Here is a 72,089-nt window from a genome sequence, read left to right as displayed (position 1 = left end):
ACTTTAGAGAAAGGTTTTGCATCTGTGAAACAAGTACTTTGTTATTTGTTTTATATGTCACATGAAATTGAATATTTTCTAAATTTAACTTACGTAATGGCAAATCAAACTCTATTATCCATCAAATTAAGAACCATTATCACATTTGAAAACACATTCAATTACTATGCAAACAATTTATTACGCTATGAAATCGTGATGTAAACAAGCCTTGTAACGTGACATATATTGGATATTTACATTTTTATTTTACAACTGTATCAAATTACTTTTATCACCACTTTTATTCTCAGATTTTTTTAAGCAGAAATATATAGTTGTACTTAAAATTGTCAGTAATGCAAAAACTTTATATCAGTAAAATCTTCAATTTGAGCAAATAGCCTCTAGAATATTTGTTATATATAACTGAGTACGCGCCAAACCAGTCACTCTATGTTTAGTCTGTACATAATCGGGAATCAGTCGCCAATTTGGAAACAGATTGATTTGAACGCTTGTAATATGGGTTTTGTTCAGTGAAATTAACGGCAAATGTTGTTTCTTCGCTTTAAAAACTGTTATGTTGTGTTTTGGCGAATCACGTTGCTTGTAATCACACGTGTGATGAGAAAACGTCGAAATAAAAATGTGAAAGTTAATGTTCTACTAAAGTGCTGTCAGTCTTGTACAACTAAAAACCCGAATGAACCTTATTATAATGCTGTTATTGGTAATCATCTCTTGGAGCTTTAAATAGTTAACGCAACATTGGTGACACACAGTAGAAGAAGTAACATGTACCATTCAAAAAGTCACGAAACTAACAAATTTCATAATCATTTTAAATAATGAACTTCAAAAAAATGCAGGTGATTTCGCTGTAACAGTTGTCATCACCGAGAGATAAAAACTCGAATGGTAAATGCACAGCTAATAACAATATTGAAGAGATACTCATCTGTGGGAAGTATAATTCGATGATTTACCTGGATGTTTAGTAATGTCAATGAACCCAAACGCCGTTTTGAACTACTCTTCATTTATTTCATCGAATTTCACCAGCCATACATTAGCATTACACATTTATTGCAAGAGCCAACAAAGACCACCGATTAAATGGAGACTAAAACAAAACTTGCAAGACACTAACTTGGCAAGCGCGGACGTCGATGCATGAATAACATACCAACTATTCAGATACTTCAGAGTATCGTTTAGATGGATACATGATTTGAATAATGATTGAGTTGTACATCTTTGACAATTTGAACTCAGGATGCCTTACTACAAAATGTTTTACATAAGCAGAATTTAGATTACATAACATTTTATGTAAAAATGTAGAACAATTAAAACAGAAAAAAGTTAATTTACTTTTTAATAACACAGATGTTCTTCCTGCTAACATTCTCCCTGACTCTCTGATACAATGTTTAAAAAATGTACAGCCAAAAGTTTCGTAGAAATGTCATAAGTGGTTTTAAACTAATTTTGAGTTGTCACAGTGCCTTCTACAACGTTCCAAAAACAGTTTTTATTTAAATTAATAGTTTTGACATCTCGTAGCATAGTATTTAGTATAATTACATTTGAATTTTCGTGAGGCTTCAAAGCTTCAATCTCAGAAAATTAACAGTAATTGCAAATATCGTGATTCCCACAATCCATGTATTAGGTTCTGTAATGAATTAAGAGAATCGGACTATATACTAGTGTGTATCACTAACCAGTTCCATTACGAAGTTTATGCGTGAAGTGTTCGTAGTTTATCCAAGAATGGGTTGTTATATTGTCCAGAGTTTTTGGAGCCACTTACAGTTAATCTAATCTCTGGCAAAGAGATTAAATGTGCAAATTGCCAACTAGCATCATGGTTCCGTGTGTGTGTGTAAACGTTAGATCGCTCCATAATGAGGATTAAAAGCCTTTACGGTCAGGCATAACAAAGCACTTTGGTGTTCAAACCAATATCAGTTTAGTGGGAAGCTTAGCTTTAGTGCTGTGAAATTAGAAGCAGTAAATGGAATTTTAAAAGACGATCTGAAAACGTGAAATTCAAATTCGACGAACGCTTTGACAAAAACTCAGACTCCTCAAATCACGTTCTGGATAAATGGATGCCAAGTAGGGTAATGGTAAATGACAAAGAGCAATCTTGTGTTAATTACGCTTCGGAATAGTTAAAAAAAACTTAAGGACCTGCTTTGCTTCCATCATATTGTTTCCAGTTGTTTCCCGTACCAAATTTTGACTGCATTGTCTCTCAAACATTTTTGAATGATTTTACATAATTCGGAATATCCCGTCATTTTCTTATCATCATCTACTTGAAGCTCTCACCCCGTGTTTGGTAGCTGTCATGTTCCTTTAGATAATTACTCATTCTTCTGATACTACCGCTACTGCATTAATCAACAAGATCCATCATTTATTTTTTTAATTATTTTTAGAACTGTTACAGTGTCTTCTATATTGGTTTCTGCTAATACGATCTATAAATGCATCAACGAAGATGTTTTCCGGAGGAATTTCTCGACAGACGTGCTCCCCCATCCAAAACAGTCCAAATGTTTCCGTTTGAGCTGAACCTTCAACACTTTAAATGAAAATACCAACAGTAAGGACAGTTTGCGCCAGCTGTCCTGTCAATAAAAACTGGATTGTAGTACTTGAATTTTATTATATTCTAATTTCAGCAATTCTTTGAAAGTATTCAAAACAAAAAAGGTGTAATATCTTCTTTTCAAAATCACTAACATGCTTCCAATAACGGATGTTTAAAAAGTACTACAAAATTTGTTTCGTAAACAGCTCGCTAGAAAAACTTCTGTTACGATCGTACATCCATCGATAGCTTAGATATTACAAAAGACTCACTGTTCAAGTCTGGACGAAACACGAGTACGAAACAACGTCATTACTTAAATTCATAACGCCAGCTCTAAGTGACGCAATGTAAGCGGCTGCTTCTGCTATGCACTTGGCTTGATGAGTACGTTCAGTCTGTGATACATTGTAGGGCTGAGTAATTCCTTATGTAACTGTAACAGTGTTACACCTAAGTTATTTGTGAATGAAATATAACAGTCGATGGGGATCGGTTGGTAGGACACGTTCTGAGGCATCAAGGGATCACCAATTTAGTATTGGAGGGCAGCGTGGAGGGTAAAAATCGTAGAGGGAGACCAAGAGATGAATACACTAAGCAGATTCAGAAGGATGTAGGTTGCAGTAGATACTGGGAGATGAAGAGGCTTGCACAGGATAGAGTAACATGGAGAGCTGCATCAAACCAGTCTCACGACTGAAGACCACATCGACAACAACAACAACAGCTCTGCAAACGTGGAGGAGATTGAGGAAATGTATAATGAGATAAAAGAAATTATCCAGGTTGTTAAGGAAGCCGAAACTTTAATAGTCATGGGGGACTGGAATTCGAGAGATGGAAAAGTAGGTGAATATGAACTGGAAGAAAGGAGTGAAAGAGGAAATCACTTCGTAGCATTTTGCACAGAGCATAATTCAGTCATAACTAACACTTGGTTTAAGAATCATGAAAGAAGGTTGTGTACATAGAACAGACCTGGAGACACCGGAAGGTTTCAGATTGATTGTATTGTGGTAAGACAGAGATTTCGGAACAAGGTTTGAAATTGTAAGACATTTCCAGGGGCAGATGTGGACTCTGACCACAATTTATTGGTTATTAACTGCAGATTAACACTGAAGAAACTGCAAAAAGGTTGGATTTTATGGAGATGGGACCTGGATGAAGTGAAAGAACCAGGGGTTGTAGAGAGTTTCAGAGGGAGCATTAGGGAACAATTGATGAGAACATGGGAAAGGAATACGGTACAAGAAGAATGCGTAGCTCTGAGAGATGAAATAGTGAAGGCAGCAGAGGGTCAAGTGGGTAAAAAGACGAGAACTAGTAGAAATCCTTGGGTAACTCAAGAGATGTTGAATTTAATCGAGGAAAGGAGAAAATATAAAAATGTAATAAATGAAGCAGGCGAAAGGTAGTACAAATGGCTAAAAAATGAGATCGACTTGAGGGCAATATTATGGAAATGGAAAAGGACGAAGATGAAGAAGAAAAGGGAAATACGATACCGGGGGGGAAGAATTTGACGAAGCACTGAAAGACTTACATTAGAGCCACTGATAGTCTTGGGAGAGCTTGCTGTGGCTAAACTCTTCCATCCAGTGAGCAGGATGTATGAGACAGGCGAAATAGCCTCAGACTTCAAGAATAATATAATAATATGAATCCCAGATAAAACAGGTACTGACAGGTGTGAAAATTACGGAACTATTAGTTTACAGTTGCAAAATACTAAAACATGTATCATTTACAGAACAATGCAAAAACTGGTAGAAGCCAACCTCAGGGAAGATCAATTTGGACTCGAAAGAAATGTAGGAAGTCGCGAGTCAATACTGACCCTACGACGTCTCATAGAAGATAGGTGAGACAGGGTTGTAGCCTATCCCAGATGTAATTCAGTCCGTACATTGAACAAGTAGTAACAGAAACCAAAAAACAAATAAGAGCAAGGATTAAAGTCCAGGGAGAAGAAATAAAAACTTTGAAGTTGCAAGTGACATTGTAATTCCGTCAGAGACAACAGAGGCATTGGAAGAGCAGTTGATTGGAATGGACAGTGTCTTGAAAGGATGATATAACATAGCCATCAATAAAAGCGAAAAGACGATAATGGAATGTAGCCGAATTAAATTAGGTGAAGCTGAGGGAATTAGATTAGGAAACGACAACTTAAAGTAGTAGATTAGTTTTGCTATTTGGGAATCAAACTAACTGATGAGGATCGACGTAGAAAGGATATAAAACGTAGACTGGCAATGACAAGTAAAGCTTTTCTGGAAGAAGAGAAATTTGTTAATATCGAGTACAGATTTAAGTGTCAGGAAGTGGTTTCTGAAAATTTTTGTATGTAGTGTAGCCATATATGGAAATGAAACATGGAAGATAAACAGTTTAGACAAGAAGAGAATAGAAGCTTTTCAAATGTGGTGCTACAGAAAGAAGAATGCTCAAGTTTAGACGTATGGAACACGCAACTGTTGAGGAGGTACTGAATAGAATTGCGGAGAAGAGAAAGTTTTGGCGCGACCTTACTACACTCCTGGAAATGGAAAAAAGAACACATTGACACCGGTGTGTCAGACCCACCATACTTGCTCCGGACACTGCGAGAGGTCTGTACAAGCAATGATCATACGCACGGCACAGCGGACGCACCAGGAACCGCGGTGTTGGCCGTCGAATGGCGCTAGCTGCGCAGCATTTGTGCACCGCCGCCGTCAGTGTCAGCCAGTTTGCAGTGGCATACGGAGCTCCATCGCAGTCTTTAACACTGGTAGCATGCCGCGACAACGTGGACGTGAACCGTATGTGCAGTTGACGGACTTTGAGCGAGGGCGTATAGTGGGCATGCGGGAGGCCGGGTGGACGTACCGCCGAATTGCTCAACACGTGGGGCGTGAGGTCTCCACAGTACATCGATGTTGTCGCCAGTGGTTGGCGGAAGGTGCACGTGCCCGTCGACCTGGGACCGGACCGCAGCGACGCACGGATGCACGCCAAGACCGTAGGATCCTACGCAGTGCCGTAGGGGACCGCACCGCCACTTCCCAGCAAATTAGGGACACTGTTGCTCCTGGGGTATCGGCGAGGACCATTCGCAACCGTCTCCATGAAGCTGGGCTACGGTCCCGCACACCGTTAGGCCGTCTTCCGCTCACGCCCCAACATCGTGCAGCCCGCCTCCAGTGGTGTCGCGACAGGCGTGAATGGAGGGACGAATGGAGACGTGTCGTCTTCAACGATGAGAGTCGCTTCTGCCTTGGTGCCAATGATGGTCGTATGCGTGTTTGGCGCCGTGCAGGTGAGCGCCACAATCAGGGCTGCATACGACCGAGGCACACAGGGCCAACACCCGGCATCATGGTGTGGGGAGCGATCTCCTAAACTGGCCGTACACCACTGGTGATCGTCGAGGGGACACTGAATAGTGCACGGTACATCCAAACCGTCATCGAACCCATCGTTCTACCATTCCTAGACCGGCAAGGGAACTTGCTGTTCCAACAGGACAATGCACGTCCGCATGTATCCCGCGCCACCCAACGTGCTCTAGAAGGTGTAAGTCAACTACCCTGGCCAGCAAGATCTCCGGATCTGTCCCCCATTGAGCATGTTTGGGACTGGATGAAGCGTCGTCTCACGCGGTCTGCACGTCCAGCACGAACGCTGGTCCAACTGAGGCGCCAGGTGGAAATGGCATGGCAAGCCGTTCCACAGGACTACATCCAGCATCTCTACGATCGTCTCCATGGGAGAATAGCAGCCTGCATTGCTGCGAAAGGTGGATATACACTGTACTGGTGCCGACATTGTGCATGCTCTGTTGCCTGTGTCTATGTGCCTGTGGTTCTGTCAGTGTGATCATGTGATGTATCTGACTCCAGGAATGTGTCAATAAAGTTTCCCCTTCCTGGGACAATGAATTCACGGTGTTCTTATTTCAATTTCCAGGAGTGTAGAAGAAGGGATCAGTTGGTAGGATACATTCTGAGGCATCAAGGGATCACCAATTTAGTACTGGAAGGAAACGTGGGGGTAAAAATCGTAGAGGGAGAGTATGAGATGAATACAGTATACAGTTTCAGAAGGATGTAGGTTGCAGTAGTTACTCGGAAATGAAAAGGTTTGTACACGGCAGAGTATCATGGGGAGGTGAAAAAACCACTCTTCAAATTGAGGACCACAACCAAAACAACTTGTTTTTATGTTACTATCAGTGCGCAGATAGTAGCCATTCAGATAAATTCTGGAAACTGACGCTTTCCTATCGTTGTCAGTGTTCAGCATCACTGCCACTGCTATGTACAGCGTTGGACGTGGAACATGTACCATGTACCTCCTTTTTATCTGTTTGGGACGGGCTGGTTTGCTTGTACTGTCTCGCTGTCCCGGCGACAGCTGAGACAGTCACAACACGCCAAGTCCATTACGATCGATTTGGCGTTTCGCATCAAATGCTTATCACTACCGTTAGTATGTTGTACACCAAATTTCTCGCCAGTCTGCTAAGATAGGGGCTATTAGAGCCACTAGAGGTTTGCTTTGAATACGCGCTGTAACGTTCGTGAGAGTTAGTTACCTTTGAGATTGGACGTGGTCAGGAATGCCTTTAAGGTGACAAAGACGCCACTATCAACACCTCACTGAGTTTGAACGATGTCGTGTAATAGGGCTACGAGAAGCTGAATATTTCTTCCTCAATATTGCAGACGGACTCGTCAAGAATTTTAGCCAGTGTACGTGATTGTTAAAAGCGGCGGTCACGAGAACGTACCGTCACAAGAAGACTGGACTCCAGACGGCCATTTGGCACTACCGAGAGGGAAGACCATCGTGTTTGCCATATGGCTCCGGCGCATCAAACTGCATTTGCAGTTGCAATTTGAGCAGCAGAACGTGTCCTGTCACAGTGACACAACAAACTGTTATAAATCGGGTACTTCCAGGACAACTGTGAGGCAGAGGCCTTGTAGCATGCATTCCACTGACTCCAAACCACCACCATTTGCGACTTCAGTGACGTCAAGCGAGAGCTCGTTGGGGGGCAGAGTCGAGATCCCAATGAGCAGGTTCGAGATCTGATAAAAGTTGGTTCTGCCTCGGTGCCGGTAATGGCCGTGTGTTTGTTAGAAGGAGGCCAGTTGAGGGCTGCAACAAATCGGTCTGCGTGCTAGACACCCTGGACCTACACCTGGAGTTATGGTGTGGAGTGCGATTTCGTATGACAACAGGATGGAGTCCTGCAACCGCGTAGCCTATTCACATGGCCCGCACTGGCCGTTGGTGTGCGAATGAGAGCGCTAATAAGCTTTCCAAAGATTATCAATGTTGATGACAGCCACGTCAGCGTATGTACACGCAGCTGGCACAGCTTCGTGGACCAGGCGGATTTTATCCGATTGCCCTCACTTCCAAACAGGCTGCGAAGTTAAAGAGCGCTTCGCTTAGCACCAGACTTGGACGAAATTGATACAGATGGCAAATAACGAATACAGATGCACTCCGTCTTCACGCCACGAGTGGCCTACCGGGACCGCCCGACCGCCGTGTCATCCTCAGAGGAGGATGCGGGTAGGAGGGGCGTGGGGTCAGCACACCGCTCTCCCGGTCGTTGTGATGGTATTCTTGACCGAAGCCGCTACTATTCGGTCGAGTAGCTCCTCAACTGGCTTCACGACGCTGAGTGCACCCCGAAAAATGGCAACAGCGCATGGCGGCCTGGCTGGTCACCCACGCAAGTGCCGACCACGCCCGACAGCGCTTAACTTCGGTGATCTCACGGGAACCGGTGTATCCACTGCAGCAAGGCCGGTGTCCACGAATACAGATGTAAATTGTTATTCGTTTCTCATGGATAACAAATATTATTCGAAACATTATTCATTTATACTAATAAAAAAAACTGAAATTAAATGATCGTATGGCATTGTTGGCCGGGAGGACCCGTCCGAGGAAGTTCAGCTGCCGCGTTGCAAATCTCATTGGATGTGACGCCACGTTGGGCGACTTGAGCGTCGATGAGGATGAGATGATGATGATGAGGACAACACAACACCCAGTCCACGAGGGGAAAAATTCTACAACCCATCCGGGAATCGAAATGATTCAAATGGCTCTGAGCACTATGGGACTTCACATCTGAGGTCATCAGCCCCCTAGAACTTGGAACTACTTAAGCCCAACTAACCTAAGGACATCACACACATCCATGCCCAAGGCAGGATTCGAACCTGCGACCGTAGCAGTCGCACGCTTCCGGACTGAATCGCCTAGGGCCGCTCGGCCACCGCGGCGAGCCCAGGAATCGAACCCAGGTCCACTGCATGGGAGGCAATGGCGTTACCACTCAGCTAAGCACGTGGACGTAAAAACACTAGAACGAGATTTTCACTCTGGAGTGGAGTGTGCGCTGATATGAAACTTCCGGGCAGATTTGTGGGTTGGACCGAGACTCGAACTCGGGACCTTTGCCTTTCATGGGCAAGTGCTCTACCAACTGAGCTACCAAAGCACGACTCACGGCCCATCCTCACAGCTTCACTTCTGGTAGTATCTCGTCTCCTACATATCGTCCAGAAGTGATAGTTCTGCAAGGTTCGCAGGAGAGTTTCTGTGAAGTTTGGAAGGTAGAAGACGAGGACTTGCAGAAGGGAAACTATGAGGACGGGCCGGGAATCGTGCTTCGGTATCTCAGTTGGTAAAACACTTGCCCGTGAAAGGCAAAAGTCTCGGTCCGGCACACAGTTGTAATCTACCAGAAAGTTTCAAAAAAACACTAATTCGTCATCTGTAAATAAAAAGTGTTAAGTGCAGTACATAAATTTCAAATCCAGTTGCATTTAAAGCTCTAATTCTTTGTCATTCATTAAACGAATGTACTTTTCGCTCCTTTTAAATTAGTTTTCAGACCAATTTTTTTAATGTCTCATCAGAGACTTTATTTGATTCACGGATATTTACTGTTGTGGCACTAAACAAAATACGTTCTACACATGCAATGCACTCCTGATTTCGTCTTTCATCATCACTTCGATATTTGACTTTCAGATCATAATCTTCTTCAGCAAAAATTGAGAAATCATCAAGGCAATCATCTGGCAAATAATTCGTTGTGATTCCACTATATCTTCGCTTCTCAAATCGCGTTCCTAATAAAATCTTTTCTTTACGTCATAATGTCTTCCGGAACTCGTGACCCGATTTCTCTGAAATTTCCTTGGCTATTAAATGTCTGAAGTTTGTTGTAAGACTCCGAATGGTCCTGGACAGCAATAAAGGTGGATCACCTGTTTTCAAAACCGTGGGTAAGACTTTACCGAATTTAATTACAATTGGTATAGAAAGGCGGAAAACGTCTTACAATCGTCTCTTGCCACTTTCATGATACACAAGTTGCAAGAGTGCTGCAGTATTGCGAAATCCAATGTGTCTTCCGAATTTTTGTATCTCAAAGCTCTACGTAACAGCACAGAGGAATGTCAGATCGAAAAAGTATTCCATATCTAAACGGCAAGCTCACTTAGACTTAATCCTAAATCACTTTAGATGATTGTGTACGTCCAGCAGCATTCGATGAACGTTTTAGGATGAAACGTCCCCTTTCAACAATTATACTTGACTGTGCTTAAACTGACACACAATATTTTTAGCGCAACGCAATCTGACTTTCAATAATCCCTACAAAAGAATGGCCCTGACTAACATTAACCTATACCTTTCACAAATCACTTACCTCACAAAAATCTTCGTTACTCGAACTACTGCAATACAGCGAGCGCCACTACTGCCAGGTAAATAAAAGATTCAAACTACGGAAGGCACTAACTACTGATACGCATAGTTAGCAAATGAAAGATTTTAATACAGAACAAACAATGTATTTACCTTAATAGTGTTGAAAAATCATAGTATACATAGCAATTCATGACATCCAGTCTTACAAATTTCAAAACTCCGCCATTTCTCTCCCCACATCCACCACTGCTGGCGGCTCACCTCCAACTGCACAACGCTACGCGCTGTTCACATCCAGCTGCCCAACACTACAATGGCAGACAACAATGCAAACTAGCCACAGACTGCACACAGCACAGCCAGTGATTTTCATACAGAGCGCTACGTAACGTTGCCAATCAGAAAACCTAAACAGCCTACTTACAAGAACAGTTTGCAATAAAACTCTACTGGTGTTGATCTTTCGGAACCACTGAGTGAGTACTTTCATGGTTCACTCATTTTGTAGCACTATGAACACGAATTGCGTAATTATACTAAGAAGACACGCATATCCGACAGTGTTGGAAATTTAGATTTTGAAGACTGAGAGTTTTTGTCTGCTGCATTCTCTTCGTTGGCTGCTTACGAAAAGTTCTTGAGCCATGTTAGCAGTAGGAAGGGGAGACGAATTGACAGGTGCAGAGACAGATGAAGGGAGCTGAGAGGGTAATGAAGTAAGGCTATAACGCACTAGACAGGCCGTCTGAGGCAGCCAATAAAGAAAAGTCGTGCATTGTAATACGCATACTGGGCCGCTGCTACAGCCAGCTGGCTCCGCGGTGCCAATTGTGAGCAGGCTGTCTCGTGGGGGACTTACGTGGTTGGTTCCTTCAGTGTCCTTGCAGTTGTCGAAGCAGCCAGATTTTCCTTGCACCATGACACAAATTTCATGATGACTTCCGACAGCTGTAGGTATTGGGAGAATTTCCAGTTGTGGAAGGACGTACAATATGTCTCCAAATTTGTAGTCATCTCTTTCTGGCTTATTGTTGCGTAAAACACGGTATTCATTTATTATGGCAGTTGCAAATCCATCTCGAATATCCACTGGGCGATGAAAATTTCTCCGTTCTCCATTTATTTGCCAGAGCCCTGTGGGTGTGAAATAGGGGACGTCAGATTTTTTTGAAAATATGTCGCTTTTAAGGCAAGCTACACTTCGAAATTCGGTATTTGGTTTCTCTTTCAGAAATGAAGCAATATGCCTTCCACCACATTTTTTTTAATTTTAATCCCTATGGGGGGTAAAATAGTGGGTCAAAATTTTTTGAAACTAAATCATTATTGAATAACTACTAAAGTGTAGATGTTTATAAAGATAGATGTTGAAAGTTGGTATTTGACTTCTTGGTTAGAAGTAAAAAAACGTGTTTCAGAATTTTTGGAAATTCAACTCCTGAAGCGGTGTTTTATGAAATATTTCACTATGAAAGCATTTTTAAAGCTGTATCTATGAAAATTTAAATTTGGCTTCTTGGTTAGATATATAAAATACTTACTTCACTGCATCCGGAAATTAGACACTTATGAGGGTGAAAGAGCAGTGAAAGCTTTTGGGTGCTCAACCCCTAAGGGGGTGAAGTAGGAGAGTGAAATGTTCAACGAAACATTTCATTGTGAAAGCATTTTTAAAGCTGTATCGATGACAGTTGGTATTTGGCTTCTCAGTTACAAATGAAAAAAATGCTTATCTCACTGTTTTTGGATATTCAACCACAAAGGTGGTGGGAAAGGGCCGAACTGATTCATTGAGTTATCAACGCCCTGCTCAGACCGCTAAAGAGAGAAACTTGAAATTTAGAGAGGGAGGGAATCTTCTACTGGGGCATCGAATCAGAAGGCATTGTTCGAAATTACACTCCTAAGGGAGTCGAATAGGGGATGAAACGTTTTTTGAAAAAATGTCGGTATTAAGGCAATTTTGAAGCTTGGCTTACGAAAATTAGTATTTGGTTTCTCAGTCAGAAATAAAAAAAGTACATGTTTCAGTATTTTTGGAAGTTCTAAGTGTAAAATAGAGCATGAAAAGTTGTAAGAATATATTTTGTTACCTTAAAATCTTTTTGGGGTAAATCTTTGATAACTTCTCTGTTAGATATGAAGAAATATGATGGTTGGGGATGAAGTTTCTATGGTAATACCACAGCAAGAACGCAAAAGGCGTATTTGACAAAAACCTTGGACTCCAGCTTTCAGAATCGCTTTTTGGTCAGAACTACATTCAGAAAGAAATGGTTCAAATGGCTGTAAGTACTATGGCACTTAACATCTGAGGTCGTCAGTCCCCTAGACTTAGAATTAAGTAAACGTTACTAACTTAAGGGCATCACACGCATCCATGCCCGAGGTAGGATTCGACCATAGCAGCCGCGTGGTTCCGGACTGAAGGGCCCAGAACCGCTCGGTCATAGCGGCTAGCTACATTCAGCTGAGACTGTAAGTCTATGATCCTATTTAGCTTTAAAAGGGTGGAAGCTGTTGAAATTTATGCACGAAATCACCTCCGTAGCATAAACTGTGAACAAAATTCGATTAAATAAAGAAAAATCTGTGGAGACTATATAGTCTATGCGAACGAAGCAGCGGCGCTAAGCTTGCAGGGGATGTACTGCTTGAGTCAGGAATCGAAGAGGAAACATGATGAGAGAGACACGAACTATTAGACGTACACTACTGGCCATTAAAATTGCTACACCAAGAAGAAATGCAGATGATAAACAGGTGTTCATTGGACAGATATATTATACTAGAACTGACATGTGATTACATAGTCACGCAATTTGGGTGCATAGATAATGAGAAATAAGTACCCAGAACAACCACCTCAGGCCGTAATAATGGTCTTGATACGCCCGGGTATTGAGTCAAACAGAGCTTGGATGGCGTGTACTGGTACAGCTGCCCACGCAGCTTCAACACGATACCACAGTTCATCAAGAGTAATGACTGGCGTATTGTGACGAGCCAGTTGCTCGGCCACCATTGACCAGACGTTTTCAGTTGATGAGAGATCTGGAGAATGTGCTGGCCAGGGCAGCAGTCGAGCATTTTCTGTACCCAGAAAGGCCCGCACAGGAGCTGCATCATGCGGTCGGGCATTATGCTGTTGAAATGTAGGATTTCGCAGTGATCGAATGAAGGGTAGAGTCACGGGTCGTAACACATCTGAAATGTAACGTCCACTGTTCAAAGTGCCGTCAATGCGAACAAGAGGTGACCGAGACGTGTAACCAATGGCACCCCGTACCATCACGCCGGGTGATACGCCAGTATGGCGATGACGAATACACGCTTCCAATGTGCGTTCACCGCGATGTCACCGAACACGGATGCGACCATCATGATGCAGTAAACAGAACCTGGATTCATCCGAAAAAATGACGTTTTGCCATTCGAGCACCCAGGTTCGTCATTGAGTACACCATCGCAGGCGCTCCTGTCTGTGATGCAGCGTCAAGGGTAACCGCAGCCATGGTCTCCGAGCTGATGGTCCATGCTGCTGCAAACGTCGTCGAACTGTTCTTGCATATTGATGTTGTCTTGCAAACGTCGCCATCTGTTGACTCAGGGATCGAGACGTGGTTGCACGATCCGTTACAACCATGCGGATAAGACGCCTGTCATCTCGACTGCTAGTGATACGAGGCCGTTGGGATCCAGCACGGCGTTCCGTGTTACCCTCCTGAACCCACCGATTCCATATTCTGCTAACAGTCATTGGATGTCGACCAAAGCGAGCAGCAATGTCGCGATATTATAAATCGCAATCGCGATAGGCTACGATGCGACCTCTATCAAAGTAGGAAACGTGACGGTACGCATTTCTCCTCCTTACACGAGACATCACAACAACGTTTCACCAGTCAATACCGGTCAACTGCTGTTTCTGTATGAGAAATCAGTTGGAAACTTTCCACATGTCAGCACGTTGTAGGTGTCGCCACCGGCGTCAACCTTGTCTGAATGCTCTAAAAATTTTATCATCTGCATATCACAGCATCTTCTTCCTGTCGGTTAAATTTCGCGTCTGTAGCATGTCATCTTTATGGTGTAACAATTTTAATTGCCATTAGTGTGTTTTCCAAGGCTTTGGTTGTGTTGGGTGCGCAGAGATGAAAAGTAAACAGGTCGAACTACGGACATTTTTAGGAATTACAATGTAATCAGTCCGCTTCTTTTTATTTTCTGTGGTGGGTGGGGCGTGGGGAGGTAGGGGGATGGGTGGGGTGGGTTTGCGGGGGGGGGGGGAGGATAATTTCCCGATAATCATCACAAGAGGTATTTAGACACTCCACTTACTTCGGATTCTTTCAACTTCATTTATGTCACGTAGGTACTTAGTTAGCGAACACCTGTTACTTTATTGTGGGAACATGGAAGCGAGACATCCTACCAGGATTCATAGAATACTCCGTTACCTTCTGCTCACCTATATTCTCCACTTTCCCTTCTCGCATATCTGTCAAATTCTGTCCTGCGCATTTGTGCCTCCTGCAACGAGGTGTTAATGCAATTTTTTCCGACAGCCTCCATGAGCAGCTTAAGTAATCCACTTAGCGTTACCGAAAATGTAATACGGATTAAACGTCAGAGCCAGAAATAGAAGTGTGGCGCTTCCCCCAGGTTATTGACTGCGTCAGGCAGCGGGAGGTAACGCAGTTAAACCGCTCCCGCCAAGACCCGCACGTGCTCCTCTGGCGCGCCCTTCTCCCACCCAGCTGGCCGGCCGGTCCAGGGCACCGCGCCACTATCAGTGCTCCAGTTTTAATCAGCTCCACCTGGTTATTAACGGCTCAGCGAGGAGGACTAAAGTTATTTAATTACGTCTGCTGGCCGTCAAACACCTCTCGCTAGACAGCTGTTAACGAGCTAGCGGGCAGATGAGAGATAGTGACTAATTGCTCTTGCTGCGGGTTTTAGATGCCGACATTTGCTGCGTATGTGAAAGAGTTCAAGTCGATCCGCTTACTAAGCGAATAAGCGGCGGTTTTATCAAAACTGCCTATAAATTTTAAAATATTTTGTTATTTGTGGTATTGCAAATCTAAAAAACGCTGGTGGTGACAGATGTGAATATTACCGAACTGTCATTTTAATACGAGGGTGAGTCAAATGAAAACCTTAAATTTGTAATAACAAATCGAAATTTCGCTCCTTTATCCTTTAAGTTTGTAAGCGTGGTACAAACAGCGAGAAGAATGGCCTGTAGCTGGCAGCATAGTGCAAATGCACACACACCGTCGCAGTATCAGTATGAAGATGGCCGCCGCACTTGCTACTTGCACCAGGGAATAACGGCGTTCTCTTATTCGGTTTTGGCCTGGGGAATGTGTGAAACCTATTGAAATTCATCGACGAATGAAGGTTCAGTACGGTGATGCAAGTTTGTCACAGCAGCAAGTCTACGAATGGAGCAGAAAGTTCGCAAATGGGGTGACTTCAGTGGAAGATTCTCCTCGTCCAGGTCAAGCACAACGAGTTGTCACTCCACAGAACAGTTGAATACATAGTGAAGGAAAGCCACCGAGTGACACTGAATGACATCGCAGCTTGTTTATGCAGGTTGCTCTCAGCAGGTGTCCTTTAGCAACATGACAATGCGAGGCCCCACACTGCCCGTACAACAGTTGCAACAATCACAGATCCACATTTTGAGTGTCTTCCTCATCCACCATACTCACCAGACCTTGCCCCAAGTGATTTTCATATGTTTGGATCACTCAAGGACGCAATGGGAGGAAAGAAGTTCCGTTCTGATGAAGAGGTACGCCACGAAGTGCATGAGCAGTAGCGCGGACTATCAAAAGAATTTTTCTCTAAAGGACTGGAGGACTTGCATTGAACTTGAGGAACATTATGTTGAAAAGTGATACAGCTTTGTACCACTTCTGCACAATAAATAATATTTAAAAAAGTACACTCCTGAAAATTGAAATAAGAACACCGTGAATTCATTGTCCCAGGAAGGGGAAACTTTATTGACACATTCCTGGGGTCAGATACATCACATGATCACACTGACAGAACCACAGGCACATAGACACAGGCAACAAAGCATGCGCAATGTCGGCACTAGTACAGTGTATATCCACCTTTCGCAGCAATGCAGGCTGCTATTCTCCCATGGAGACGATCGTAGAGATGCTGGATGTAGTCCTGTGGAACGGCTTGCCATGCCATTTCCACCTGGCGCCTCAGTTGGACCAGCGTTCGTGCTGGACGTGCAGACCGCGTGAGACGACGCTTCATCCAGTCCCAAACATGCTCAATGGGGGACAGATCCGGAGATCTTGCTGGCCAGGGTAGTTGACTTACACCTTCTAGAGCACGTTGGGTGGCACGGGATACATGCGGACGTGCATTGTCCTGTTGGAACAGCAAGTTCCCTTGCCGGTCTAGGAATGGTAGGACGATGGGTCCGATGACGGTTTGGATGTACCGTGCACTATTCAGTGTCCCCTCGACGATCACCAGTGGTGTACGGCCAGTGTAGGAGATCGCTCCCCACACCATGATGCCGGGTGTTGGCCCTGTGTGCCTCGGTCGTATGCAGTCCTGATTGTGGCGCTCACCTGCACGGCGCCAAACACGCATACGACCATCATTGGCACCAAGGCAGAAGCGACTCTCATCGCTGAAGACGACACGTCTCCATTCGTCCCTCCATTCACGCCTGTCGCGACACCACTGGAGGCGGGCTGCACGATGTTGGGGCGTGAGCGGAAGACGACCTAACGGTGTGCGGGACCGTAGCCCAGCTTCATGGAGACGGTTGCGAATGGTCCTCGCCGATACCCCAGGAGCAACAGTGTCCCTAATTTGCTGGGAAGTGGCGGTGTGGTCCTCTACGGCACTGCGTATGATCCTACGGTCATGGCGTGCATCCGTGCGTCGCTGCGGTCCGGTCCCAGGTCGACGGGCACGTGCACCTTCCGTCGACCACTGGCGACAACATCGATGTACTGTGGAGACCTCACGCCCCACGTGTTGAGCAATTCGGCGGTACGTCCACCCGGCCTCCCGCATGCCCACTATACGCCCTCGCTCAAAGTCCATCAACTGCACATACGGTTCACGTCCACGCTGTCGCGGCATGCTACCAGTGTTAAAGACTGCGATGGAGCTCCGTATGCCACGGCAAACTGGCTGACACTGACGGCGGCGGTGCACAAATGCTACGCAGCTAGCGCCATTCGACGGCCAACACCGCGGTTCCTGGTGTGTCCGCTGTGCCGTGCGTGTGATCATTGCTTGTACAGCCCTCTCGCAGTGTCCGGAGCAAGTATGGTGGGTCTGACACACTGGTGTCAATGTGTTCTTTTTTCCATTTCCAGGAGTGTATTTAAGGTTTTCATTTGACTCACCCTCATAAATCATACCTACTAATTCTAAAACGAATTATTCATAGAAGAATGGAGAAACTTGTACAAGTCGACCTGGGGAAGACCAGTTAGGGTTCTGGTGAAATGTAAGAATATTTGCGGCAAAATCTTAGCCGATAGCTTAAAAAAAAAGGTAGACATACTTTCTTGAAATTCTGAAGATAACTGGGGCGAAATTTCACACCGAGGCGACAAAAAGTTATTTGATAACGATACGCACATATACAAATGGTGTTGGTATCGCGTATACAATGTGCATCAGCAGAGTGCATTGCGGGGCTATCATTTGTACTCAGGTGATTCATGTGAGACGGTTTCCTACGTGATTATGGACGCTCTGCGCGATTTAACAGCCTTTGAAAGCGGAATTGGAGCTAGACGCATGGGACATTCCCTTTCGGAAATCGTTAGGGAGAGTATTCTGAGATCCACAGTGTCAACAGTGTGCCAAAAATACCAAATTCAGGACTGCCAATCGTCTCGGACAACGCAGTGGCCCAGTGCCTTCACTTAATGACCGAGGGCAGCGGCATTTTCGTAGAGTTGTCAGAGCCAGCAGACAACTGACATCGCCTAAAATAACCCCAGAAATCAGTGAAGAACGTACGACAAACGTATCCGTTAGGACATCGCTGCGAAGTTTATCGTTAAGGGACTATGTCTGCAGACGTCCGACGCGGGTGCCTTTGCTAATAGCCCGACCATATCGGTTGGACCCTAGACTACTGGAAAAACGTGGCCTGGTCACGTGAGTCCCGATCTCAGTAGGTAAAAGCTGATGGTGGGGTTCGAGTGAGGTGCAGATCCCACGAAGCCATCGACCCAAGTTGAAACAAGGCACTGTGGAATCTGGTGGTGGCTCCATAATGGTGTGGGTTGTGTTTAAGTGGAGTATACTTTGTCCTGTGGTTAAACTGATGCGATCGGTACCTTGCAAAGGTTAGTTCGGCTACTCGGAGACCATTTGCAGCCCTTCATGGACTTCATGTTCCCAAGCAACAATGGAATTTTTATGGATGACAATGCGCCACGTCAGAGGGGGACAATGTTTCACTATTGGGTAGAAGAACATTCTGGACAATTCGAAGTAATGAATTGGCCATTCAGCTCACCCGACATTAATCCCATCGAACACTGATGGGATATGTTGGAGAGGTCAGTTCGTGCACAAAATCTTGGACTGGCAACACATTCGCAATTATGAACGGCTATAGCGACAGAATCCTGGAGATACTAGAAGGTATCAGATAGATTATATAATGGTAAGACAGAGATTTAGGAATCAGGTTTTAAATTGTAAGATATTTCCAGGGGCAGATGTGGACTCTGACCACAATCTATTGGTCATTAACTGTAGATTAAAACTGAAGAAACTGCAAACAGGTGGGAATTTAAGGAGATGGGACCTGGATAAACTGAAAGAATCTGAGGTTGTACTAAGTTTCAGGGAGAGCATAAGGGAACAATTGACAGGAATGGGGGAAGAAGTACAGTAGAAGAAGAATGGGTAGCTCTGAGGGATGAAGCAGACGATCAAGTAGGTAAAAAGACGAGGGCTAGTAGAACTCCTTGGGTAACAGAAGAAATATTGAACTTAACTGACGAAAGGAGAAAATATAAAAATGCAGTAAATGAGGCAGGCAAAAAGGAATACAGACGTCTCAGAAATGAGATCGACAGGAAGTGCAAAATGCCTAAGCAGGAATGGCTAGAGGACAAATGTAAGGATGTAGAGACTTATCTCACAAGGGGTAAGATAGATACTGCCTACAGGAAAATTAAAGAGACCTTTGGAGAAAAGAGAACCACTTGTATGACTATCGAGAGCTCAGGTGGAAACCCAGTTCTAAGCAAAGAAGGGAAAGTAGAAAGGTGGAAGGAGTATATAGAGGGTTTATACAAGGTCGATGTACTTGAGGACAATATTATGGAAATGGAAGAGGATGTAGATGAAGATGAAATGGGAGATACGATACTGCGTGAAGAGTTTGTCAGAGCACTGAAAGACCTGAGTCGAAACAAGGCCCCTGGAGTAGACAACATTCCATTAGAACTACTGATGGCCTTGGGAGAGCCAGTCCTGACAAAACTCTACCATCTGGTGAGCAAGATGTATGAGACAGGGGAAATACCCTCAGACTTCAAGAAGAATATAATAATTCCAATCCCAAAGAAAGCAGGTGATGACAGATGTGAAAATTACCGAACTATCAGTTTAATAAGTCACAGCTGCAAAATACTAACGCGAATTCTTTACAGATGAATGGAAAAACTAGTAGAAACCGACCTCGGGGAAGATCAGTTTGGATTCCATAGAAATATTGGAATACGTGAGGCAATACTGACCTTACGACTTATCTTAGAAGAAAGATTAAGGAATGGCAAACCTAGGTTTCTAGCATTTGTAGACTTAGAGAAAGCTTTTGACAATGTTGACTGGAATACTCTCTTTCAAATTCTGAAGGTGGCAAGGGTAAAATACAGGGAGCGAAAGGCTATTTACAATTTGTACAGAAACCAGATGGCAGTTATCAGAGTCGAGGGCACGAAAGGGAAGCAGTGGTTGGGAAGGGAGTGAGACAGGGTTGTAGCCTCTCCCCGATGTTATTCAATCTGTATATTGAGCAAACAGTAAAGGAAACAAAAAAAAACTTCGGAGTAGATATTAAAATCCATGAAGAAGAAATAAAAACTTTGAGGTTCGCCGATGACATTATAATTCTATCAGAGAAAGCAAAGGACTTGGAAGAGCAGTTGAACGGAATGGACAGTGTCTTGAAAGAAGGAAATAAGATGGACATCAACAAAAGCAAAACGAGGATAATGGAATGTAGTCGAATTAAGTCGGGTGATGCTGAGGGAATTAGATTAGGAAATGAGGCACTTAAAGTAGTAAAGGAGTTTTGCTATTTGGGGAGCAAAGTAACTGATGATGGTCGAAGTAGAGAAGATATAAAATGTAGACTGGCAATGGCAAGGAAAGCGTTTCTGAAGAAGAGAAATTTGTTAACGTCGAGTATAGATTTAAGTGTCAGGAAGTCGTTTCTGAAAGTATATGTATGGAGTGTAGCCTTGTATGGAAGTGAAACATGGATGATAAATAGTTTGGACAAGAAGAGAATAGAAGCTTTTGAAATGTGGTGCTACAGAAGAATGCTGAAGATTAGATGGGTAGACCATATAATTAATGATGAAGTATTGAATAGAATTGGGGAGAAGAGGAGTATGTGGCACAACTTGACAAAAAGAAGAGACCGGTTAGTAGGACATGTTCTGAGGCATCAGGGATCACAAATTTAGCATTGGAGGGCAGCATGGAGGGTAAAAATCGTAGAGGGAGACCAAGAGATGAATACACTAAGCAGATTCAGAAGGATGTAGGTTGCAGTAAGTACTGGGAGATGAAGAAGCTTGCACAGTATAGGGTAGCATGGAGAGCTGCATCAAACCAGCCTCAGGACTGAAGACCACAACAACAAACAACATAGCGACAGCATGGGTCAAGTTTTGTAGGGGACAGAAACCAGACTGCTGTTATGAGAGTCGATGGGCGTGTATGTTTTTGAGAAGGGAGTGAGACAGGGCTGTAAGAACATCGTTGATGTTATTCAATCCGTACACTGAGTACGCTGTAAAGGAAACCAAGAAAAAATTAAAGTTGTTCTTCTTCTTCTGTAAGTGCCTCGTCTGATCTACTGTTGGTCCATGGCTTTATCTAACAGTAAGGCTGTGCTCAGTCCAAGGCAGTGGCATTAGTTACTGAGCCAGGTTAATCTTATACGTCCTGGATTGCGTCTGTCATCATTCTTTCGTTGAAGTGTCAGTTGTAAGGGATGATATTTGTTGTTGGGCATTATGTAACTACAGTATTCAAGTCTCCTTCTCTTGATGACATCGAGAATTTCTAAATGTTTGTTCATACACCGCAATACTGACACATTTGTGACTAACTGTCTACGGTCACCTTAATTTCCTTAGATACACCTGCATATCAAATGCCTTCATATTCTTACCCAATGCTGCAGTAACTGTCCATGGTTCATTCACCTTCGTAGAGTAGGATACTGAACAGCTAGACATCGAATCAGTCGACAGTGAAGTGTGATTCTTACGTCACAGCTAGTCAGAACTTTCTGCAATTTCTGGAAAGAACTTCTGGTCTATTCAGTTCTGCAGCGAGTTTCTTGCGAAAAGTGGTTATCGTTGATTTGACACCGTAAATATTTGCCAGTGACATTATAATTCTCTCACAGGGAGCAAAGTACTTGAAAAAGCAGTTGAATGACATGTTTAGTATCTTGAAAAGGGGTTATAATATGAGCATCGACAAAAATACAATAAGGGTGATGGAATGTAGTCGAACTAAATCAGGTGATGAAGAGAAAACTGGATTTCGAACTGAGAAGGTAAAATCAATAAATGAGTCTTTATGTTTGGGAAGCAAATTAACTGGTAATGGTTGAGGGGACATAAAACGTATATTGGCAGTACCAAGAAAAGAATTTCTAAAAATCAAAAATCCGTCAACATCGAATACAAATTCAAATGGTTGGAAATCGTTTCTGAAAGTAGACTGGTGTGAAAAGCTTACGGACCAAAGTAACTTTCCAGAGATATGTCACTTTAACTATATATATGAAGATAGTAACTGTTCTGGAAAGAACAGATACCATTAATGACCGTGCAGCTTCTTTAGAATAAATGATAATTAATGGAGACCCTCAGCTGCCGATAGGTGTTGTTGATATACCTCGATGGGGACAGCTGAAAATGTATGCCCCGATCGGGACTCGAACCCTGGTTTTCTCCAGTTGCAAGCGTACGACTGCCACTTGGTTCCAGAACAGAACTGAGGGGGATGATGACACATGCGTTGCCTGGTGGGAGAGTGACGAAATTCTACTTTAGGGTCCTGAAAACTTGATTAGTGTTCTCTTGCTTAGTGTTCTTGCCCCATGCGTACCTTTACCTCATACTATCCCAATATCGAAGTACAACTCATAATTTCATAGTTTTTGTTCTGATGACTTCATTACCAAAGCTGTCCACGATTTTGAACAAATGTGACCTATCTAATTTAGCTTAATACAATATTACCTCCATAAATAACAATACTACCTTTCTTTTGCGCTGTCACCTTGTTCAAAAATAAGTGTTTAATTAGCAAAAACGTACATTATTTTATAGATATGGAGAAGTTAACGTAAAAAGAAATAAAATAGCTCTATGTTGTGATGACATTACAGTGCCGACCGCATAATACAACCACGGAATCAGTTTTAATTTTAGTTTCGTATAAATTTATTTAGCCTAACATTGACCTATCTCTATCAACATTGTCTCAGCTGACCTTACCTCTGCAATGCTGCTAGTCCCATGCAGGACGCTTCAGAAATATTTACATCCGTGTCCATCAGTGTAATGCCTACCCACGTTGAATTAACTCCATCCGGAATTGTTTGGCAGCTTCCTCCAGTGTGCGTTGCACGATAATCCACTCAGTCGGCGTTTAATGATTTAAGACCACATGGCGAAAACACTGCCTAACGTCGCGCCTTCACTAGCACAACTTCAAGTCTCACCATCTGATGTGTCAGGCGCAACTTGTCTGGCACTGCGCCTTTTAACATACGACAGGTCAAGTTCTATCACGAAATACAGTTTGCTTTCAGTGACGCCTTTCTGAGGCAATTCTCATATAGTCCGATTTAAAGGTGATTGAACAAAACAAAATTTTTGCTGAGAAATGAGTAACAGTCCGTACGTTCAGTATGACAGCCACGACTGCTTTATTTGGAAAAAAAATCTGCAGACAGCTTTACTGATGCGAATGGTGAATAATACACTGCAACCGTGAACCTAAAAGTGTTTTTACACATAATGTCGTAAATCGAATCCAAAAATTAAAGAACAATAGGTAGCTGAAGTGTTCAAAATGCGTTCGATAAAAACTTTATACTGACGAAGATATAAATGTATCACACGAACTGATACTGATTAAAAGCCCGAAACATACCCTTGCATAAAATAAATCTGTGGAAAAAGTGGATAGTTGCTGAATTGTAATTCAGTCCACAGGCAAGGAGCTCAACCACCATCAATATACACTCCTTGATATTGAAATAAGAACACCGTGAATTCATTGTCCCAGGAAAGGGGCAACTTTATTGACACATTCCTGGGGTCAGATACATCACATGATCACACTGACAGAACCACAGGTACATAGACACAGGCAACAGAGCATGCACAATGTCGGCACTAGTACAGTGTATATCCACCTTTCGCAGCAATGCAGGCTGCTAATCTCCCATGGAGACGATCGTAGAGATGCTGGATGTAGTCCTGTGGAACGGCTTGCCATGCCATTTCCACCTGGCGCCTCAGTTGGACCAGCGTTCGTGCTGGACGTGCAGACCGCGTGAGACGACGCTTCATCCAGTCCCAAACATGTTCAATGGGGGACAGATCCGGAGATCTTGCTGGCCAGGGTAGTTGACTTACACCTTCTAGAGCACGTTGGGTGGCACGGGATACATGCGGACGTGCATTGTCCTGTTGGAACAGCAAGTTCCCTTGCCAGTCTAGGAATGGTAGAACGATGGGTTCGATGACGGTTTGGATGTACCGTGCACTATTCAGTGTCCCCTCGACGATCACCAGTGGTGTACGGCCAGTGTAGGAGATCGCTCCCCACACCATGATGCCGGGTGTTGGCCCTGTGTGCCTCGGTCGTATGCAGTCCTGATTGTGGCGCTCACCTGCACGGCGCCAAACACGCATACGACCATCATTGGCACCAAGGCAGAAGCGACTCTCATCGCTGAAGACGACACGTCTCCATTCGTCCCTCCATTCACGCCTGTCGCGACACCACTGAAGGCGGGCTGCACGATGTTAGGGCGTGAGCGGAAGACGGCCTAACGGTGTGCGGGACCGTAGCCTAGCTTCATGGAGACGGTTGCGAATGGTCCTCGCCGATACCCCAGGAGCAACAGTGTCCCTAATTTGCTGGGAAGTGGCGGTGCGGTCCTCTACGGCACTGCGTAGGATCCTACGGTCTTGGCGTGCATCCGTGCGTCGCTGCGGTCCGGTCCCAGGTCCACGGGCACGTGCACCTTCCGCCGACTACTGGCGACAACATCAATGTACTGTGGAGACCTCACGCCCCACGTGTTGAGCAATTCGGCGGTACGTCCACCCGGCCTCCCGCATGCCCACTATACGCCCTCGCTCAAAGTCCGTCAACTGCACATACGGTTCACGTCCACGCTGTCGCGGCATGCTACCAGTGTTAAAGACTGCGATGGAGCTCCGTATGCCACGGCAAACTCGCTGACACTGACGGCGGCGGTGCACAAATGCTGCGCAGCTAGCGCCATTCGACGGCCAACACCGCGGTTCCTGGTGTGTCCGCTGTGCCGTGCGTGTGATCATTGCTTGTACAGCCCTCTCGCAGTGTCCGGAGCAAGTATGGTGGGTCTGACAGACCGGTGTCAATGTGTTCTTTTTTCCATTTCCAGGGGTGTAATTAAAGTAACCGGCGGAGAAATGCTTCTTTCGCAGTACAAAAAAGATGAATATACTTCTGTTAAAAGACTGACTGAAATGTGGGATACCAGCTGCCTCGTTCTACCTTCCTGTGCGTCTTTAAAATTTTCCTCAGAAAGTTTGCCAAGCGAATATATTCACGCTCTGTTTAAGATGTAACTCACCTCTCACTCCCATAAGTTCACCTAACTCTCTCATACCCACTAGTCCATCGCCGTAAGTCGCCCTTACTCATCCTCTCAGTTGCCCCTTCTCACTCACTCACTCAGCCCAACTCATTGTCATTATCTCTCTGTGTCTCTCTGTCACTGTCTCCTGAGTCACAGCCACAGTCTCCTTCGTCCTGTCCTAATACTGCAGTCTCCTCTCGCTGTTACTATCTCATTCCTTCCTTCCTACTGCTGCTGTCTCTTCTCACTGTCACTATCTCTCTCTTCCTCGTTGCCATTCTCATAGATTATGTTCCTCATTATCGCCAGCTGTCCCCCCACATCCACCTTCTCCTTCTCTTCATTCCTCTCCCACTGGCACTGTTTCCTTCACTCTTTTTCTAGCTTTGTTACGTCAATGTCAACTGTGCTCCACTGCCACTGTGTCCCTCTCTTTCTCTCACGCTGCCATTCCTCATTCGTTCTCTCCATACCACAACCACTGTCTAATATCTTACAGTATTCATTAGTTTTCTATCTCCATGTCAATGACACTTTCTCCTCTTCTCTCAGAATGAAAAAGCTCACGGTGTTCCCGCGCCCAAAATTTCTGGGAACATTTTCAGAGGCAGTGAGGAAGGTAGAATACGGCAGCTAGTACCCCACTTTTCAGTCTGAATCTTTTAAACAGGGGCATATTCACCTTTTTCATGGTTCGACAGGAGCATTTATTTTTATTTCAATTTTTGCTGGTCCTTTTCTTTTCCCTACCACAGGACGGCAAGTCACTCATATCACAAGAATTGTATCGATCAGTAAAATTTTGATAGTGAAATTAAAATAACACAAAACTAATTTGGCACCCCAGAGCGGATTTCAAGTGCACATAAACTATGCATTTGCTTCAGTACAACGATATGTAGTTCCCAGAACCCTTCTGATGATAACGAAGACACCTTACAGCAATTTTCTCCGTCCTATGTCACTTTACAAATTACGTTTTCGTCTCACGCCGGATTTTATGTTCGTATTTTATGTGTACAAGTATGTTATTTTATAACCTCTGTATCTCGGAACGGGATAAAGATATCAAGAAAATTTTCAAGATTGCTCCAGTTCACTATCCTAAACATTACACCCATTTGCTGTACATAGTCGTGCAATTTGTTGCTCGGTTTTGGTACCCAAAAACCATATTTCTCGTTAACGGATGAAGATTTTTGAAAAGGAGAAGTTGGCACTTATAGAAAATGCCTAGAGATAGAGAACAGACCGTTAAAATATGTAGTTATTTATTAGTGAGACCTCACCTCACGCTGGCATTTACAGGGTGACAATTATTGAACTATATGAAATAAAATCGTCATAGCTTCTGAACGGTTTGTGCTAGGATATTAAAACTGAGCATTTGGCCGTGGGGCATGATGGGAATTAGTATGCGCATGCGCCATTTGTTCATTTGGATGTGTTCATCAATAAGCAAAATTGTCGCATTTGGGGGAATGAGAATCCGTATTTCGCGATCGAGAAGTCTCTTCACCCTCAAGAGGTTACTGTGTGGTGAGCAATGTCCAGTCGCGTAATAATCGGTGCGATATTCTTTGATGGCACAGTGACTACCGAACGGTTCGTGAAGGTTTTGGAAGATGATTTCATCCCCGTTATGCAAAGTGACTCTGATTTCGACAAGATGTGATTCATGCGAGACGGAGCTGGACCCCATCGAAACAGGAGAGTGTTTGATGTCCTGGAGTAGCACTTTGGGGACCGCATTCTGGTTCTGGGGTACCTGGAGGCCACTAGCATGGACCGCGATTGCCTGCCATATACTCCAGACCTGAACACATGCGAATCCTTTTTGTGGTGCTATATTAACGACAAGGTATACAGCAATAACCAAAAAACCATTGCTGAGCTGAAAACAGCCATTCAGGTCATCGACAGAATCGATGTTCCAACATTTCAGCGGGTCATGGAGAATTTCGGAATTCATCTACGCTATATCATCGCTAATGATGGCACGCATTTCGAACATGTCCTAATCTATACTCGAATATTGTAGTGACGTTTACATGTTGAATAAACTTTGTGCACGTAGTAGTTCGTAACTAATTTAAATTATTTTTTATGTAGTTCAATAATTGTCACCCTTTACGTGCTTATTTGCAGGCTAAAGTAGGGCAACTTTAAACCTCTGTATCTCGAAAATAGATAAAGATGTAAATAAAATTCTCAAGCCTGTTCGAGATCGAGATCTTAGGAAATTATTGCCAAAATTTAAACCTTTTGATGTGCATAGCCTTCTTGACATCTGAGGTTCGGTTTTGGTACGAAAAAGTCGTAAATATTTATTGATGTTTCACAAGAAATTGCCCATGATGTTTCCATAAACCTCTTAAGGCCTACCATAGACCACGTCAAATGCAAAAGGGAATCAACTAATTTGCTCCACTAGCCTAAGCAGGAGGAAATGTGTAATATTCGAAATTTGATCCTATACTACAGACTGTTTATTTTAAGACAGTCCTTCTGTTGGATATGCATATGGTCCCTAGCCCAACGGCTATTCAAAATACGGGACCCTACATTTCTATTACCAATAGAAACCGAGATATGAGCCCCGGAAGAACCATGTTTTTACGCGAAGCGTTTTGGAACATATTAGGTAGCGCATGATGTCGCATGCCTACCGATGCCACAACTGTTTACCGTAATTTGAATGGTCCTCGACTTAATATTACACGCACAGCAAATTACTTTTAATTTATTAATTAGTTTTCTGTTAGTAGTATCTTTCTTAATTACGAATAACATAATGCATTTACTTCTACACGCCAATGGGTACTAAAAATACACTACTGGCCATTAAAATTGCTACACCACGAAGATGACGTGCTACAGACGCGAAATTTAACCGACAGCAAGACGATGTTGTGATATGCAAATGATTCACTTTTCAGAGCATTCACACAAGGTTGGCACCGGTGGCGACACCTACAACGTGCTGACACGAGGAAAGTTTCCAACCGATTTCTCATACACAAACAACAGTTGACGGGCGTTGCCTGGTGAAACGTTATTGTGATGCCTCGTGTAAGGAGGAGGAATGCGTACCATTACGTTTCTGACTTTGATAAAAGTCAGATTCTAGCCTATCGGGATTGCGGTTTATCGAGATCCAACGACTGTTAGGAGAATGTGGAATCAGTGGGCTCAGGAGGGTAATACGGAACGCCGTGCTGGATCCCAACGGCCTTGTATCACTAGCAGTCGAGATGACTGGTAGCTTATCCGCATGGCTGTAACGGATCGTGTAGCCACGTCTCGATCCCTGAGTCAACAGATGGGGACGTTTGCAAGACAACAACCATCTGCACGAACAGTTCGACGACGTTTGCAGCAGCATGGAATATCAGCTCGTAGGCCATGGCTGCGGTTACCCTTGACGCTGCATCACAGACAAGAGCGCCTGCGATGGTGTACTCAACGACGAACCTGAGTGCACGAACGGCAAAACGTCATTTTTTCGGATGAATCCAGGTTCTGTTTACTGCATCATGATGGTCGCATCCGTGTTTGGTGACATCGCGGTGAACGCATATTGGAAGCGTGTATTCGTCATCGCCATACTGGCGTATCACCCGGCGTGATGGTATGGGGTGCCATTGGTTACACGTCTCGGTCACCTCTTGTTCGCATTGACGGCACTTTGAACAATGGACGTTACGTTTAGCATGTGTTACGACCCGTGGCTCTACCCTTCATTCGATCCCTGCGAAACCCTACATTTCAGCAGGATAATGCACGACCGCGTGTTGCAGGTCCTGTAAGGGCCTTGCTGATACAGAAAATGTTCGACTGCTGCCCTGGCCAGATCTCTTACCAATTGAAAACGTCTGGTCAATGGTGGCCGAGCAACTGGCTCGTCACAATACGCCAGTCACTACTCTTGGTGAACTGTGGTATCGTGTTGAAGCTACATGGGCAGCTGTACCTGTACACGCAATCCAAGCTGTGTTTGACTCAATGCCCGGGCGTATGAAGGCCTTTATTATGGCCAGAGGTGGTTGTTCTGGGTACTGATTTCTCAGGATCTATGCACATAAATTGCGTGAAACTGTAATCACTTGTCAGTTCTAGTATAATATCACTGTCCAATGAATACCAGTTTATCATCTGCATTTCTTCTTGGTGTAGCAATTTTAATGGTCAGTAGTGTAATTTATCAAACGGTAATGATTTAATAAGTAGGGCAGAATATCTTTATTTTACAGCCTACGCAAAGATGAGTATGTAAATTGTAAGAACCATTCTGTGGAGGTCAATACACAGTTAAGTCAGTGCAGTTTGTGCTTCCTGCTTTCGGAAATCTCAAGGAGAAAGAGGTCGATGAATTTTCCCAGTTGTCATTCGCTGATGTTGTATGGAACATTATTCTTGGGAAACCTCTCCTTCGGAAAGTAATTTCATTGTGCAAGAGCATGTAATAAAAGCCTTATGTAGTATTTATCAGCGATCAATTTTTAAAGTAGCTATTCGTGTTAATTACAACTTCACAGTACATGTACTCTGTGTATTGCAGATAATCTTCTGTAGTTCTGAATGAATAGTGATGTCATAAATGAGGACACTAGATGAAGTAATAGATTTACAGCTCTGAAACTTCTGTTTGACTCACAAAGAGGTAACAATTTCCGTGAAAAAACTCGATCGCATTCCTAATTGGTGTGAAAAGCAATAGATATTTTAAATTTTAGTTTAGAAAACAAACCGAAGTTGTTTATGAGAAGCCATTCCACTTCGTAGATAAAGAATTGTTTCGAAACTTTTTCATGCACAGTGAAAAGGACAGCATTCATACTTATTACTGATAACCTATAGAATATTTCACTGTTACATGTACATATTTCTGTGCGGACAGGGCACAGACAGGCACAAAAGTGAATTGCATTAATAATCTACTGACTGATCCCTACCATATCATTACGAAGTGCCCTGTAAATGATATGTGAAATGCATGGATAAGCCGACAACTAACTGTAGCAAACATTGTGACAGCAGATGATTCATTTAAGATGCTAATATTCGAGGTCACATCTCCTCTACCTCACATCATGACAAAAAAGAAGAAAAAGCTTATATAGTAAGTGTTTAAATCACGAGGACAAATGGTTCAAATGGCTCGGAGCACTATGGGACTTAACTTCTGAGGTCATCAGTCTTCTAGAACTTAGAACTACTTAAACCTAACTACCCTAAGGACATCACATACATCCATGCCCGAGGCAGGATTCGAACATGCGACCGTAGCGGTCGCGCGGTTCCAGACTGTAGCGCCTAGAAACGCTCGGCCACTCCGTCCGGCCGAGGAAAAATTAACTTACTTTGTATTTGTATATGTCAGAATAAGAAAAATATTGAAAAAACCTGGCTTACAGTTTTCGACAGGTGAAAAGTTTAATCTGTTCCTTTAGTCCGAACAGAAAAATGTGTACATCAGTCGCTTAACGTTTTCTCATATTGGTGTCTCGTTCGCGTTACCTTCAAACCTCTCCTGCTGACTGCTACTTCCACGTACTGGATATGATGAATTTATTCAGAATTGTGCTGTGCCACCGAAGAAGTTGTTCAATTAGTATTCCTTTCGTTCCGGCATTTCAGTTACAGTTATATGTTTCTATGGTCTTAGTACCTTGGTGATTTTCTTTAAAATTTATTTAACCTGTGTTTTTTGTTGACATCATACAGAGCGAACGTAGCGTATTTGTTACTAGTAAGCCAGCTGCTTCGCCGGTGGTGGAAACCACGTTGTTCTAAAAGTAAAAACTGGCCAGGTCCGAGCAGTACTCGCATACTGCGGGTTCGGTACATCCTTAACCACTTTTGTAGACAGTTCATCCATTTCGGCAATGGAGAACCTCGACGATTTTTATCTTGAATTGACATTGATACTGGCGACATAACGGTCCCAGGGATTCCAAGACTTTCGAGACTCTTTTAATTTCAACAAAGAATTTTTTCGTCTGATACAATTACAAATTAACAATTCTCTGATTTTACATATGTTTCTGGATGGGGTCTGTCTTTAGCAAAACACTGTTTTGTTTTTTATTCCAAACATGGTTCACTGAAGTTGCAACATCATCAGTGGGCTTTTATTTAATGGCTGTTAAACATAAAGAATTTTCTGTACTGTTTGTATACATGTAAATATTAGTTTTTAAAATCGTAATTACATATTTTTGAAGAAACACATAAAATTATTAATTCATACCTTTTTACCACATGGTGTGGTTTACTGTGAAAAAAAGGGTCGCTGTAAAACCATAATACATCAGGAAATGGTATGAATTCATAATTTTATGTGTCTCTTCAAATACCCGTTATTACGATTTTAAAAACTAATATTTACATGCATAAAAACAGTAAAGGAAATTCTTTATGTTGAACAGCCATAAAATAAAAGCCCACAGATGATGCTACAACTGTAGTGAAACATATTTGCAATAAAAAAACAAAATTGTGTTTTGCTAAAGGCGGACCCCATCCAAAAACATATACCTGGTAACACAAACTCGGACAAAAGAGCTTAAACCCAAAGATGAGTAATTCTCTGATTTATTTGTACATGCTCTTTGAAACCTTGGTTCTTGCCAGATTTCATGATTCTACGATAACGGGAAGTACCCTATAAGTTTTAATGAGCGAGTTTTCCTGCATCAAATTTTTTGGCATAATGGCCGTTTGTAGGATTGCAGTGACTTAAAAGGGTATCTTTTTTTATAGCACCAAAGGACCACAGACCTCAGTATTTGACATACATTTCGGTAAATGACGCTGACCAATGACAGTTCCTCTGGCCGCGTACCGTGTGTTCGTTGAATTTTATGGTTGTGTGGTTGACGCAGCGTACTTTTTAAGCAGCAGCACTGCCCGGTATTCAAGTCGGGACCAAGCGCAGAAGATGTTTGTTTACGGCCAATCAGACGGAAACGGTCGAGAGGCAGGATAGAACCCGATCCTCCAAATATGGTGTACGCATAGTCCGCCGCCTCCCAACACTTTTCTCTGCCTGAAAGGACCCATGATCATACAAAGGCTCAAAAAGCGCTTGAAACGTTGTGTGATGTGGTTGATGTATGTGAGGTTCCTTGTTTTGGTTCAAATGGTTCAAATGGCTCTGAGCACTATGGGACTTAACATCTCAGGTCATCAGCTCCTAGAACTTAGAACTACTTAAACCTAACTAACCTTAGGACGTCACACACATCCATAACGGCACGTGGCCAGAGGAACTGTAATCCGTCAGCACCATCCACCGTGGCAACGATGCATTTCCGGACACACGTTCATAGAACCGTTTTTCTTCCATTCCCAGTCAGGAATCCGTCCATGCAGTTTGTCGGTTTTATTAACGTTCGCCTTGTAACAACCAACCAGTTCAAAACATTTAGGTCAACTAACGATAAATCACCTTAGTGCTAAATTCGAATTCAGTGGCGACTTGTTATTTACTTCATTTAACACTTCTACATCTACATCTACATGATTACTCTGCAATTCACATTTAAGTGCTTGGCAGAGGGTTCATCGAACCACAATCATACTATCTCCCTACCATTCCACCCCCGAACAGCGCGCGGGAAAAACGAACACCTAAACCTTTCTGTTCGAGCTCTGATTTCTCTTATTGTAGTTTGATGATCATTCCTACCTATGTAGGTTGGGCTCAACAAAATATTTGCGCATTCGGAAGAGAAAGTTGGTGACTGAAATTTCGTAAATAGATCTCGCCGCGACGAAAAGCGTCTTTGCTTTAATGACTTCCATCCCAACTCGCGTATCATATCTGCCACACTCTCTCCCCTATTACGTGATAATACAAAACGAGCTGCCCTTTTTTGCACCCTTTCGATGTCCTCCGTCAATCCCACCTGGTAAGGATCCCACACCGCGCAGCAATATTCTAACAGAGGACGAACGAGTGTAGTGTAAGCTGTCTCTTTAGTGGACTTGTTGCATCTTCTAAGTGTCTTGCCAATGAAACGCAACCTTTGGCGCGCCTTTCCCATAATATTATCTATGTGTTCTTTCCAACTGAAGTTGTTCGTAATTTTAACACCCAGGTACTTAGTTGACTTGACAGCCTTGAGAATTGTACTATTTATCGAGTAATCGAATTCCAACGGATTTCTTTTGGAACTCATGTGGATCACCTCACACTTCTCGTTATTTAGCGTCAACTGCCACCTGCCACACCATACAGCAATCTTTTCTAAATCGCTTTGCAACTGATACTGGTCTTCGGATGACCTTACTAGACGGTAAATTACAGCGTCATCTGCGAACAACCTAAGAGAACTGCTCAGATTGTCACCCAGGTCATTTATATAAATCAGGAACAGCAGAGGCCCCAGGACGCTTCCCTGGGGAACACCTAATATCACTTCAGTTTTACTCGATGATTTGTCGTCTATTACTACGAACTGCGATCTTCCTGACAGGAAATCACGAATCCAGTCGCACAACTGAGACGATACCCCATAGGCCTCAGCTTGACTAGAAGTCGCTTGTGAGGAACGGTGTCCAAAGCTTTCCGGAAATCTAGAAATACGGAATCAACTTGAGATCCCCTGTCGATAACGGCCATTACTTCGTGCGAATAAAGAGCTAGCTGCGTTGCACAAGAACGATGTTTTCTGAAACCATGCTGATTACGTATCAATAGATCGTTCCCTTCGAGGTGATTCATAATGTTTGAATACAGTATATGCTCCAAAACCCTACTGCAAACCGACGTCAACGATATAGGTCTGTAGTTAGATGGATTACTCCTACTACCCTTCTTAAACACTGGTGCGACCTGCGCAATTTTCCAATCTGTAGGTACAGATCTATCGGTAAGCGAGCGGTTGTATATGAGTGCTAAGTAGGGAGCTATTGTATCAGCGTAATCTGAAAGGAACCTAATCGGTATACAATCTGGACCTGAAGACTTGCCCGTATCAAGCGATTTGAGTTGCTTCGCAACCCCTAAGGTATCTACTTCTAAGTAACTCATCCTAGCAGCTGTTCGTGTTTCAAATTCTGGAATATTCCATTCATCTTCCCTGGTGAAGGAATTTCGGAAAACTACGTTCAATAACTCCGCTTTAGCGGCACAGTCGTCGGTAATAGTACCATCGGCACTGCGCAGCGAAGGTATTGACTGCGTCTTGCCGCTTGTGTACTTTACATACGACCAGAATTTCTTCGGATTTTCTACCAAATTTCGAGACAATGTTTCGTTGTGGAACCTAATAAAGGCATCTTGCATTGAAGTCCGTGCCAAATTTCGCGCGTCTGTAAATTTTAGCCAATCTTCGGGATTTCGCGTTCTTCTGAACTTCGCATGCTTTTCCGTTGCCTCTGCAACAGCGTTCGGACCTGTTTTGTGTACCATGGGGGATCAGTTCCATCTCTTACAAATTTATGAGGTATGAATCTCTCAATTGCTGTTGCTACTATGTCTTTGAATTTGAGCCACATCTCGTCTACATTTGCATAGTCAGTTCAGAAGTAATGGAGATTGTCTCCTGGAGGGCTTCTAGTGACACTTTATCCGCTTTTTTAAATAAAATTATTTTGCGTTTGTTTCTGGTGGATTTGGACGAAACGGTATTGAGCCTAGCTACAACGACCTTGTGATCACTAATCCCTGTATCAGTCATGATGCTCTCTATCAGCTCTGGATTGTTTGTGGCTAAGAGGTCAAGTGTGTTTTCGCAACCATTTACAATTCGCTTGGTTTCGTGGACTAACTGCTCGAAATAATTTTCGGAGAAAGCATTTAGGACAATCTCGGAAGATGTTTTCTGCCCACCACCGGTTTTGAACAAGTATTTTTGCCAACATATCGAGGGAAGGTTGAAGTCCCCACCAGCTATAACCGTATGAGTGGGGTATTTATTTGTTACGAGACTCAAATTTTCTCTGAACTGTTCCACAACTATATCATCGGAGTCTGGGGGTAGGTAGAAGGAGCCAATTATTAACTTAGTTCGGCTGTTAAGTATAACCTCCACCAATACCAATTCGCACGGAGTATCTACATCGACTTCACTACAAGATAAACCACTACTGACAGACACAAACACTCCACCACCAATTCTGTCTAATCTATCTTTCCTGAACACCGTCTGAGACATCGTAAAAATTTCTGCAGAACTTATTTCAGGCTTTAGCCAGCTTTCTGTGCCTATAACGATTCCAGCTTCCGTGCTTTCTATTAGCGCTTGAAGCTCAGGGACTTTTCCAGCACAACTACAACAATTTACAACTACAATTCCGACTGTTCCTTGATTCAAGCACGTCCTGTATTTGCCATGCACCCTTTGAGATTGCAGCCCATCCCGTACTTTCCCGAGGCCTTCTAACCTAAAAAAAAAACCGCCCAGTCCACGCCACACAGCCTCCGCTACCCGTGTAGCCGCCAGTTGAGTGTAGTGAACTCCTGACCTATTCAGCGGAACCCGAAACCCCACCACCCCATGGCGCAAGTCAAGGAATCTGCAGCCAACACAGTCGCAAAACCGTCTGAGGCTCTGATTCAGACCCTCCACCCGGCTCTGCACCAAAGGTCCGCAGTCGGCTCTGTCAACGATGCTGCAGATGGCGAGCTCTGCCTTCATCTCGTAAGCAAGACCGGCAGCCTTCACCAAATCAGATAGCCGCTGGAATCCAGAGAGAACTTACTCAGATCCAAAGCGACACAAGTCATTAGTGCCGACATGTGCCACCACCTGCAGCTGGCTGCACCCTGTGCTCTTCATGGCACTCGGAAGGACCCCTTCCACATCAGGAATGACTCCACCCGGAATGCACACGGAGTGCACACTGGATTTCTTTCCCTCCTTAGCCGCCAATCCCTAAGGGCCCCATTACGCGCCTATCATTGGAGATCCCAACTACCAATAAGCCCACCCTCTGTGATTGCCCAGACCTTGAAGACTGAGAATCATCCTCTGAAACAGGGCAGGCAGCTGCATCTGGCTCAGCCAGAGACAGTGCCTGAAACCTGTTTGTCAGACGCACCGGGGAGGCTTTCTGATCAGCCTCCGGGGAGGTCTTTCGCTGCCTGCCACGCCTTGGAACGACCTCCCAATCAACCACAGGCGAGGGCTCAGCCCCACTGCGGGCAGCAACCGGGGCAACCACAGCGGCAGACCGATCTGGGGACAGACGGGACGAGGTTGATATCCCCGTGATACCCAAGTCTGGCTCCCTACAGTGGTGCCCATTGGCAACAGCCTCAAGCTGCGCGACCGAAGTCAGCGCCGCTTGCAGCTGTGAGCGAAGGGATACCAACTCAGCCCTCATCGGAACACAGCAATCACAGTCCTGTCCATTCTAATCGATGTTGAACACAGCTACTGAAACACGAGTCAGTGCCTAGATAACGCAAGGGAAACACGCAAAGAATGTATTAACTAACCTGTACAAATGCCTAACGACTGCGCTACAATCTGCCTGAATTTACGATTACAGTAACTAAAACTCGAAATTACACCTCCTATACGAAACTCACACGCAATTTAAGTAAGAATCTACGAAGTAAACACTAAAGCGCGATGCTACAACTCTCAAATACACTCCTGGAAATTGAAAAAAGAACACATTGACACCGGTGTGTCAGACCCACCATACTTGCTCCGGACACTGCGAGAGGGCTGTACAAGCAATGATCACACGCACGGCACAGCGGACACTCCAGGAACCGCGGTGTTGGCCGTCGAATGGCGCTAGCTGCGCAGCATTTGTGCACCGCCGCCGTCAGTGTCAGCCAGTTTGCCGTGGCATACGGAGCTCCATCGCAGTCTTTAACACTGGTAGCATGCCGCGACAGCGTGGACGTGAACCGTATGTGCAGCTGACGGACTTTGAGCGAGGGCGTATAGTGGGCATGCGGGAGGCCGGGTGGACGTACCGCCGAATTGCTCAACACGTGGGGCGTGAGGTCTCCACAGTACATCGATGCTGTCGCCAGTGGTCGGCGGAAGGTGCACGTGCCCGTCGACCTGGGACCGGACCGCAGCGACGCACGGATGCACGCCAAGACCGTAGGATCCTACGCAGTGCCGTAGGGGACCGCACCGCCACTTCCCAGCAAATTAGGGACACTGTTGCTCCTGGGGTATCGGCGAGGGCCATTCGCAACCGTCTCCATGAAGCTGGGCTACGGTCCCGCACACCGTTAGGCCGTCTTCCGCTCACGCCACAACATCGTGCAGCCCGCCTCCAGTGGTGTCGCGACAGGCGTGAATGGAGGGACGAATGGAGACGTGTCGTCTTCAGCGATGAGAGTCGCTTCTGCCTTGGTGCCAATGATGGTCGTATGCGTGTTTGGCGCCGTGCAGGTGAGCGCCACAATCAGGACTGCATACGACCGAGGCACACAGGGCCAACACCCGGCATCATGGTGTGGGGAGCGATCTCCTACACTGGCCGTACACCACTGGTGATCGTCGAGGGGACACTGAATAGTGCACGGTACATCCAAACCGTCATCGAACCCATCGTTCTACCATTCCTAGACCGGCAAGGGAACTTGCTGTTCCAACAGGACAATGCACGTCCGCATGTATCCCGTGCCACCCTACGTGCTCTAGAAGGTGTAAGTCAACTACCCTGGCCAGCAAGATCTCCGGATCTGTCCCCCATTGAGCATGTTTGGGACTGGATGAAGCGTCGTCTCACGCGGTCTGCACGTCCAGCACGAACGCTGGTCCAACTGAGGCGCCAGGTGGAAATGGCATGGCAAGCCGTTCCACAGGACTACATCCAGCATCTCTACGATCGTCTCCATGGGAGAATAGCAGCCTGCATTGCTGCGAAAGGTGGATATACACTGTACTAGTGCCGACATTGTGCATGGTCTGTTGCCTGTGTCTATGTGCCTGTGGTTCTGTCAGTGTGATCATGTGATGTATCTGACCCCAGGAATGTGTCAATAAAGTTTCCCCTTCCTGGGACAATGAATTCACGGTGTTCTTATTTCAATTTCCAGGAGTGTACTATAATACGCCCGAAATTTATGAATTAAACAATGCAAGTACCCAAAAACACGCAAAGAAATTAAGAATTAAACTATGTAACAAATAGGTAAGCTAGGGGTATACGACTTGCTGCTGCAGCTGCTTATCCAACGGCGGCAGGGAGCACATGTTAGAAAACCCAGTGTTACCTTGTAGTAGCCGTTTAAGCATTCTGACAATGCTTTCTTCATGCATTGAAGAAATCAGGATAAAGAATTCCCGATACTGAACATTTATATATACGTGCAGTAGAGGCTGTGGTGCATGGTGTGGGTACCTGTAGTCATGTCCTAGTTCATGAACCACGGGCAACGTATGAGTGGCCAAATAAGTGGTCCCGACTGTCGGGATACCAGTTACTTTGGAATAAGGCTGGGCATCTCGGAGATATTCTGAGTCGTGGTCACCTTTGTGCTCATACGGCAAAGACTACCAAATCCACCGGTTAGTCCCTCAGCCGTTAGGGGTAAAACCCAATGGGACTCGGGGCAAGTAAGGCTAGCAACCTGCTTCCCTGGTACTTTAAATATGATGCTGGCAACAATCAGAGCAAAATGACTCGGACCTTTGTAGGCGACGGAGTCCCACCTCTAACTGACAAACCAGGGACTCCTAAGATACGACTTGGCAAACAAATGGTAGTGAGATGGGGAGCTATTAATATCAATGGGGGCTACTCTTGGAAGAAGGTAGAGCTGGCAGAGGCTGCAAGTAAGATGGGGCTGGACGTTTTAGCTGTTAGTGACATTCGGGTAAGGGGTGAGAAAGAAGAAGAAGTTGGAGAATACAAGGTCTACTTGTCAGGAGTCAAAGCAGGAATAGCACAATGGGGTGTAGGGCTTTACATCAGGAAAGAAATGGAACCCAGCGTAGTTGCAATAAGGTATGTAAACGAACGACTGATGTGGATAGATTTGACAGTGTCTAGCAAAAAAATTAGGATTGTGTCAGTATATTCGCATTGTGAAGGGACTGTTCAAATATGAGGCACTCAGTGATGTAGTTGTTAGAGTAAAGGACAAGGACAGTGTTCTGCTCATGGATGATTTTAACGCCAGGATTGGAAATCGAACAGAAGGGTATGAAAAGGTTATGGGTAAATTTGGAGCGGATATGGAGGCCAACAGGAATGGGCAGCAACTCTTGGATTTCTGTGCCAGTATGGGCTTAGTAATCACAAACTCCTTTTTTAAACATAAGAACATTCACCGGTGTACTTGGGAAAGCAGGGGAACCAGATCTGTCATTGACTATATAACAACAGATCAGGAATTCAGGAAGGCTGTGAGGGACACACGTGTATTCAGGGGATTCTTTGATGACACTGATCATTATTTAATCTGCAGTGAAATTGGGATTGCGAGGCCGAAAGTGCAGGAGGTCAGGTCCATATGTAGGAGGATAAGAGTGAAGAAACTTCAGGATAAGGAAATCAGGCGCAAGTACATAACAGCGATCTCAGAAAGGTACCAGTTAGTTGAATGTAGTCAATTACAGTCATTGGAAAAGGAATGGACAAGGTACAGGGACACAGTACTAGAAGTGGCTAAAGAATGTCTTGGTACAGTAGTGTGTAAAAGTAGGAGGAAGCAAACAGCTTGGTGGAATGACACAGTCAAGGCAGCCTGTAAAAGGGAAAAGAAGGCGTATAAAAAATGGCTACATACTAGAACTCAGGTAGACAGAGAAAGTTATGTTGAAGAAAGAAACAAAGCCAAACAGATAATTGCAGCATCCAAGAAGAAATCTTGGGAAGACTTTGGAAACAGGTTGGAGACATTGGGTCAAGCTGCTGGAAAACCATTCTGGAGTGTAATTAGCAGTCTTCGAAAGGGAGGTAAGAAGGAAATGGCAAGTATTTTGGACAGGTCAGGAAAACTGCTGGTGAATCGTGTGGATGCCTTGGGCAGATGGAGGGAATATTTTGAAGAGTTGCTCAATGTAGGTGAAAATACGATCAGTAATGTTTCAGATTTCGAGGTAGAATGGGATAGGAATGATGATGGAAATAAGATCACGTTTGAGGAAGTGGAGAAAATGGTCAATAGATTGCAGTGCAATAAAGCAGCTGGGGTGGATGAAATTAAGTCAGAACTCATCAAATACAGTGGAATGTCAGGTCTTAAATGGCTACACAGGATAATTGAAATGGCCTGGGAGTCGGGACAGGTTCCATCAGACTGGACAAAAGCAGTAATCACACCAATCTTTAAACATGGAAACAGAAAAGATTGTAACAACTACAGAGGTATCTCTTTAATCAGCGTTGTGGGTAAAATCTTCTCAGGTATTGTTGAAAGGAAAGTGCGAGTATTAGTTGAGGAGCAATTGGATGAAAATCAGTGTGGGTTTAGGCCTCTTAGAGGTTGTCAGGACCAGATCTTTAGCTTACGACAAATAATGGAGAAGTGTTATGAGTGGAACAGGGAATTGTATCTATGTTTTATAGATCTTGAAAAGGCATATGACCGGGTTCCTAGGAGGAAGTTATTGTCTGTTCTACGAGATTATGGAATAGGAGGCAAACTTTTGCAAGCAATCAAAGGTCTTTACATGGATAGTCAGGCAGCAGTTAGAGTTGACGGTAAACTGAGTTCATGGTTCACAGTAGTTTCAGGGGTAAGACAAGGCTGCAACCTGTCTCCACTGTTGTTCATATTATTTATGGATCATATGTTGAAAAAAATAGACTGGCTGGGTGAGATTAAGATATGTGAACACAAAATAAGCAGTCTTGCATATGCGGATGACTTAGTTGTGATGGCAGATTCGATTGAAAGTTTGCAGAGTAATATTTCGGAGCTAGATCAGAAATGTAAGGACTATGGTATGAAGATTAGCACCTCCAAAACGAAAGTAATGTCAGTGGGAAAGAAATATAAACGGACTGAGTGCCAAATAGGAGGAACAAAGTTAGAACTGGTGGACGGTTTCAAGTACTTAGGATGCATATTCTCACAGGATGGCAACATAGTGAAAGAACTGGAAGCGAGATGTAGCAAGGCTAATGGAGTGAGCGCTCAGCTACGATCTACTCTCTTCTGCAAGAAGGAAGTCAGTACCAAGACTAAGTTATCTGTGCACCGTTCAATCTTTCGACCAACTTTGTTGTATGGGAGCGAAAGCTGGGTGGATTCAGGTTACCTTATCAATAAGGTTGAGGTTACGGATATGAAAGTAGCTAGGATGATTGCAGGTACTAGTAGATGGGAACAATGGCAGGAGGGTGTCCACAATGAGGAAATCAAAGAAAAACTGGGAATGAACTCTATAGATGTAGCAGTCAGGGCGAACAGGCTTAGATGGTGGGGTCATGTTACACGCATGGGAGAAGCAAGGTTACCCAAGAGACTCATGGGTTCAGCAGTAGAGGGTAGGAGGAGTCGGGGCAGACCAAGGAGAAGGTACCTGGATTCGGTTAAGAATGATTTTGAAGTAATAGGTTTAACATCAGAAGAGGCACCAATGTTAGCACTGAATAGGGGATCATGGAGGAAGTTTATAAGGGGGGCTATGCTCCAGACTGAACGCTGAAAGGCATAATCAGTCTTAAATGATGATGCTGATGATGATGATGATGGTGCAGTATAGGCTTAGATGATGCAAAATTGGGCATTTCTCTGGCATTCTTGAGGCATTTGTTCAAGAGCTGTTAGCTGGAACAGTTCTGCTAAGGATGGAAACTGGTTAGATTCACCGTGATCCGATTCATAACACTGCACTTTCAGCAATCAGTTATCGGTGAAGTAATCAACCGTAAGTCAATGAGATCAGCAAGTGGAGAGGCTTGTCATGTTGAATAGTACAGATAATGTGATCACAGATGTAAGCATGAAACAGGTGGGATTTGTTATTAGCTGTTCAACAAGCATAGCCTGCAATGTTGATATCCACAGTTGAGTTGTAATATATAGTTCAACCGTGCAGCATCACCACATATTAATGTGGTGCAGTTGGTAGCAACAGTATAATTCTGTAGCTATTCCAGTTAAACGGTATCAAAAATAACTCATATATTTGCCTCCATACGGTAAATAAAAGTGGCAACCAGTTATCTTTCAGAAACTTTTTACACTGATTTTGCAACCACACAATACACCTACACCTTCAGATACGAGACCACACTAAAGTAGAATCTCAAATTCTCGTTGGATAGCTTGCGATAGTAACATGTAATTATGTGCTGGGATGACCGAAGAGTAGTTGATTCTGGTAATAATTCGTTATACGAACTACATTATACTTCAGGTGCGAGTCAGTGCTAGGAGTAGCTGTTCGGTTTCTTGTGTACAGTAAGCGAAAAGAGCTTTTCTTGCCAAATTGAATCCCAAATTCTTTCTTACTTGCAGAGACGCCCTGTTCAAAAACAACGACCACAGATGTACTGCGTCTGGGTAGAAGATTGCAGTCAACTTAGCATTGTTAGCGATACACGTGCAAAATGTGAACACAGTAGATAAAATCACGATTCTCCAATGTCTCTAGCTCTAACTTAAGACAGTAACCATAGTTTAGTTAAATTAAAGCTAGTTTGTTAAATAACTGTAAAAGAACACCAAGTGGTAGAAAGGCATCCGCTGACCGGTCAGTTTTAAGCGCCTTTCTGTGGACCACAGAAGAAGCTTTCTGAACTTGGTTGCTGTGCTCCGAATGGTAAAGAAGTATTCTCTTTGCATCTGTAAAATGCAGTTGATTGGGTAGCTACGTTTAGAATCTTGCTACAAATGTTTTTATTTGCGCAAGTAACTTGTAGCTTAATGAGTGTATTCTTTATCGCCAATTATTATTCGCCACTGGTTTCTGCGCAATTTCATTAAAGAGAATTTTACACCACATGCGGTTCGCTTTTATTTATAAAGCATCGTCTTTGGTAATTCTTCATACTGGATTCACATATTTGCACATTTTTCATTGTTTTAGACTAAAAATAGCATTCTATTTATAAAGTTGGTGTACCATTATTTCTTCTTTCCTGTTTGTTAGCATAGGTTGATGCCGAAATACATCGCACATATGTACACTTGGCAGTTGCATTTCTGTTAGTTACACTTCACCTCACTTTCGGAATTCGAACTGCAGTTATGTGTGTTCTCACTCAGCACACTGGTTGTTGCAATGTTTATATCTGTCCGTGTGTTTTCGTGTAGGTTATGACTATTGCCCGACTGCAATACTACTTTTTTAAATTATAATTCGTGCGCGCGAGCGTGTAGTGGCGGGGAGAGGGGAGAGATAGGAGAGGAAAAGAGAAAGAGGGAGGATGAGAAGGTGGGGGAGAATAGAGGATGAATAAGTGTGTGAGTGTGTGTGTGTGTGTGTGTGTGTGTGTGTGTGAGAGAGAGAGAGAGAGAGAGAGAGAGAGGGAGAGTGAGAGAGAGGCAGAGAGACATAGAGAGAAGGTTAGTGTAAATTAGTGAAAAAATCTTGTACGTTCGGCAGAGATGGGAGAAAACATGGAGGTTTGTGATTACGAATTGTGGTTCGATGGTTCGATTTCTTTTTTGTGTGGGGGCGATGGCGATTATAGAAAGAAACTGGGAGGACGTGATAGTGGTAAATGAAGCCTGTTGTTATACGTGCATATTTAATGTTATATTAAGTAGTCAATCAGTTTAAAGAGAGTGTGGTTTGCCAGATTGGTCTAATTATTTATGGGCTGTTACTTTTTCGTTATGGTTTTTAAATGTGGTAGTTTTCTTGTAAGGTGAGGAGATATTTGTTGTTGTCCTTTACCCTTACGATTTCCATGTCTGCGTCTCAAAGCGCAGAAAGGCAAAAACTGCAAAGTGTATACGTGAAACGAAGTCTTTCGACATCAACTTATGCTAACAAAGAGGAAAGAAGCAGTAGTTTCGAGAATATGTAAACAAGGGGCGGAAACACTATGAGTAAATGGCACACCAACTTTATAAACAAAATGTTGTTTTAAATCTAAAACAGCGAGAAATGGACAAACATATGTATCTAATCTGTAGAATGGCCACATAAAATGCTTCATAAAAACAAGTGAAACGCGCCTGGTGTAAAATTCTCTTCAGTAAAACTGCAGTAATCTTAAGACGGAGAAATCGATAATAACTGGTTTTAGCAGCTGCTGAGGAAGATGGCCATGAAAACAAAGATACTATTTTCTTATTAGTATTGTTCTCGTGCTTTTGCGTTTCGTTTGTTATAATGCAAATTTAGTTGCTTGAGATAAATAAATGCTCATTTTTTTGTGTTACTGATCTTCAAGTTCTTATTCTTGCTACATTCCAGCGGTGACTTGCTAGTCTCATGTTTATTAATTTCCCAGAGTAACATTTTCTCCTCTGCGAAAGGCCTCTTGTATCACCCACAGATAGTAAAACCTCGTAACCTGTAATTAAACTGAAGGCGCGGCTTACCTTGTGTTTCTAATGCAGCAGATAAATCTATCGTCATTGTAGCTCCATGACGTTACTTCAACATCAAGAGCTCGTAAACGTGTTCGTAAATTAGCTGCGACAAAGTCTTTTATACTAACTAATTTATTGAACATAATATCAACAGGTTGTGCTGAAAATAGAAAGTGAATCAAGATCATTCGACCGCTCTTTAGTGGCTTTTGATTTCAAAAAAATGCACACGAAGCTAATGCTCGAATTGTTAAGTGGTACTTATCAACAGATAACAGAGTATGATAGACCGGCTGTGCCTACCTTGTTACGTACATACCTACATGTAGAATTAAGGACACATACATTAATGAGCCAAAAAATTATGACCACCTCCTTAATAGCTTCTGTGTCCGTCTTTGGAACGAAATACATCATTGATCCTGTGTATCAGGGATCCGACAGTTTGTTGGCAGATTCATGGAGCTACGTGGCATTACATGTCTACGCGCAAGTCATCAACTTTCTCCTCCGAATGCGAAAATATTTTGTTGACACCGACCTACATAGGGAGGAACGACCACAACGATAAAATAAGGGAAATTAGAGCTCGTACGGAAAGATATAGGTGTTCGTTCTTTCCGCACGCTATACGAGATGGGAATTGTGAAGGTGGTTCAATTAACCCTTTGCCAGACATTTAAATGTGATTTGCAGAGTATTTATGTAGATGTAGATGTAATTCGTGTAAATAAAGGGATGCTGATCTGCGTACTCGGTGACGGCGATCGATAGCGACCCAGATGGGTTTGTTAGGATTTGCATCAGGCGAATTCGGTCGCCGTCACATCAGCATGAGTTCACTACAATGATCCTCAAACCACTGTACGCGGTTCTGGCTAGGATACAAGGACAGTTATACTGCTGAAAGACAACACTGTCGTCGGGGAAAACACCAAGCACGGAGGGATGCAGACTATTCGCTGTTGTCAGCGTGTCTTCGATTACTACCACAGGTCCCATGCAAGCTCAGGAGAACGTCTCCCACAACAAAATACTGCACCCAACAGCCGACGTCCGTGGCACACCGCACGTTTCGAACTGCCGTTCACCTCGATGACGGCGTTTGTAGAGACTACCATCGATCTAATGTAGCAAAAATGAGATTCACGTGGTGAGGCCACACGTTTCCGTTGATCGCAACTGACGATGTCGTTGGATCAGCATGTGAACACGTAGGGGTGGTCTGCTGCGGAGCTCCATGTTCAACAATGTACGATGAAAGGAGTGCTCCGAAACACTTGTGCGTATAACAGCATTGTGTTCTTTCGGCAGACATGCCACAGATCACTGTGCGCGTTGTGTGAAGCAGTCGCCCTCCGTTTCTGGCGGTGGCGCCGCTGTGGCAATCGCAGCTTTGGTGTCTCCCTCTGGTGGGAAAGGGGAAAGGTTGCCTGTTCACGTGCATTTAAGGGGCGCTATGAGCTTGCCAGTCGGTCAGTTGGTCAGCCGGGTCAGTGTGGGGCAGTCAGTGTCTGTCTATCGTCCGGAGTGCTGGTATGTGTTAGGCCGCCAGTCCGTTCGAGTTTGTTCAGGCAATGGTCATTGGCGGTTGGATCGATTGATTGGTCGGTCGCACACCGAGACACAAGATGACTAGTTCGTCTTAAGCGTCGACGCATGTGAGGTCGCCACGTCAGTCCAGTGAGCCGCGCCGTATAGCGAGGAGTAGTGGCTTCGCGGCCGACACGAGAGCAACAGGAGTCAACCCACGACATCGGTCTGGCCGGTGCGAGCTGCGACGCCGTGAAACGGGAGATCGGCGCGGCTGGCAGCGGACGGTTGGGGAGAGAGTTTTGGGGGGGGGGGGGGGGGGCAGGTCTTCGCCAGGCATCGCAGTTTATTAGATGTTAAGTGATTCGTGATATGTTGTTTGACTTACTTGTTAAATTTTACTTGTTTTCTTGGTCAGTCTCTCGTCCCCAGCTTGCTCGTCTGTCTCCCGTCCGCACTTGTTAGGCAGTTAGTGTCTGTCTGTCTGTCGGTCTGCCGTACGTTAATGGCCGCCTCTGTCACGTTTGTCGGATTGGGTGTTAACGAATTTATTGCTTTAAGTGTAACGGCCGAATTCCTGAAATATGTTTTTATCTTGCCTATCATCTTGAGATGTACTTAAACCGAAGTAACCTAAGGACATCATACACATCCATGCCCGAGGCAGGATTCGAACCTGCGATCGTAGCGGTCGCTCGGTTCCAGACTGAAGCGCCTAGAAACGCTCGGCCACTCCGGCCGGCTCGGTCACATCCATAAAACATCTAGGAGTGCACATACGGAGCAATCTGTAGCGGAACGACCACATTAAATTAATCACAGGTAACGCAGATGCCAGACTCAGATTTATTGGAAGGATCTTCAGGAAATGTAGACCATCTACAAAGGAGGTAGTTCACAAAACCCTGGTTGCAACAGTCAATCTGAGATACGTACCAAAGAGAACAAGAAGGTTAAATAGATAAGATCCAAAGAAAGGAGCGCGTTTCACTACAGTGCAAAAGAATCACGATATGCTGACCCAACTCCAGTAGCAGACATCGCAAGAGAGGCGATCTGCATCATAGTGTGGTTAACTGTTTACGTTTCGAGAGCGTACAATTCTTGAAGACTCAAATAATATTCTGATTTAAAGAAATGACCACAAATGTAAAATTTGAGAAGTTCGATCTCTCACAGAGGCTTACCAGAAATCGTTCTTCACGCGAACGATTCGCGAATGGAACAGGAAGAATGGAAAGGACCAGTGGTACGTGAAGTTCCCTCCGCCACACACCGTGAGGTGGCTTGCGGGGTACAAAATAGATATAGATATAGATATAGATGAAGATGCCTTCGCCTCAAATTCCTCTGATCTGAACTCGAAGGCCGCGCGGGATTAGCCGAGCAGTCTGGGACGCAGCAGTCATGAACTGTGCGGCTGGTCCTGGCGGAGGTTCGAGTCTTCCCTCGGGCTTGGGTGTGTGTGTTTGTCCTTATGATAATTTAGGTTAAGTAGTGTGTAAGCCTAGGGACTGATGACCTTAGTTAAGTCCCATAAGATTTCACACACATTTGAACATTTTTTTGAACTCGAAGGAACATACAGTGAGGTGACAAAAAGTCATGGGATACCTGCTAATATTGTGTAGGACCCTATTTTGTCCGGCGTACTGCAGCAACTCGACGTGGCATGGACTCAATTAGTCGTTGGAAGTCCCTTGCAGAAATAACGAGCCATGCTGCCTCTATAGCCGTCCATAACTGCGAAAGTGTTGCCAGTGCAGGATTTTGTGCACGAACTGACCTCTCCATTACGTCCCACAAATGTTCGAAGGCATTCGTGTCGGCGATGTGAGTGGCCAACTCAGACGCTCGAATTGTACAGAATGTTCTTCAAACCAATCGCAAACAACTGTCGGCGGTGACATGGCGCATTATCATCCACAAAAATTTCGTCGCTGTTTGGGAATATGAAGTCTACGAATGACTGCAAATGGTCTCCAAGTAGCCGAACTTAACCATTTCCAGTTAATTATCTGTTGAGTTGGACCAGGGGACTCAGCCCATTCTATGTAAACAGTGCCCACACCATTGTGGAGCCACCACCAGCTTGCACAGTGTCTTGTTGGCAACCTGTGCCCATGGGTTTGTGGCATCTGCGCCACACTCAAGTCCTGCAATTATCTCCTACCGACCAAAATCGGGACTCATTTGACCATGCCATAGTTTCCCAGTCGTCAAGGGTGCCACCAATATGGTCACAAGCCCAGAAGAGGCACTGTAGGTGACGTCGTGCTGTTAGTAGAGGCACTCGCGTCGGTCATCTGCTGCCACAGCCCATTAACGTCAAATTCGCCACACTGTTCTAACGGATACGTCAGCCGTGCGTTCCACATTGATTTCTGCGGTTACTTCACGCACTATTGTTTAACTGATAGTACTGACAACTCTTCGCAAAAGCCGTTGCTCTCGCTCATTACCGAGCGAGGTAGCGCAGTGGTTACCACACTGGTCTCGCATTCTGGAGGACGACAGTTCAATCCCGCGGCCGGCCATCCTGATTAAGGTTTTCCGTGATTTCCCTAAATCGCTCCAGGAAAATGCCGGGATGGTTCCTTTGAAAGGGCACAGCCGACATCCTTCCCCATCCTTCCCTAATCCGAAAAGACCGATGACCTCGTTGTCTGGTCTCCTCCCCCAAACAACCCAACCCAACCCTCTCGCTCATTGAGAGAAGGCCGTCGGCCCCTGCGTTGTATGTAATGAGAAGTAGCACCTGGAAGTTGGTATTCTCGGCACACATTCTTTACACTGTGGATCTCGGAATACTGAATTACCTAACGAGTTCCGAAAAGGAATGTCTCACGTGTCCAGCTCTGACTACCATTCCACGTTCATTGTCTGTTAATTTCCGCCTTGTTGCCATAATCAAGTGGGAAATCTTTTCACTTAAATCACCTGAGTACAAATGACAACTTCGTCAGTGCACTGTATATGTGCGTATCGCAGTCCCATGATTTTTGTCACCTCAGTGTATATGGGATGTTACCAGACTCCAGCTCCAAGCCCATAATCCACTGAGCGTAATTTACGAGAACTGTGTGTTCTGTGCTTAGACGTCTGGTGTCGCGTATCTTCGGAAACGTATCAAGCACTTGCGGAATCCATGACCCGCAGCATCGCTACTGTATTGCCTTCCAAACACGGAGCAACTTCTTATTATTTAGATGTCATAATGTTTTGGCTCATTGCTGTGTGAACATTGCTGATGCTGACGTCCGCCACGATAGCTTGGGAGTACTAGCGACGGAAGGCTCGATCCAGAAAGTGATAACCGGCCACTGTGGCCGAGCGGCTCTAGGCGCTTCAGTCTGGAACCACGCGACCGCTACAGTCGCAGGTTCGAATCCTGCCTCGGGCGTGGATATATGTGATGTCCTTAGGTTAGTTAGGTTTAAGTAGTTCTAAGTTCTAGGGGACTGATGAGCTCAGATGTAAAGTCCCATAGTGCTCAGAGCCGTTTCAGCCAGAAAGTGATAGAAACGGGGAAGACAACTTTTGTTAACCTACTTTCAGCTACTATTCTGAGTTTAGTCTACATCGGATGCAGACAATAAATGTCGATCTATCAGAGTGAACTATACACTGGCTCTAGATTTCTGTTTACGCAAGTATGTGCTTGTACGGAAGTACCTAAAAGTATACATTATACTACTCATCTAACTGTTAGAATATTAAGGGCTGCCAAGATATAAATATTGATATTCAAGCAAATTACGAATGTGAATAGCTGCAGTAATTGAGTCATCAAATCCTCTTTCGTTCTTCAATTACAGTGTACCGTCACATTAATATGACAACCTGTCAAAAGGTTGAATAACCACCTTTCGCCGCGCGGCCGTGTAAGAAGAGAGTCAGGTATGTTCTGGAAGGTACGAAAAGGGATGCGACGCCATGCTGACTACAGTTTTGTGGCCAGCTGTGCTGGGTTTCTCGGTTGACGATCCATGGAACGAACAGCCCGATCGAGATGGTCCCACAGATTCTCAGTTAGGTTTAAATCCAGGAAGTTTGGTGTGGAGGGCAGTACGGTAAACTCATCCTCTTCTAATCATGCGGGTACACTGGGAGATATGTGACACATTGCATTGTCGTGCTGGTAAATGGCATCATGCCGAGGAAAAATAAACGGCATGGGGCGGTGGACGTGGTCACCAAGCACAGATACTCACTTGTGTTGATCCATTGTGTCTTCCAGAATAAAGAGATCAACTAGTGAACTCCACGAAAACATTCCTCAGGCTGGAATGCTCTCTCCACCGGCCTGGACCGTTCCGAGAATTGTTGCTGGGTGTTTGCTCACAAATGTTTCACGCCGTACACGCCAACGGCCATCTGTCCTATGAAGCATAAAACGTGATTCGTCTGAAAAGGCCACTTCCCACCGCTCAGTGGACACCGAGTGGTGGTGCTGGCGCGCGAATTCCAGCCCACGAACAGCATCCAACATGGGTGCCTGAACCAAGCACTTGTTGCGGAGGCCCATACCCAGCAATGTTAGCTGAAATGTCGTTGAGGACACACTGTTCATATGCGAGGGTCAAATGCTCAACAGTTGCTCGTCTATTCGCCAGTACACTTCTCCGCAGCCGCCGTTCACCCGTCTCAGCATTGGCCCCTGGTGTACCACATTGCCTCAGTGCTGGTTTCGATTAGTGCCATTTTACCACGCACGTTGTACTCTAACGCCAGCAGCACGCGAATAGTTTACAAACTTAGCCTTTTCGGAAATGCTTCCACCCTTGGTCGGAAAGCCAATGATCTCACCCTTTTTGGAGCCAAATAAATCCCATTAGGGTCATTCCATGACAAGTCATCTACGCCATGACACCCATTATCTAGTTGTGAACTGAGATTTTGTTTACTGCTTTTGTATCTAAGATCACGAACTTTTGCCAATGTCTATTGCTTTACATACAATCTGTAGGTAGCAATAGCCGAAAGTTTGGTGCTATCCGTTTCTTCAAAGCAAACTGTAAACATTTCGAAATTGGCTGCAATTTTTAAACAAAAAATTGTATGCTGACAGTTTTTTCCCTGAACACATTTTCGGACCTGTTTCAGAAAAAATGTTAGACATTTCCAATTAAATTTTTGTTAGTTAACTTTTTTAAATTTTATTGTTAAATTAGAAAAAATATTTTGGAAAATTGCCCATTTGGAAAACACTATAAAAATTAGAAAGTTATCTTCAAATAATAAAGTTTCATAGCACAAAAAATCAATTTTGAGAAATGAATGGCTCTGGGGCTAAAAAATTTATATATATATATATATATATATATATATATAATGTCCTGGAGAGAAATACAGTTACTACCCAAGATACATTAACAACATAAGTACACGTAACAAGGAACAAAAACTGCAATACATGAAACAAAATTACACATTATAAAATTTAGGGCAACTTGTACATTACATGACATATGAACACTTTCTTACCTTTGCCATAACCAAATAAACTCACTGTAATACATAGCATTTTGTTTATAACTTTTAAGCATTTTGTCAAAAGCCAATATTGTCAACACTACACAAAATGCTGATCCTGCAATCTGCATTCAAGTTGATTCGGAACTACACATGTGACAAGACATTTTGATGCTTAGATAATACTTTTTTTGTATGAGAACCACTTTTCTTCCACCAACACTTAGGACTCTTTTCTCAGAGAAAAAGGACGGCCCTTTGCTGTGGTGAAATCAGATTCACACAGAGTATGAGAGAAAGAAGCATCACAACCGTCATTATCGGGTGAATAGACGGATGGGGATGGTCCATGAGGATGCATGAATCTTAATGTAACATCTCATTCTTCACAATTCACCGTATCAACAATACCTAAATACCAAAAAAGGTCATATGCAAGTGCAACATAGCAGTTGGGCTGCGCAGTGCGTTCTGGCATTAGTGGCGGAAATGCATCTGAGAAACCATGCACGATACTAAAATCCGTATCACAGCTCAGCCTTTTTGCTCCAATCTTGGTTGGTGATATTGGTGCAATGTGATGCATATATCGTGTTCCAGGAATTGTGAAGCACTGACAAAGATAATTTCTGACTTGTACCATTACATCTTTTGCAACAAAGAGAACTGAAATGCCTTGCAGGTTTCTCGTGACAGAACTCATATACCTGTGAAGCTGTAAGTATTTGATCTTTGTAAACTCTTTGTAAAGTTGTTTTTGTGACAAGTCTTTTAACAGTGCCGCCAAAACCATCACAGGGAGATTTGCCAGGGATGGTAGCAAAAAAGGACCAACTGCACTTTATGTTGAAGTCGTGTTCATAGTAGCAGATATTTCTGAAATTCTTACAATTTTTATATTGTACAGCAAAGCCATCAGTGAAATATTCACACTTAAAAAATTCAGTCCAGTCTTCTGAGTGTGGTACACCAAGGCAACATCATGTTCCAGATCATCAGAAACAATACAAATAATTTTTGCATGCAACTGTTTGTCCTTTTTTGTAATTAATATGGACAGTGTGAAGGGTGCAGCTACCATTGTTCCAATGGTACCCCTGTGCTTCTTCTTGAACAACAAAATCGAGATTTTCACTGAAATCCATTAAAATTAACATTGATCCTTCATCAAGTGTTTCCTTATCATTTTCAGATAATCATATTGTGACTAAGAAATAAAAGAGTGTGGAGTAAGTTTTTCAATTTTCTTAATTAGTTTATCACAGAATTCTGATAAAGAGTCATTTAAACGCCTGAAGCCATTCTGTCAGTTGATACCCATTGACTGTACTGAACCATCTCATCAGGATTATAGTCTTCTATTTCATTTTCTATGTGGGTTTTAAGCAATGAAGTCGTGGGGCATTTTTCACACAGACAAAGCATTCAGGCTCCGTTATTTGTATCACATATCATTGTTTTAATTAGATCTTGGTGTCTTTCTTTAATAGCAATGGAATTTAGTAGCAATTTAACATTTTGGTGGTAAATGCACACATATACGGTGCGTGTTCCTGATGATCGTGCAAGTATACATTGTTTTGGTCGAAGAGAAGCAATTTTGAGAATCCTACATTGTCTTCAGAACACTTCTTTTTTATAGAGAGAACACAGTTCAGTTAAATTACTTAAAACAAGACGCTTTTGTTCATAGGTATTTTTGCTGGTGCTCACTTTGTCTTTTTTCCCAGGCATTACTCTTGTATTTTCATCATCCAAATAAAAACTCTTTACTTTTTGCACTGTGTCATGTGGCAACGTCTTTCCTCCTTTCTGCTCAGCCATCAATAAAATACCGTTCTCTATCGAAAGATCTCTTGCTTGTCGCACCAAATATTCAGAAACCTGAAATCTTAGAACTGACTTTCGGTCGAGACCACATTGGCGGCACTAGAGTAAGTAACAAAATTTTTTCACGATTATTTGCATATTCAATTTTCTGTTTGATTTTGTCCGTGATGTTTTGCCTTTTCTTCCAGTTTTGTTAAATCATTGTCATTGATAGTGCTTGCATTAGCAGCCAGCTCAACTTGTTACGTATGTGAAATTTTAGTTTCAAGAGCCCCAGCTGCTGATTCCAATTTTCGTTTGGCTGCTGCATACCGACTATGCAGAGCAACTGAATGCAGCTTTGCAGGAGATACTCCTAAGGTAGTTAAGCTAGTATTAAGCATATATTTTTCAGGAGTCTGCACCTTCACATTACTCTCATTTATATAGTCAGGTGATGAGTCGTAACTTGCTTGTTTTTCATACAGTTTGATACTGTGGGCAAATTTTCTCCCCAGGAATAAAGCTGAAGCCTCTCATTTTGAAGGTCTTTGCCGTTTCTAAACTACTTTCACGCAATCCAAATGAAACAGATCGTTTATGGCGCTTGAAGGGATCATAGCAAAATTTCTTAGGCAGATAGAAACTGCACAGGTACCTGTCATTGTGTTTCACACGCACACATAAAACATTTAAATTACAGTATGAATGGACTGTTGCTTCGCCATAATAAAAGTTCTTGTTCTTAACTGGTCAGTTCATTCACACAAGTCTGGGCATTACCACATATATCTTGCAGATACTGTCCAAGAAAACACTACCTACTTGTACTTTCCATACTGATTCAGTCATAAAACCAATATTTGTCGTAAATAATTCAAAAGATGATTGGTGTAACCTAGAAAGTAATTAAATAATGAAAAATCATTCTATCCGATTGTTTCATTACAAAAGTAATTCACATTATTATTGTAACATTAGCGGATTTACTTTTGTTTTGGAATGAATAGTTAAAAACTGCAACAACTGAATTTTTAACCAATAATTGCCTCTGGGTACAACTCAGTAGAAGAGATCAGAACTGCATGCTCAGTGAACACATGACTCAAAACAAAGGAACTGGATTACGCAATACATAGTGGCAATGAAACAGTTTTATCAGATATGATTTGTTCCTAGGGAAATCCAGTGCAGCCAACTTCAGCAATTTAGTGGTGACAAGGTAGTCATGAATTAGTAACTTCAATATTTCTTTTACAATAACGCTACTTTCCACACTTACCATTATTCCTACAAACTGATACTTTTTGTGTGACATAATGGAATATTTATAATAACATTGTACTTTTTTCAGAAGTATCTATAAGGGGGCTATACCTTTAAGAAGTTATAATGTCCATGTGTGAATTTTGTTTTAAAGAAATTATTTACAACTTTTTCTGAGTTGTAAACGATGGATATTCACTACAAGAAACATGACTACAAAATATAAACCTTCCTCTTTAACAAAAAAAAAAATCGAGCTTCCACTGTAAAAACTGCAGGAACTGTTGCATTTTTAAATTATAAAGGAGCTCGTCTATGAAAGCCCGAATTCCTGAATCTCTACAACTTCTTTTTATCATAAGTGAAAAAAAAATTGGCCTGAAACATTTACATTTTTTAAATGTGGATATATCTAGGTAAACTTCCACTACCCAAAATTTCAATGATTTCCTAAAATTTCTGGATGATTTGGGTTGGAATGACCCATTACGGGGTCCTCCCGACACGCTTATATACACTGCACAGCTAGTGCTGCCATCTGTAGTCTGCTGATGATTATTGTATGTTCACGTCGAATGTCGGCGGTTGTCATAACTGTATCGTGTGAACTGTCTTAAATTTATTCCACGTCTTTCAACATCTTTGACGCTGTTCGTCAATGAATTAAAGCATGAAAGTCTGTTCAGACACTTGTGAACGTCGTACAGGTTATTGCTTCGTTGTCAGTAACTAAACTGCAGATCCATAATTTAGAAAGCATTTTTAACATTACAAATTCATTTCTCGTAATGTTTTAGGGTTGAATTTCATTGCAGCAAAGACTCGTAATCATCCCTGCTTCAAAATCCAAAGATAATTTATGATAAACGAATTTATGACACGAAAAAGTTTGAAAATTTTAAATCTACTTTTTCGTTACCGAATTCGACAGTAGTAAATTGAACGATAAAAGACGAACGGCATTTTCAACATTTATCTACGTAAGTGTAGGAATGGATTTTTCATACTTCAGTCATTGTTGAGCATCGTGAAAAATTTTCAAAACTGGGGAGAGAGTGCAGGAACAAAAGGGGATTTGAAGAAATAATTATACAAATATCTACAATCATAATTTGATCGCATATGAAGACTTAGTTAAAAGATCCTTTGTTCGTGTTCGTTAACGCGCTAGCATTTAAGCAGATACGAAGAAAACTAAAAAAAAAGTTGAGAAATGAAGGAAAGCATTATCAGGGTGGTAGCTCTGTTAATTTTTTTTATTTCTGTCAATAGTTTCACTAGCTTGCTCCCGGCTACAAAATTTATTTACGTTAACCAAAAAACTAATCGCTGCAGCTCTCTAGTACAGCAACAGCAGAAAAAGATTGCTGGCCACAACTAAATGTACTTTGCAAAAATACGTATAATAACTACTGAAAAGTTACTGTTGACAGTTTACGAGTGAACCTTGCAAACGAATTAGCTCACTTGTTCGCCATTACAGGGCTACAAGGGAAGGCATGCTATTGTGTGGAACACGAATAGCCTTGCCACTAGTTTGAGGTCATAAATCCATTTGTTTTTCCGTCGCTAGTCCACTACTCTATCCCTCTATTCAGTAAAATAAAATAAAATTTCCTCAAGATAAAAGATACCATGGTCGGTAAGGGAACTGAAAATTCGACGGTGTTTAATGAACTCACTGTAGATGACACCATAATTCATGCAATTCTTTTCTTATTTTGAATCTAATATTGTGACTTTATTACAAGAGAATTTTAATGTATTCGGATTTACGTTGTTCCTCCCCTATTCTGTGAGTACGACTTCATTTCGTCGCGAATTCGTATAGCAATTCTATTTCTAACTAAAGCTGCTGTGGATGAGAATGTAATTGGATTTGCTGCGAAAATGTGGAACAGATACATTCATAGAGGCAAAGAAACAATTAAATTCGTTGCTGCTTTTTAATATAGCTCTTTTAATTTTTATTAAACGGTGATATTGAAATGCCAGTGAATATTGCGTTTGTTGACCTGTGTAAGCTCTCTTCTACAGCGCACGAACGCCGAACGTGTTTAGAAGTTTCATATGAGCGGTCACAGTAACCAAGACTCACAGTCCGCAAAAACATAACATACGGGGAAAACGTAGAAGCAGTTTAGAAAGCTGTTCGTTATATTCAGTCGTACTTCACCGGCTCCACATCTCATCATTCACCTACCTGAACCAGTATCAACGGAAGACTATTTACCTTTTCGGTGCCCAACTTTATAGAAATGATGTTCAGACTGTGTGCTGCAGGACTTTCGTTGCTGGTAATGTTAGTGTCACGACTTGCTGTTAGGCCTGCAACAGAAGCATCAGTGTGTATTACAGTTGCAGATGGTCAACATAGGTCTGGTCGAGGAGAGCGGGGATTTACTAGTAAAGCTGTTTTATCAAAACAGCGGCAATAGTGCAACTGCACTTCGCGAGTATAGGGGCATACAAGGAATACGGAGAGGACCGCATCGGGGTTGAAGAACAAAATTCGAAAGTTCGAACTGACTGGCGTTTTGGCAATTGCTCGTGGGAGAGGCCGACGGCCAATTTCGCTACAAATTGTTGAAGCCACTGTTGCTGAGAATGCTGGACACAGTGTGCAGCTTCAAGCAGTGGACGAGCCGCGTCGCGTCACGTCGGCTGAACATCCAGTGGTCCACCGTTCGACAAGTGCTGCGAATAATTGTGAAATGATATCCGAAAACATCTCGTAGCTGACGTGGATGCATATGGACCTTACATTGAGCAACGCCTGTAACCTGGAACGTAAAAGTGGTACGCAATTAACAAATGTTACTCTGTCATGTTGAAATCAAAATGTGTTGCCTTCAATGTTTGATTCGTTACTTTTCTTCCCTGCTTCCTTAAAAATGTTTTCACTAGGTATCGCTGTCCTGCGATCACTCATTTTTCATATGGACCCTCTCAAGTAGCAAAAGTTTAATTACACTGTTTAACGCCGCTACCCTTTGGACCCAAATATGAAAAATAAAATCCAGTCCTCACACCCCAATACAAGCCCCAAGCCCAAGATCGAAATTTCATAAAAAGAAAAACGGAGTCCCTCTGTTCTAACATTGCATGACGAGTAACAAAGCACGCTGAAAACAAAGTAATATAAAAAGAAATAGAAAAGATTCTTGGTAATAAAGTAACTTAATGTTTTGAAAAAGAATAAAAAAGAAATAGAATCCACTAGTTTCAAGATAATATATTAGCAGATCACAACGTAGTAGACTTGTAGACCACAGAGTATAACAAGTGTCCTCAAAGAATACGCCTTGTGAAAGCTCTTTGAGTACACTGCGAAATACAGAAGCTAAAGTAGTACATTGTTAATGTGCTTCTGGCGCTTGCCTTGTCGTGTCGTAATTGAACTTGTGCGCTCGTACGTAATATTGGTAGGCGATACGAGATGGTTTGTTACATTTTTAAGATTAGCGATCTGATAGAAATGATTAAAAACTGAAAGAGGTAAATCAGCAACTTTGAAAATATATTTGAAGTAATTCGAGCTAGGAAAATATCCGAATATACTGTCTTAATTTGATTATTATCAAAGAAAGACTGAACTTAGACCTAATGCGATAGACAATTAATAGTTCAACTGATAGTAAGTGATGAATAGTGTAAACTGTGACGAATATACCAAACTGCATTAAAGTAAATAGTGTAATCTGGATATTGCTGTAAACTGTTTGGCTTAATTTACATAACTAACTCCACCCATCTGAAAGAACGGTTACTTCTTTAAAACAATGATAGGATGTGCATAAACTAGAATAAACCAACATAAAGTGTATTTATAGTGTTTGACATTTTTTCAATCCATTTAATATTACGTGCTCATAAGATATTTATCTGTGCGACAACATAGATTATCAACATAGTGCAGCATTCATAGATATTATTTGGCGCTCTAGAAAGTTATCGTACTGAGTCAGACTTTTTAGCTCACGCGAATTGTAAACTTTCCTAGATAAACTCTGGATGTATGTAGACTGTAATCATGATTAGGTCAATAATCTCAGTTTGTATGCATTTACGTGTAGTTAGGCTCGTACACGGCGGGGAGCAAGTACTCATCTGAGTAGTCCTGTACAACTAACACGCACTCGGTGTAAATACAGTGCAGCAAGACAATTCTTTTTTTGTGACTTTCCTCGCAGACATTCTACAGCCAGCTAGCCGGAGCATGAGCATCATTCATTAACAATCAATCAGTATAAAAGGGGGAGATACAACTGACAGTAACATTAATATGAGCACCTGTCAAAAGCCTGGATAACCACTTTTTTCGGTGCTAACGCTGCGAGACGTGTAGGAAGAGAACTAGGAAGGTTCCGAAAGGTACCGACAGGGATGTGGACACAAGCCGACTGCAGAACCGTGGCCAGTTGTACTCGGTTACTTAGCGGAGGATCCATGACACTTACAGCTCGACCGAGGTGGTGCATAGATTCTCAATTGCGTTTAAATCCGGAGAGTATGGGGTTCAAGAGAGTACGGTAAAACCATTCTGGTACTCTTAGAAGCACGCATGTACCCAGCGTGCCTTGTGACACGTTGCATCGTGCTGTCTGTAGATGCCATAGTGCCGAGGAAAAACAATCATCATGTAGGAGTGGACATGGTCTTCAAGGAAAGATACATATTTTTCTTGACCCATTGTGCATTCCACAATGACGAGATCACTCAGGGAATGAGACAGAAGCATTCCCCAGATCATAACGCTCACTCTTCCTGTCTGGATCCTTCTGACGATTGTTGTAAGGTGTCTGCTTTCACACGTTTGACGCCGTACACGAAAATGCCCATTTGACCGATGGAGCATAAAATATAATTCACCTGAAAAGGTCATCTATCGCCACTCAGTGGACGTCCAGCTGCGGTATTGGTGTGCTGATTTCTTCCGTCATCGGGGATGACAGCAGTTAGCATGGTTGCATGAAGCAGGCGCCTGATACGAAGGCCCATATGCAGCACCGTTCGCTGAACGATCTTTGAGAAGAGACTGCTGGTAGCCCCCTTGCTTCCTCTGGGCGGTCAGTTACTCAATAGTTACACGTCTGTTTTCCCGTACGTATCTCTGCAGCCGTCGCTCCGTTTCCGCATTACGACAAAGGTTGCACTGCTTTCCGCGTCCCCCGCCACTCTTTATATACCCTCAAATGCTAGTGCTTCCGGCTGAAGTCTGTGAGTGGCTACTGCACGTTGACGTCCAGCATAGGCAGTGGTCACACAAATGTGACTGGACCTTGTATAGCCACCTTGTACATCATATGGAACAATAATAAAGACTGTAGTCCCAAAACGATAAACAGCGACATTACGGAATATCGCTGCAATACACGAATAACAAAGTACACTGTCGAAAAGATGCTTAAGTTAAAGGTCATTTACGAAAAATTAAAGGACAAATACTTCAATCAAGCGCAATTCACGAATCGAGGTAATAAATGAGACGTCTCCTCTGGCCCGTCTTGTAAATACAAATATGATAGAATTTTTGACTATCTCCCTGAAAACTTGAAAAGAAAATAAGTTAATACACTAAAGAGCCAAAGACATTGGTACACCTGCCTAATATCGTGTAGGGTCGCAGCGAGCACGCGGAAGTACCGCAACACGACGTGGTATGGACTCGTCTGAAGTAGTGCTAGACCGAACTGACACCGTGAATCCTGCAGGGCTGTCCATAAATCCGTAAGAGTACGGGGGGAGGGGGAGAAGTCTTCTGAACTTTACGTTGCAAGGCATCCTAGATATGCAATTTTCATTTGAGGGGGAGTTTGGTGGCCAGCGGAAGTGTTTAAAATCAGAAGAGTGTCCCTGAAGCCACTCTGTAGCAAATCTGGACGTCAGTGGTGTCGCATTGACCTGCTGGAATTGCCCAAGTCCGTCGGAATGCACATGGACATGAATGGGTGCAGGTTATCAGACAGGATGCTTACGTACGTGTCACCTGCCAGAGTCGTATCTAGGCCTATCATGGGTCCCATATCACTCCACCTCCACACGCCTCACATCATTTCAGAGCCTCCGCCAGCTTGACATGCAGGGTGCATGGACTCATGAGATTGTCTCCATCCCCGTACACGTCCATCGGATCATACAATTTAAAACGAGATTCGTCCGTCCAGGCAAATGTTTCCAGTCATCAACGGTCCAATGTAGATGTTAACGGGCCCAGGCCAGGCGTAAAGCTTTGTGAAGTGCAGTCGTCAAGGGTACACGAGTGGGTCTTCGGCTCCGAAAGCCCATATCGATGATGTTTCGTCGAATGCTTCGCACTCTGACACTTGCTGATGGCCCAGCATTGAAATCTGCAGCAATTTGCGGAAGAGTTGTAGTTCTGTCACGTTGAAGGATTCTCCTCTGTCGCCGTTGATCCAGTTTTTGCAGAATCTTTCTCCGGTCGCACATCGGAGATTTGATGTTTTACCGGATTCCTCGAATTCACGGTACAGTCGTGAAATGGTTGTACAGGAAAATCCCCACTTCATCGCTATCTCGAAGATGCTGTGTCCCATCGCTCGTGCGCCGACTGTAAAACCACGTACAAACTCACTTAAATCTTGATAACCTGCTATTTCGTCCGCCCCCGGTAGCTTAGTTGTCAACGCGATAGAATGTCAATCCTAAGGACCTGGTTTCGATTCCAGGCTGGGTCGGCGATTTTCTGTGCTGAGGGACTGGTTGTTGTGTTATCCTAATAATCGTCATTTCATCTCCATCGACGCGCAAGTCGCCGAAGTGGCGTCAAATCGAAAGACCTGCAACAGGCGACAGGTCTACCCGACGGGAGACCCTAGACACACGACATTTAATTAATTGAATTTACCTGCTATTGTAGCAGCAGTAATCGCTCTACTAACTGCGCCAGACACTTGCCTCATATAGGCGTTGCCGACCACAGTGCCGAATTCTGCCTGCCTACATATCTGCACTCCTGGAAATGGAAAAAAGAACACATTGACACCGGTGTGTCAGACCAGCCATACTTGCTCCGGACACTGCGAGAGGGCTGTACAAGCAATGATCACACGCACGGCACAGCGGACACACCAGGAACCGCGGTGTTGGCTGTCGAATGGCGCTAGCTGCGCAGCATTTGTGCACCGCCGCCGTCAGTGTCAGCCAGTTTGCCGTGGCATACGGAGCTCCATCGCAGTCTTTAACACTGGTAACATGCCGCGACAGCGTGGACGTGAACCGTATGTGCAGTTGACGGACTTTGAGCGAGGGCGTATAGTGGGCATGCGGGAGGCCGGGTGGACGTACCGCCGAATTGCTCAACACGTGGGGCGTGAGGTCTCCACAGTACATCGATGTTGTCGCCAGTGGTCGGCGGAAGGTGCACGTGCCCGTCGACCTGGGACCGGACCGCAGCGACGCACGGATGCACGCCAAGACCGTAGGATCCTACGCAGTGCCGTAGGGGACCGCACCGCCACTTCCCAGCAAATTAGGGACACTGTTGCTCCTGGGGTATCGGCGAGGACCATTCGCAACCGTCTCCATGAAGCTGGGCTACGGTCCCGCACACCGTTAGGCCGTCTTCCGCTCACGCCCCAACATCGTGCAGCACGCCTCCAGTGGTGTCGCGACAGGCGTGAATGGAGGGACGAATGGAGACGTGTCGTCTTCAGCGATGAGAGTCGCTTCTGCCTTGGTGCCAATGATGGTCGTATGCGTGTTTGGCGCCGTGCAGGTGAGCGCCACAATCAGGACTGCATACGACCGAGGCACACAGGGCCAACACCCGGCATCATGGTGTGGGGAGCGATCTCCTACACTGGCCGTACACCACTGGTGATCGTCGAGGGGACACTGAATAGTGCACGGTACATCCAAACCGTCATCGAACCCATCGTTCTACCATTCCTAGACCGGCAAGGGAACTTGCTGTTCCAACAGGACAATGCACGTCCGCATGTATCCCGTGCCACCCAACGTGCTCTAGAAGGTGTAAGTCAACTACCCTGGCCAGCAAGATCTCCGGATCTGTCCCCCATTGAGCATGTTTGGGACTGGATGAAGCGTCGTCTCACGCGGTCTGCACGCCCAGCACGAACGCTGGTCCAACTGAGGCGCCAGGTGGAAATGGCATGGCAAGCCGTTCCACAGGACTACATCCAGCATCTCTACGATCGTCTCCATGGGAGAATAGCAGCCTGCATTGCTGCGAAAGGTGGATATACACTGTACTAGTGCCGACATTGTGCATGCTCTGTTGCCTGTGTCTATGTGCCTGTGGTTCTGTCAGTGTGATCACGTGATGTATCTGACCCCAGGAATGTGTCAATAAAGTTTCCCCTTTCTGGGACAATGAATTCACGGTGTTCTTATTTCAATTTCCAGGAGTGTATGTATTTGGATGCGGATGCCTATACCTGTTTTTTTGGCGCTTCAGTGTAAAAGGAAGGCCGTTGGCCACACGATATAGCGAGCGAAATGATGATAAATTTCGATAAGATACGTTGATTATGTTGTTCTGTGAGTAACATGTACCACTAGACGGCATCTTCGCCGTTGCGTCTTGGAGATGAGGATGATAAATTCTACTTAGGAGTACACGAATAACGAATCAACAAAGAAAGTTGCCACCGTTTATCATAATCCAGGACAGTAACGAAGTAAAGGCTGTCTCAAAAAGTCTCATCTGATTTCACAAGACTGTATCTTCTACATAAATGAAGACTTGCCCTCCGAGACTAAACGTTTACCTCGGCGCCAGCTGAAGGTTGCCGGTTCATGTGGTCGCTTGCAGGGGTCTCTAACATACAGCCAATTAGCGCCTTCTTTACTGAATGTGTTTTAAGTCGAGATGGTGACAGAACAGCATGAAAAGCAGTTCAAAGTTTTCTTTTGCGATGGATGCAGTTCTTCTGCAACTTAAGATGTGTACAGAACTCTCGTTATATTATTTGACTCCAAGGTCGCCTGATCTTTTGTTTTTTGTGGAGGGATGGAGATGTTATGATAGATTCGATCTCTGTTTCTGCCTTTCCAACAAGTCTGTGGGAACAACGACGCTGCATGGTGACAACACCGAATGCAGTGACCCCAGATAGTTCCGCAAAAGCGTGAGACGTGCTTGACTGTCATCTGAATCTTTGTCGTGCGTCCAATGCTGGCACATAAGACATTTGTTGAAGATAAACGAAAATCATGAAAATAAACATACTGTAAAATTACGCTCCACGGTCCTACACTATGTGATCAAAAGTATCCGCACACCCCCAAAAATATACGTTTTTCATATTAGGTGCATTGTACTGCCACCTACTGCCAGGTACTCTACATCAGCGACCTCAGTAGTCATTAGACTCGTGAAAGACTAGGATGGGGCGTTGCACAGAACTCACGGACTTCGAACGTAGTCAAATGATTGATGTCATTTGTTTCATACGCTTGTACGCGAGGTTTCCACACTCCTAAACATTCTTAGGTCCACTTTTTCCGACGTGATAGTGAAGTGGAAACGTGAAGAGACACGTACAGCAGAAAAGCGTACAGGCCGACCTTGTCTGTTGACCGACAGAGACCGCTGACACTTGAAGAGGGTCGTAATGTGTAATAGGTATACATCTATCCAGACCGTCACACAGGAATTCCAAACTGCATCAGAATCCTCTGCAGTACTATGACAGTTAGGTGGGAGGTGAGAAAACTTAGATTTCATGGTCGAGCGGCTGTTCATATGCTACACATCACGCCAATAAATGCCAAAAGACGCCTCACTTGGTGTAAGAAGCGTAAACATTGGACGATTGAACAGTAGCCGGCCGTTGTGGCCGAGGGGTGATAAGCCCTTCAATCCGGAACCGCGCTGCTGCTACGGTCGCAGGTTCGAATTCTGCCTCGGGCATGGATGTGTGTGTGGTCCTTAAGTTAGTTAGGTTTATATCGAAGTCTAGGGTACTGATGACCTCAGATATTAAGTCCCATAGTGTTCAGTACTCAGAGCCATTTGAACCATCTGCTTGAACTGTGGTAACATGTTGTGTGAAGTGACGAATCACAGTATACAATGTGGCGATCCGATGGCAGGGTGTGGGTATGGCGAATGCCCAATGAACGTCATCTGCAGCCTTGTGTAGTGCCGACAGTAATATTCGGAGGCGGTGGTGTTATGGTGTGGTCGCGTTTTTCATGGTAGTGGCTTGCACCCCTTGTTGTATTGCGTGGCAGTATCACAGAACAGGCCTACATTGATGTTTAAAGCACCTTATTGCTTCCCACCGTTGAAGAGCAATTCGGGGATGGCGATTGCATCTTTCAACACGATCGAGCACATGTTCACGATGCACGGCCTGTGGCGGAGTGGTAACACGACAACAACATCGCTGTAATGGACTGGCCTGCACAGAGTCCTGACCTGAATTCACAGAGCACCTTTGGGATGTTTTGGAACGCCGACTTCGTGGTAGGCCACACCGACCGACATCGATACCTCTCTTCAGTGCAGCACTTCGTGAAGAATGGGGTGCCATTACCCAAGAAACCTTCCAGCACGTGATTTAACCTATGCCTGCGAGAGTGGAAGCTGTTATCAAGGTTAAGGGTGGGCTAACACCATATTGAATTCAAGCATTAGCGATGGAGGGCGCCAGGATTTGGTAAGTTATTTTCAGCTAGGTGTCCAGATACTTTTGATCTCATAGTGTCCGCCCCCGGTAGCTGAGTGGTCAGTGCGACAGAATGTCAATCGTAAGGGCCCGGGCTCGATTCCCGGCTGGGTTGGAGATTTTCTCCTCTCAGGGAGTGGGTGTTGTGTTGTGTTGTCCTAATCATCATCATTTCATCCTCATCGAGGCGCAAGTCGCCGAAGTGGCGTCAAATCGAAAGACCTGCACCCGGAGAATGGTCAACCCTACGGGAGGCCCTAGTCACACGACATTTACAGGGTGTTTCAAAAATGACCGGTATATTTGAAACGGCAATAAAAACTAAACGAGCAGCGATAGAAACACACCGTTTGTTGCAATTTGCTTGGGACAACAGTACATTTTCAGGCAGACAAACTTTCGAAATTACAGTAGTTACAATTTTCAACAACAGATGGCGCTGCGGTCTGGGAAACTCTGTAGTACGACATTTTCCACATATCCACAATGCGTAGCAATAATATGGCGTAGTCTCTGAATGAAATTACCCGAAACCTTTGACAACGTGTCTGGCGGAATGGCTTCACATGCAGATGAGATGTACTGCTTCAGCTGTTCAATTGTTTCTGGATTCTGGCGGTACACCTGGTCTTTCAAGTGTCCCCACAGAAAGAAGTCACAGGGGTTCATGTCTGGCGAATAGGGAGGCCAATCCACGCCGCCTCCTGTATGTTTCGGATAGCCCAAAGCAATCACACGATCATCGAAATATTCATTCAGGAAATTAAAGACGTCGGCCGTGCGATGTGGCCGGGCACCATCTTGCATAAACCACGAGGTGTTCGCAGTGTCGTCTAAGGCAGTTTGTACCGCCACAAATTCACGAAGAATGTCCAGATAGCGTGATGCAGTAATCGTTTCGGATCTGAAAAATAGGCCAATGATTCCTTAGGAAGACATGGCGGCCCAGACCAGTACCTTTTGAGGATGCAGGGACGATGGGACTGCAACATGGGGCTTTTCGGTTCCCCATATGCGCCAGTTCTGTTTATTGACGAAGCCGTCCAGGTAAAAATAAGCTTCATCAGTAAACCAAATGCTGCCCACATGCATATCGCCGTCATCAATCCTGTTGGATCACCTGCTGCATTAGCTGCGCGTTGCCCTCTGTGGTTGCCGTATGCGGTCGCCCTACATTTCCAGCACGTTGATCCGTCACGTTCCCAGTCCGTTGAAATTTTTCAAGCAGATCCTTTATTGTATCGCTTTTCGGTCCTTTGGTTACATTAAACCTCCGTTGAAAACTTCGTCTTGTTGCAACATCACTGTGTTCTAGGCGGTGGAATTCCAACACCAGAAAAATCCTCTGTTCTAAGGAATAAACCATGTTGTCTACAGCACACTTGCACGTTGTGAACAGCACACGCTTACAGCAGAAAGACGACGTACAGAATGGCGCACCCACAGACTGCGTTGTCTTCTATATCTTTCACATCACTTGCAGCGCCATCTGTTGTTGAAAATTGTAACTACTGAATTTCGAAACTTTGTCCGCCTGAAAATGTACTGTTGTCCCAAGCATATTGCAACAAACGGTGTATTTCTATCGCTGCTCGTTTAGTTTTATTGCCGTTTCAAATATACCGGTCATTTTTGAAACACCCTGTACATTTATCGCATATTTTATATGCATGTATGGTGTAGATATACCTTTGTAGAATCGGGTGCTTCTTTTGAAAATAAAAATTTCTTAGGTCAATGCCACTATTAAAATTCAGCCCCAGTTCCTATTCCTATATACACTATGTGATCGAATGTACCCAGGCACTTATTAACATGGGGTGTGTTCACCCTGTTCCTTTATAACGGCTTGACTTCTACTGGGGACACTTTCGGTGAAGAGATCCAAAGTTTCTGGAAGAGTGGCAGTCCATTCCTCTTTAAGAGCTGAAACCAAAGAAGTTATGTTGGACGCTGCTTCCTGGAGCGAAGTCGACATTCTAACGCGTTTCAAACATGTTCCATCGGGATTAGGTTGGAGGTTTGGGCAGACCAGCTTATTTCAGGAATATTATTGTGTACAAACTGTTGCATCACAGATGGTGGTTTCTGACAGGGCGCATTGTCATACCGATACAATTGTGGTCTCCGAACTGTTCCTGTATTGTACGCAGCAAATTATGTTGGAAAAAATGCTCGTATCCTTCCACATTTAGGTATCTGTTGAAAGCAATAAACAGATTACACCCTAACCACGAAAAACATTCCAATACCGTAACACCGGTTACTCCATACTTCATTGTTGGAACTACACATGACAGCAGGTAACGTCCTCCAGGCACTCACCAAACCCAAATCCTTCTAGCAGATTGCCACAGGGAACAGCGTGAGTCCTCACTCCAAATCACTCGTTCCCAGTCATCCACTGTCCAGTAGGGACCACAAGTGTCGCTTAGCATTGATTACAAAATATGTGCCTCATTAGGAGTTGCTCGACTACTGCCCTCACTCTTTTTAACTCCCAACTCGTCGTCATTGGGCTAGCTGGATTGCTGGTAGCACTTTGGTACCCATGAGTGAACCCTCCTATTGGTTCTCTGCGATTTCTTGCAACCACCCTCAGCAACACTCTGCTGTGCTTGTCTGTCAGTACATGAGATCTCCTGGTCTTCGTATAGTTGTGCCTGTTCCTTCGCGTTTCCACTTTACTATCGCGTCACCAGTAGTAGATTTGGGCAACTTCAGAATAGTTGAAAAGTCACTGGTGGATTTGCTACGAACGTGGGATTCAACGGCAAGTCCATGTTCGAAGTCACTCACCTCTTCCGATCCGTTCTGCTTTTGCTGATTCTCTACCACATCTACATCAACGTGATTACTCTGCTATTCAAAATAAAGTGCCTGGCAGAGGGTTCAGTGAACCACCTTCAAGCTGTCTCTCTACCGTTCCACTCTCGAACGGCACGCGGGAAAAACGAGCACTTAAATTTTTCTGTGCGAGCCCTAATTTCTCTTATTTTATAGTGATCATCATTTCTCCCTATGTAGGTGGGTGCCAACAGAACGTTTTCGCAGTCGGAGGAGAAAACTGGAGACTGAAATTTCATGAGAAGATCCCGTCGCAACGAAAAACGCCTTTATTTTAATGATTTCCACTCCAATTCACGTATCATGTCTATGACACTATCTCCCCTATCCCGCGATAATACAAAACGAGCTGCCCTTCTTTGTACTTTTTCGATGTCATCCGTCAGTCCCACCTGATGCGGATCCCACACCGCACAGAAATTCTCCAGAATAAGGCGGACAAGCGTGGTGTAAGCAGTCTCTTTAAGTGTTCTGCCAATGAATCGCAGTCTTTGGTTTGCTCTACCCATAATATTATCTATGTGATCGTTCCATTTTAAGTTATTTGTAATTGTAATCCCTGAGTATTTAGTTGAATTTACAGCCTTCAGATTTGTGTGACTTATAGCGTAATCGAAATTTAGCTGATTTCTTTTAGTACTCATGTGAGTAACTTCGCACTTTTCTTTATTCAGTGTCAATTGCCACATTTCGCACCATACAGATATGTTATCTAAATCATTTGCAAGTCGTTTGATCATCTGATGACTTTACAAGACGGTAAATGACAGCATCATCTGTAAACAATCTAAGACGGCTACTCAGATTGTCTCCTATGTCGTTAATATAGATAAGGAACAATAGAGGGCCTATAAGACTTCCTTGGGGATATTACTTCTGTTTTACTCGATGACTTTCCGTCTGTTACTATGACCTGTTACCTTTCTGACAGGAAATCACTAATCCAGTCGCACAACTGAGGCGATATTCCGTAGGCACGCACTTTGGTTACAAGACGCTTGTGAGGAACGGTGTCGAAAGCCTTCTGGAAATCAACAGTGAAAGATGGCTGTATAAGCCAACATTCATTTCTGGTGGTGTGATACTGTCTAATTATCCGATATAAATTCCACAGACTCCTTTTCGTTGTCTTTTCGCTTGTTAAAATAATACACAGGGTGAGAATATTTTTATTTTATTTGTCTGTCAGCATCCTCCCCTGTCCTCTACGTTTCCCGAGAAAATCTCTGCAAATTGCGTATCTGTTTTTATCTTTCGGTCAGGCAACCGGTCATGGGTCCGGTCTTTTTTATAGCAGTTGACGAGTTTGACTTTTTGCGAATCAGGCAGCGTCCCACTCTTTCTCCACTGAGCGTTAGGATATATTCATTCTCCCACTATCTAAAAAAAGAAAAAACGGTCTGTAGATTCAACCTCCTCCACTCGTCTTTTGGAAGATGCACAGGTGATCCTACCAACACACTGATAAGACGAAACATTTCTTCAAACAAATCTTAGTATAATTTAGTTTGGTTAGTGTGGGTTCGTTCCTATCCAGAATGAGAGAACCATTTCACCGAATTTGCGGAATATTCGGGAGTGCTTTTTGGTTCATCTTATTTGCTTTTTTTAAGTAATTTGCACGAATAATTCTCAAAATGGTAGCTTGACTTTGCTCACGCCAGAGCGACCTCGTACCATCAACATATATTTAATAATGTATCATGTTTTACGTAAGAATCCATTTAACTCATAGAAACTAGAACTTTATTTAGATTATTTCCAGTCTGAGATTTATGGACTAATGAACCATGTGTAGATGAATAAGATGTTGAGTGCAGACTATCCAACTGTGTAGAGCACCAGATTCTGTGCAGAACGAACCCTATATCGAGAAACGTTATCCGTTTGATCATTATATATTTTATCAATTTTACCAGATAGCCTCTGACACCCTGTGATCTGTCTGGGGCACCTACATAACTCCGTTGCTGGCGTAATGAATTGTTGCTCATCTCTTACTAACTTACATGTGGTTTTGTTAGGTGGTAAATACCGAACTATGCTCTGTTTTCAGTTTTGCCTGTCCCCATCCTTGAGTTCATTATGCTCAATTTCTTTTTTGAAATTTGTAATTCAAATGTGTTCATTATGGACTGTAATTTCATTTTGTCGTTTCAATGTGAGATCATGAATTTTAACTGTTGGGTGCTAATCTCCATGATATATTGTGAATGTCAGTGAGAACTGCTTCACAAAAATTCCACCTCACTTCATATTTTTGTCTTCCGGAATATTATTTCTTCCCAAAAGATAGCGAAGAAGAGCTTTAAATTCAGTATAATAGTTAACAGAAGTTTTAAGAGCAAAGGCTTATCTACGTGAAGTTGGCCTGAATCACTGAAAGCGTTCCACTCCATAAATTAATATCAGAGTTTCCTTTTCATTAACTGTTCTGATCGGCCGGCATTGCAAATGAATAGACGTGGGCCAGATATTACTACGTGAGCTCTTGATCCCTTCCATTGAGTCAGGGCAAGTACTTTAAGTCCATAAGTGGCAGCTTGCTTTTCTCCACTCAACATAAAGTTCAGTCACATACATCCAAGTTAATTCAGGCAGACTGGAAGGAGTAAATCATAACTCGCGCTGAACTGGGTGTAGTATGATTATCAATTACACGGGCACCTTGCAACAATACAATACAATACTTTTAAATTGATGTGACACTTTTCGAGACATCACATAAGGTGTCCGGGTATGTAGTCTTATGAATTCGTACAAATCTTTTTGAAATACTCTCTATTTAATGAGCTTGAAATAGGTCATGTGTATTACATGAGGCCAACCACCGGTGAAGGAAAGCACTGTATTATCATCCGTAGTAGTGTTTCCCTACTGGATCGGCCGTTCTGGCCAAGCGGTTCTAGGCGCTACAGTCTGGAACCGCGCACCCGCTACGATCGCAGGTTCGAATCCTGCCTCGGGCATGGATGTGTGTGATGTCCTTAGGTTAGTTAGGTTCAAGTAGTTCTAAGTTCTGGGGGACTGACGACCTTAGAAGTTAAGTCCCATAGTGCTCAGAGCCATTTGAACCATTTTGTATCCCTATTTGAAATTGCTTGTCTGTACTTTTACGCCGTCAGCATGCTGCAGTTTTGTCCTTTGGCACTAAACGATGTCGGTTGCTCTACAAAGGTGGACCAAGTTGAGACCATCACTTTGTCGTCGTAAATTAGGTCTCTGAATTTTCAGCAAACTCTTCGACGTGAGTGTTGGGATGATTCCAACAATAAGTCATACTACTACCCCTGCGCCATAACTTCTCAGTTGTGTCAGGGTTTCGTCTGCTGTGACCTGGATGGCGATGCGACGTTAGGCTGCACTTCCTCCTTTCCATACTGCAGACGTGGCAGGACCTCCCAGTCGGGCTATCGCCGCGCTTCACGACCCGCTGGGAATATGCTCATTTTTGTTCGGATCAGAGACCAGGTCGTTCCCTTGATTTCATTCACTCCCATCTCCAGGACTCCTTGACGTGGCTCTAGCAGTAGTAGTGAACCAAGCAAAAGAAAACGAGAACGTCTCCTCCACCTGTTCCCACAGTGGGAACATAGCACT

Source organism: Schistocerca piceifrons, chromosome 1 (assembly GCF_021461385.2).
Source record: "Schistocerca piceifrons isolate TAMUIC-IGC-003096 chromosome 1, iqSchPice1.1, whole genome shotgun sequence".
Classification (NCBI taxonomy): Eukaryota; Metazoa; Arthropoda; class Insecta; order Orthoptera; family Acrididae; genus Schistocerca; species Schistocerca piceifrons.
Note: the sequence above shows the minus strand (reverse complement) of the source record.